Source organism: Nicotiana attenuata, chromosome 3, assembly GCF_001879085.1.
Source record: "Nicotiana attenuata strain UT chromosome 3, NIATTr2, whole genome shotgun sequence".
Classification (NCBI taxonomy): domain Eukaryota; kingdom Viridiplantae; phylum Streptophyta; class Magnoliopsida; order Solanales; family Solanaceae; genus Nicotiana; species Nicotiana attenuata.
Window position 1 is genome coordinate 16200095 of NC_031991.1, and position 72089 is coordinate 16272183.

General features: G+C 39.2%; 1 protein-coding gene across 3 annotated transcripts; it reads right to left on the reverse strand.

Annotated features, from left to right (window-relative positions):
- LOC109223343 (proline iminopeptidase) lies at positions 21579–44264 on the reverse strand. 3 transcript variants are annotated; one of them, XM_019387618.1, is made up of 12 exons: positions 44050–44140; positions 43862–43955; positions 43359–43564; positions 40776–40874; positions 40593–40703; positions 40452–40514; positions 40226–40319; positions 39463–39560; positions 26015–26116; positions 25698–25811; positions 23251–23325; positions 21579–22115 (listed from the first exon to the last, which is right to left on the reverse strand). In XM_019387618.1, exons 3-12 carry the CDS (start codon positions 43491–43493, stop codon positions 22014–22016), a joined length of 993 nt encoding a protein of 330 aa, XP_019243163.1. In that variant the 5' UTR covers positions 43494–43564; positions 43862–43955; positions 44050–44140; the 3' UTR covers positions 21579–22013. The 3 variants fall into 3 exon arrangements, with proteins under 3 accessions (XP_019243163.1, XP_019243164.1, XP_019243162.1); XM_019387619.1 differs by having other exon boundaries at positions 43862–43965; positions 44050–44136; XM_019387617.1 differs by lacking the exon at positions 43862–43955 and having other exon boundaries at positions 44050–44264.

The window sequence follows — 72089 nt, forward strand, 5'->3', positions numbered from 1 at the left end:
TCCCCGGTCTGTGTCCCTCGGGGGCTTAGCTGTGAATCTGTTCAGGTGAACTGAGCCCGAGGGGGCTCCCAACTGGTAGTCCTCGACCCTAATTTTTGACTGATACCGATTGTGCACATCCGACCATGTTACAGCTGGATATTCGATTAAGTTCTGCTTTAGCTGTCTAGATGCTATCGAACTTCTTTCATTCAAACCTTGCATAAAGGCCTGTACCGCCCAGTCGTAGGAGACCGGTCGTAGTTCCATCCTTTCCATCTGAAACCGAAACACGAACTCCCTTAGCATCTCGTCATCCCTTTATTTTATTTTGAAGACGTCTGATTTTCTTGTGGCCACCTTTTTGGCCCCGGCGTGTGCTTTCACGAAGGCATCCGCCAACATAGCAAATGAGTCAATGGAGTTAGGAGCTAAGTTGTGATACCAGATCATAGCTCCTTTTGATAATGTTTCCCCAAACTTTTTCAACAATACTGACTTGATTTCATCATCATTCAAGTCGTTTCCTTTGATTCCACAGGTGTATGAAGTAATGTGTTCATTAGGGTCAGTTGTTCCATTATATTTTGGTATATCGAGCATGCGAAACTTCTTGGGAATGAGCATTGGAGCCGCACTTGGGGGGAAGGTTTTTGTACGAACTTTTTTGAATCCAGTCCTTTCAAAATCGGAGGTGCTCCTGGTATCTGGTCAACTCTTGAATTGTATGTCTCCACCTTTTTGTCATTTTCTTCAATTTTCTTTTCTCCGGACTCGATTCTTTTAGTCATCTCTTCAAGCATTTTCATAATAGCGGGATCAGTCCGCGAGCCACTTTCATCGGGCCTTTCAGGCGCAGGCTCCGTATGCCGGGCGTCCACTGGTTCGGCAGTGTTAGGAGTCATGTTCTGACTTTGGAGTTGAGCGATGGCGACTTGCTGAGCTTGCAACATTTCGAATATCACTTGGAGGCTGACTCCTCCTTCTTCTAGTCCTCGTGTTTCCTGGCCTCTTACTCGGGCTTCCCCGTGCGCATTCCTTACGGGGTGTGTGCCTGCGTCCGTGTTTAGAGCGTTGTAAGAACTGATATCAATTGGCTCCACATTTGGCACTCCCTCAGGATTTATGGGTGGTACACCAAGCCCCATACCGATGTTTTCTCCGAGTCCCTCACTATCATGAGCAGGTGCATTTTGTGTGCTTGACATATTTTGGCCTGAAATCAAAAAATCTTTGACAAGAAAAAGTGTGAAGAATAGCGTGTGCTATCAGAAAACTAGCACTAAAATAATCACTATTATCTTTAGCCCCACGGTGTGCGCCAAACTGTTTACCTCAAAAAATATCAGTAACAATTAAAGATAATTTGTGGTTTTATAGATATGTGATATATTCTAATCTAGTGATTATACAAGTAATATTAAACTTAAGTAAGAAGAAAAGTTGAACCAAATCAGTGTTGTTGGAACAATAGGGGCCTCGAGCTCGGTTATTCCAGGGACCTCGAGGTCAGCTTGGAACAATAAAGTATGAACAATAAAGTAAAGACAATAAATCTGAAGAATAATTGTTGAGAACATTAAACAAGAAAGACAGAGCTGAATGTTCTATTGCAGAGAATAATATCAGATTATCCTTACAAAATGATTGGGGGCCCTTTATATAGGAGAAGAAAACCCCAATATAGTACACTCCTAATTGTAGTAAAGACTTCTATTGGTACAGGTGTATAACAACCTAGTACGAGCCTGTACCATTTCGTACAAATCTTATCCTTTAATTTATGCCCTGGTCCATGTGTCCTTGAGAAATTCCCGCTCTTTCTTGATTGACTTTGAGATTGCGCTGCCCTCGATGCAAGTCGTGTCAGGCCCTCGATCAGCTTCCTCGAGGCACGTGTCCCTCAGCCGGGTCCGACCTCTATTTCGAGTTACCCGGACTCGGGCTTATAACTCAATTTAAGACCTCGAAATCGGGCTCCCTGATTTTAACCGTATACAGGTTGAAGGAACAATCTTTATTCGAGATGGTGTTGACGGGATTATATGGTTTGGATTGATGTGATATCACCCATAGGTATGGTTATCGTGTGTTTATGCAGTAATTTGATGGCTTTGCTACAACTCTTGGCACGTTGGATGACAAACGTTTGTTTAAGAGGGAGAGAATGTAATGATCTGACCAATCATTTTGAGCTTTAGCATCCCGTTAGGTGGTTTAAGGTCTTGAGTAGCTTCATTCTATGTATTATGACTTGTGTGTATGGTCGGTTTTGATTTTCGAGTGATTTGGAATTGATTTAGAAGAATGATTCTCATTTTAGATGCTTTAAGTTGGAAGAGTATACCAAGTTTGACTTTTTGTGTATTTGATCTTAGATTGGAGTTTGGACGGTTCCGTTAAGTCAGAATGGTAATTATGGACTTAGGCGTAAGCCCAAAATAAGATTTGAAGGTTCCTAGGTTTATTTGGCAGTTTTTTGGCAAAAGTTGACAATTTGAAGGTTTAGAATTTTTCTAAGTTTGACCATGGGTTGACTTTATGGCTATCGGGTTCATATTTGGTTTCTGGAATTGGAATATCCTTTTTGTCATTTGGAACTTGTTTGCAAAATTTGAGGTTATTCCGAGTTGGTTTGATAGGAATCGGCTCGCATGGTTGTGTCTCTAGCAATTCTTGAGTTTCATTATAATTTTCATGTGTTTTAGTGTGCAATTTGTGGTTCCAGATGCTTTCTTGGTTTTTTAATCGCATGAGCGAGTTCGTAAGATATTTTTAGACTTGTGTGGATATTTGGTGTGGAGCCATGGGGGTTCATTGTTTTGGCCATGTTTCATAGTTGTTGGTGCTGGACTGGTGTTGCAGGTCTCGCAAATGCGAGAAACTATTCGCATTTGCGAGGTTAGGAATGCATTTGCGAGGTTGGCTGGGGGCTGCCATGTTCGCATTTGTGAAATTTTTATCGCTTTTGTGATTGGGGGACCTAGACAAGCTTGATCGCTTTTGCGGTCACAGAACCGCTTTTGTGATCACATGATCCCTTTTGCGAAGGGGCCTAACTTCGCAAATGCGAAGTCAGGGTCGCATTTGCGACTTCTTTTGGGATCAGCAGGTTCCACATTTGTGATGGGTGTTTCGCATTTGCGAGGGTCGCATTTGCGACATCTGCAGCTGAATATATAGCTGGGATTTCGGGACCTAGCTTCATTTCTCACATTTTTTAGCCCTAAACTCGGTGGGAGGCGATTTTAGGAAGGGATTATCATACAAAGTCATTGGGTAAGTGATTTTAACGCAATTTTGGTTATATAACATGATTATTTATGAGATTTAACATTTAAATCATAACATTTGAATAGAAATTTTGGGGATTTTTTTAATTATATTTTGACAAATAATGATTTGAGATTTGAGAGTTGAATTAGACTCGGATTTGAAAAACCAAACAAATATTTGGACTCGTGGGGTTATGTGTAGCAAAAGATCTACCCTTCGACTCGGGTTTTTACCGGGCAATTCCGAGATTGACTTTTGTTGACTTTTGGAGAATTGTGTAAAGATCTTAACTTTATTAATTGCAATTGGTTTCTCTTGCATTGCTTGATATTATTAAGTCGATTTTGGTCAGATTTGAGCTGAGCGGAGGTGAATTTTAAAGGAAAAGCATTTTTTGTGTATCGATTGAGGGCTTTTGAGGTAAGTATCTTGCCTAACCTTGTGTGGAAAAATTACCCCTTAAGATTTGGATTAATTTCTTATTTGTGTTATGTGTAAGCGAAGTGTACACGAGGTGATGGGTGTGTACATGAACGTATATGTGCCTTATGAGCGGATTTAACCCGAGGTTGTTTCTATTGTCTTTTTCTGATTGAGAGGTCTCTGTACCACGTTTTTTCACTTCGGATAATTACTTGAATCTATGTTCCATGCTAGAGATCATGCTTTAGGATTTTAATTTCCTAAGTTGGCCAAGTTGGGTGTTTGTGAGATTGTTGCTAATTAGAGTTGGTTGAATTCATGTTTATAAGTGGAACACCCATCCGCATTTCCTTTATTGGTTTGTCCTTGTGCACTATGTTGGCAGATTGTGAGTTTATATCTTGATGACAATTGTTGGCATGTTGTGTTATTGTGATTATGGCACATGTTAACTCGTTGGGCGGATTGTTCAAGTATTTATACGAGGTTTCTGTCGTGTTATTATTATTATTGATATTGCACACGCGTCGAGACAATGTGGGCGATGTGTGTGTGTGTGTGTGTGTGTGTGTGTGTGTGTATATATAGTTTGCACATGTGGCGAGACAAGGTGGAATAATTATTAATGCGCGTGTGGCGAGACAAGGTGGGTCTTTATTTTATAGTTGCACACGTGGTGAGACAGGGGGGCTATGTGGGATGATATGTGATGTCCTAGGGGCATTTATTGATGAGGTTTATGTTGTGTTATGACTTCTTGTGTGTGTCATGCATTTTCACGTGTTTTGTTGTGTTGTTTCCAATGTGCTTATCTGTGTCTCTTTCATTTACTTGATGATTTGGTTGCCAAGGTAAATTTACCTACGTGGAGTTGTTATCTCATATTTTGTGGAGTTATTGGTAACAAGATGGAATGAAATAAAAAGAAAGTTGTTATCATGCATTAGTTTATCTTATTCTTGATAAATTTCTCTTGAACGTGCTATTGGTAACTGACACAGGTACGGTAAATATTGTGGCACGATGCCTTTATCGTGCGATTATTATATACATTGTGTCACGAGGTCTTTGTCGTGCGGTTGTGGTATATGTTGTGGCACGTGGTCTTTGTCGTGTGAGTGTGACCTATATTGTGGCATGAGGTCTTTGTCGTGCGAGGGTGATTGATAAAGTAGGCACGAGGTGTCGTTTACATGTGATTCTATTTGATGATTTATCGTCGGAACGGTACCTTTATTGTTACTAATTGGTTATTGCTTAATATGATGAGATTTCGGTTTTTATTTCTTCATGTTATTATTCTTTTTGTAGATTTTTGATATTTTTCACATGTTATTTGATTAGTGAGTGTCTTGACTTGAACCTCGTCACTACTCTACTGACTTAGTCTTGATATTTACTAGGTACTAATTGTGGTGTACTCATACTATATTTTTGCACATTTTTGTGCAAATCCAGGTACCTCAGAGCTGGGCAACAGCGAGTTGATTATCAGTGTTGCTGTGGAGACTTCAATGTATACCTGCATTTCCGCCCGCAGGCCTCGGAGTCATCTGATATTGTTCTTTGCTACTGTTTACTTTATCTCCAAATGGTGTTGTATTTAGCGATTTCTAGTGCACTCTCAATAAAGCTTTTGACTCCGTACTACTGGTTTTGGGGATATAACTATTGTTCAATTTCAGTTATGTTATGTCATTTACTAGTTTATGTTTGATAGTTAAATGGTGTAAATCTATTAAATCTCAGCATGTGTTAGGCTTACCTAGTCCTAGAAAATAGGTGCCATCACTATCCTCAAGGTGGGATTTTGGATCGTGACATTATGTCTGCACTAAAAATTTCTTGATTGATGAGTATAATCTATTATATATATATATATTGGTAGAACTAAAATTTAGGATTTTGAGGACTTCTACGTGGCGGAGCTTATCCATTTATTGAGTTAGTTAAATATGATCAACTATCATCATTTTAATGATTGTACATTTTCTCATTTAACTTCTAGTATATAACATTAACACAAATTTTAAATTAATATTTACGTAATTTTCTTAAAATTTTGTACTTCTTGCCTTATGACTAATTGTATATAAATGGGAATGTAGAAGGTGTTTATGAGTAGAATTCATGATGTAATTTAGGTATTGATTGAACTCTAGAAGTGGATCTTTATAAAAGTGATTGAGCAGGTGGAAAACTAGATGAATAGTGGTCGGTACTATCAAATGAGTATTCTAATGGCTATATGGCCTCACTAACTTATAAAATGTGACAAATTGAGTTGCCAAACATGAACACCATGTTAATGAGAATTTGAGTCATTGGACGGCTTAAAGTCAACGGTTAAGCCCTCAAAGGTCATGTTAAGTCAGAATAGACCCAGGTTAAAAAGAATTGATTATGTTGATTTGGATTAGACTTAATTGGACGTATTGAAAGATCGGCTAGATTGTTAAAGCTAAAGGTTGGAGGTACGTTGAGATCTACCTTCCTTAAGGTTTTTTCTTCAATTCGTGTTTCAGTGATTAAATAGTATTTATAAATGACCGTTCTGGAAAATAATTGAGGGATATCACATATGATCCTCGCTCATTTTCAATAGATCCTAAGGAGTAAGGACAATGCCAGAACCACCAAGATTCTTGAAGAGTCTCAAGCAGAAAACTTGAGGGAAACTAACATCTTGAGCGGTCTCAGGGATGAGAACTCTACTATTTTTTGCCTTAATTAACAAATAATTAAACTAACTTTACTTAAGACTTTGCATCCTTCTTGTCTAAAGCAGCAAAGAGTTTCACATCTGAGCTCATCAGAAGCTTGTTATTACAAGAAACATCATCCGACGTTTCAAAAACAATAAAGTAGTAGCAGATTTTCCAAGGGACTATCAATATGCCTACAACCTAGGGATTTTCCTAAATGGACAACAAATGATCTCTTATTCCTCTGAATGAAATAGCCTGTCTTAGATAAATAACTCGTGGGATTAACGCCCTCACTCAACTGAGACAAAAGAAAAAACCAATTTAAAATAATCCTCTGATACAATCTCCAAAATCGAAGATTGAATCGAGAGACCTAAAGAGCAAATTTGGAAGAACTGCTCTTATACAATCACTCAAATAAGTGGGAAAGAATTGAGATAGACAGAGAGAGAGATATTGTTGATTAACAACAAAAATAACGTGTACAATTGGGAACAATTCTAACTGATATAGGCGAGGGAATCTGGGAGGGAAAGTTAGCTATAACTAACATTGGGAAGCCATGTGCCCCTCACGTGCCTGCGTCTAACTAATCTAACTAACTTCAGCTGCGACTGCTATAATTTAAATAGCGAAATTAAAATTACAAGGAAATTTAATCCTAATACAAATGAATCATAACGACTACTCTCTCCTTCAAACATTTTTTGTCCTCAAGGATTGAAAGTGGGAAATCTGAGTTGGAAGTCATGTAGATCCTCCCAAGTGTTGTCCTCTGGTCCTGTGGTTAGCCATTTGAAAAGGATTTGAGTAGTGGCACGCCCATGTTTTGGAGCTAGTCGTCTATCCAAAATATCTTCAGGAACCAGCAGAACATAGCCATGCTCAATATGAATAGTAGGTAGAACTGGTGAAACAAGTTGGTTGCTAATCTTCCTCTTGAGCTGGGAGATATGGAAGGTTTGGTGTATCTTTCAATGGGCTGGTAAGGCTAGTGTATAGGCAATAGATCCCACTTTACGAGTAATCTGGAAGGGCCCATAGAACTTAGCGGGGAGCTTTTGAAATGAGTGATCATTCAAGGAAAGCTGCTTGTAAGGTTGTAGTTTAACATATACCCAATCTCCAACTGCATAGGTTCTGTCAATTCTACCTTTATCTGCATGAGCTCTGAGCAAATTCCTTCACAGTTCTCAGAGTAGCCTCCCTTGCTTCATGAGCTCTGAGCAAATTCCTTCACAGTTCTCAGAGTAGCCTCCCTTGCTTGCAGGCTTCTATCAACAGTTTCTAACTGAGAGTCAAAGGGCATGTAGGGAAGTAGAGGTGGAGGTGGTTAGCCATACACAATCTCATAAGGAGTCATCTTTGTGGCAGAATGATAAGAGGTGTTGTACCACCATTCAGCTAGTGATAACCACTGGGCCACTCTTTTGGTTTGTCAAATGTCATGCACCTGAGATAACACTTCAAACATCTATTGATCACTTCTGTTTGACCATCTGTTTAGGGTGATAGGCAATAGACGTGAGTAGGTCGGCTTTCTTTAACTTGAACAGTTCCTTCCAAAACTTAGATGTAAAAACCAAATCCCTATCTGATACTATAGACTTGGGCATGCCGTGTAATTTAAAGATGTTGTCCATAAAGGCTTGAGCCACTTCTAAGGCTGAGTATGGGTGCTTTAAAGGAATGAAATGTGAAGCCTTACTTAACCTATACACAACCACATAAATGACATCATTGCCTCTAGCTTTGGGTAGACCTTCAATGAAATCCATAGAGATGTCCTGCCACACCTTTGATGGAATGGGGAGAGGTTGCAGCAGGCCTGGGCAAGCCACATTCTCATGCTTGCACCTCTGACAGGTGTCACATTCCCTAATGAAAGCATAAACAGTCTACTTCATTTCTTCCAATAGAAATCTTGCTTCAGCCTATCCAAGGTGGCTGAAATGCCTGAATGACCAGCAATGGAACTGTTATGATAGGAAGCTACCAGTTTCTTCCTCAATTGTTCATCAGCACCTACCATCATTTTGCCCTTCCTGCTCAAAACTCCACTTTGCCACTTGTAGTGAGCCTTAACAGGTAAATCGTACTGCAACTTAGCAATGAGAGTTTTTAGTATAGGATCCACCTCCCAAGAATCTTTGACCTCATCCAACAGCTCTACCTGGGACCCAGAGATGCTATATAACTGGACTGAATCCTCTCTTCTAGAAAGAGCATCAGCAACAGTATTCTCCTTGCCTTTCTTGTAAGATATGGTATAATCATATCCAAGTAATTTGACCAACCATTTCTGCTGACTTGGGGTGGTGATTCTCTGCTCTAATAGGTATTTAAGACTGTGATGATCAGTCTTGATATAAAAGTGTCTTCCTAACAAGTAGGGTCTCCATTTCTGCACCGAGCTCACCAAAGTGTCACGACCCTAAATACCCCGGTTGTGATGGCGCCTATCACAGTACTAGGCAAGCCAACCAAACATTTACCACAACAAAATCTTTTATAAAATCATTTTTCTAGTATCGAATAAGTCTCAAATTCGTCATATGAAATATATGAATAAAATAAAATATGCGGAAAAAAAATAGTAAAAAATACCAACACAGCCCAACAAATCCGGTGTCACTGGTCAAGAGCCTCTAAATACAACCCAAAACTAACTGAATAATACATTATAAGTATGAAATAACATAATACTAAGATGGGAAGGAGGAAGGCAGGGCTGCAAACGCCGTGCAGCTACCTTGCGATCTCCGGAAATACTCTAAGAGTGTTGGAAGCTCTCACTCTGATGCACGAGCACCTGGATCTGCACACAAGGTGCAGGGAGTAACGTGAGTACACCAACTCAGTAAGTAACTAAAGTACATAAAGTCTGAGAGCAGTGACGAGCATTTAAAAATCATATATCAGGAAATCTCAACAGAAACATCACATCAAAGATCTGCAGTTCAATAGTCAATTCACTCGTAAAATCCCCAGTTTAAATCAAAGTCTTTGAAATCATTTATTCAACATTTTCAATAAAGGCTTAGTATAAAAGAAGAGTGAAAACAGTAAATATCATAAACAGGCCCTCGGGCAAGATATCACTCATAAGTATAGCCCCTAGGGCAAGCCTCTCAGTCACTCGTGACTCAGCTCTTGTCACACAGTACCCACTCTCAGCACTCCGGCTCAATAATTAGCTCATAGTATTAATAATAATAATAATTGATGCGGCGTGCAGCCCACTCCAATAAATATATATATATATATATATATATAATAGTCGCTGCGGCGTGCAGCCCGATCCAATATATATAGTCGACTACGCTCACTGGGGGTGTACAGACTCTGGAGGGGCTCCTACAGCCTAAGCGTCATATCGCTGCGGCGCGCAGCCCGATCCAATATATATCGCTGTGGCGTACAACCCGATCCATATAAATATTGCTGCGGCGTGCAGCCCGATCCATAATATATATATAATCCTCACCATTGGGTTCTCAACCTCTCTTAGTCATTAACCTCACGGCCACTCGGGCACATTAGTAAAAATCAGGAAAACTCAGCCCAAATAGTTTTCATTTATTAAGAAGTAGAGCAATGAAACCGGATTAAACAAATAAGCAGGTAAAACATGACTGAGGATATGCTTTTAAATCAAACAGAGTGAGGGAAGTAGTAAAAATACCCCTAAGGGTCTAAACAGGTCGACACAAGGCCCCAAACACGGCGTACAGCCCAAGATATAGTAAAAATCTCTAAAATAAGGAATATCATAAGATTTCAAATCAAACACGCGGCTTATAGCCGCTACGGGACGGATCAAGTCACAATCCTTACCGGTGCACGCCCACACGCTCGTCACCTAGCATGTGCGTCACCTCATTTATCAAAACAATACGAAATACCGGGGTTTCATACCCTCAGGTCCAGATGTACAATCGTTACTTACCTCAAACCGGATGAAATACTACTCCGCGACGCCCTTGCATCTCGACTTGGCCTCAACGCGCATCGAATCTACCCAAAATCAGAATCATAACATTAGAATATGCTAGGGGAACGAAGCCCATGCGATATAATCAAATTTCATCAAGAAACCCGAAATTGACCAAACCCGACCCCCGGGCCCACGTCTCGGAATCCGATAAAAATCACGTCAATAGAAACCTTATCCTCCCACGAGTCCATGCATACCAAGAATACCAAAATCCGACCACAAATGACCCCTCAAATCCCTAAATTTAGGTCTCCAATTTCCAAGCCCTAAACCCCCAATTTTAGGCTTTAGATTCCACAAATTTCATGTTTAAACCAGTAAGAATCAACATAGGATCGAGTTTTAGGTTCAATAATCTTACCTCAAAGAAGTTCTCTTGAATTCCCTCTTCAATCTCCCCAAAAAGCTCCAAAACCGACTCAAAAATGGTGAACTATGGCCGAAAATCGCGAGAATGGCCTTTTAAACATTCTGTCCAGCGATTTAAAATTCCTTAATCGCGACCGCTGAAAATGCCTCGCGATCGCGAAGCACAAAAGCTGACTGACCTCATTTAACCTTACGCGATCACAATAAACTCCACGCGATCGCGGAGCTCTGCTTCTGCTAACTTACGCGATCGCGGTCCAACCCACGCGATCGCATAGAACAACCTCACCACCTCACACCAGTTCCTTCTCTCCTACGCGAACGCGACATTGAGCACGCGTTCGCGAACAACAATCTCTCAACCAATTGCGATCGCATACTGATCTTCGCGATCGCACTGAACAAATTCCGCCTCAGCCCCACAAAGCCTACGGGATCGCGGACCCTTCTACGCGATCGCGATGAACAAATGTCTCCAATAGACCTAAAGGAAAATCTGCAACTTTTCAAACTTGAATTAGATCCGTTCAACCACCCGAAACTCACCCGAGGCCCTCGGGACCTCAACCAAACATGTCAACACGTCCCATAACATCATTCAAATTTGTTCCAACCTTCGGAACACTCAAAACAACATCAAAACATCAAATCAACCATGGATTCAAGCCTAAGAACTCCAAAAACTTCCGAATTCCGATTTCGATCAAAAAGTCTACCAAACCTCATCCGAATGACCTGAATTTTTTGCACACACGTCACAAATGACACAACGGACCTACTCCAACTTCCGGAATTCCATTCCGACCCCTATATCAAAATCTCCCCTATCAACCGGAAAACGCCAAAATTCCAATTTCGCCAATTCAAGCCTAAATCTACTCCGGACCTCCAAAACCCATTCCGATCACGCTCCTAAGTCCCAAATCACCTTTTGAAGCTATCCGAATCATAAAAACCAAATTCCGAGATCGTTTGCTCACAAGTCAACTTCCGGTTGACTTTTCCAACTAAAAGACCAACTTAAGAGACTAAGTGTCTCAAACCATTCCGAATTCGAACCAACCAACCCGATACCATATAACACAGATGAACAAAGCATAAAGAAGCGAAAATGGGGAAAACGGTGGTAACTCATGAAACGACCGGCCGGGTCGTTACATCCTCCCCCTCTTAAACAAACGTTCGTCCTCGAACGAGTCAAGAAACATACCTGAAGCCTCGAATAGGTGAGGATATCTGCTTCGCATCTCCTGCTCGGTTTCCCAGGTAGCCTCCTCCACGGGCCGACCTCTCCACTGCACTTTCACTGAAGCTATATCCTTTGATCTCAACTTTCGAACCTGACGCTCCAAAATAGCTGTTGGCTCCACATTATAGGTCAAGTCTCCCTCTAACTGAACCGTGCTGAAATCCAAAACATGAGACGAATCGCCAATATACTTCCGGAGCATAGAAACATGAAATACCGGGTGCACACTCGACAAGCCGGGTGGCAAAGCGAGCTCATAAGCCACCTCCCCAATCCTCCGAAGCACCTCAAAAGGCCCAATGAACCGAGGACTCAACTTACCCTTCTTTCCAAATCTCATAACACCCTTCATGGGTGAAACCTTCAGTAGCACCTTCTCCCCAACCATATAAGACACATCACGAACCTTCCTGTCAGCATAACTCTTTTACCTCGACTGCGCTGTACGAAGCCTCTCCTGAATCACCTTCACCTTGTCTAAAGCATCCAGCACCAAGTTTGTACCCAAAAGTCTAGCCTCGCCGGGCTCAAACCAACCAACTGGAGATCTACACTGCCTCCCATATAAAGCCTCGTATGGAGCCATCTGAATACTCGACTGATAACTGTTGTTGTAAGCAAACTCCGCGAGCGGTAGAAACTGATCCCACGACCCTCCAAAATCAATGACACACGTGCGCAACATGTCCTCCAATATTTGAATAGTGCGCTCGGACTGCCCGTCCGTCTGAGGGTGAAGAGTTGTGCTCAACTCGACCTGAGTACCCAACTCTCTCTGCACGGCCCTCTAAAACTATGAAGTAAACTGAGTACCTCTATCTGAAATGATGGAAACTGGAACCCCATGCAGGCGAACAACCTCTCGGATGTAAATCTCTGCTAACCGCTCTAAGGAATAGGTAGTACACACAGGAATGAAGTGTGCGGACTTGGTCAGCCGATCCACAATCACCCAAATAGCAGCGAACTTCTTCAAAGTCCGTGGGAGCCCAACAACAAAGTCCATGGTGATCCTCTCCCACTTCCACTCTGGAATATCCATCTGCTGAAGCACGCCACCCGGTCTCTGATGCTCATATTTCACCTGCTGACAATTGAGACACCGAGCTACAAATCCTACAATATCCTTCTTCATCCTCCTTCACCAATAATGTTGTCTCAGATCCTGATACATCTTCGCGGCATCCGGATGAATGGAATACCGCGAGCTATGGGCCTCCTCTAAGATCAACTCCCGAAGCCCGTCTATGTTGGGCACACATATCCGGCCCTGCATCCTCAACACTCCATCATCATCAATAGTCACATCTCTGGCATCGTCATGCTGAACTCTGTCCTTAAGGACAAGCAAATGAGGATCATCATACTGGCGTTCTCTGGTACGATCAAATAAGGAAGATCGAGAAATCACACAAGCCAATACCCGACTGGGCTCCGAAATATCTAACCTCACGAACCGATTAGCCAAGGCCTGAACATCAACTACAAGAGGTCTCTCCCCGATAGGAATATACGCCAAACTCCCCATACTCACCGCCTTCCTACTCAAAGCATCAGCCACTACATTGGCCTTTCCCGGATGGTACAAGATAGTAATATCATAATCCTTTAGCAGCTCTAACCATCTCCGCTGCCTCAAATTGAGATCCTTCTGCTTGAACAAGTGCTGGAGGCTACGATGATCAGTAAACACCTCACAAGACACACCATACAGATAATGCCTCCAAATCTTCAATCGTGAGCAATGGAAGCCAACTCTAGATCATGAACAGGGTAGTTCTTCTCGTGGGGCTTCAATTGACGAGAAGCATAAGCAATAACTCTACCCTCCTGCATCAACACACACCCAATACCCACTCTCGAAGCATCGCAATACACTGTGTATGAACCTGAAGCTTATGGTAACACTAACACTGGAGTTGTGGTCAAGGCAGTCTTGAGCTTCTGAAAGCTCGCCTCACACTCATCCGACCACTGGAATGGAGCACCCTTCCGAGTCAACTTGGTCAAGGGTGATGCAATAGATGAAAATCCCTGAACGAACCGACGGTAATAACCCGCCAAACCAAGGAAGCTGCGAATCTCTGTAGCTGAGAACGGTCTGGGCCAACTCTGAACCGCCTCTATCATCTTCGAATCAACCTGAATACCCTCACTGGACACCACGTGCCCCAAGAAAGCCACTAAACTAAGCCAAAACTCACATTTGGAGAACTTTGCATAAAGCTTCTCCTCCCCCAATCTGTGCAACACAACTCTCAAATGCTCCGCGTGCTCCTCATGACTACGCGAGTATACCAGAATATCATCAATGAAAACAATAACGAACGAATCGAGATAAGGCCGGAACACACTGTTCATCAAATGCATGAACGCTACTAGGGCATTGGTCAGCCCAAAAGACATCAAAAGGAACTCATAGTGACCATATCGGGTCCTGAAAGCTGTCTTAAGAATATCCGAGTCCCTGATCTTCAGCTGGTGATACCCTGAACGGAGATCAATCTTGGAGAACACCCTCGCTCCCTGAAGTTGGTCGAACAAATCATCAATGCAAGGCAGGGGATACTTGTTCTTAATTGTAACCTTGTTCAACTGCCTGTAATCAATGCACATCCTCATAGTGCCATCCTTCTTTTTCACGAATAGAACAGGCGCACCCCACGGCGAAACACTAGGCCGAATGAACCCCTTATCGAGGAGTTCCTGAAGCTGCTCCTTCAACTCCTTCAACTCCGCTGGTGCCATGCGATACGCTGGAATAGAAATGGCTGAGTGCCCGGCACCAGGTCAATACCAAAATCAATATCCCTGTCCGATGGCATGCCGGCAGGTCTGCAGGGAACACATCGGGAAAATCCCTCACAACTGGAATAAAATCAATGTTGGGAGCCTCTGCACCGACATCCCTTACAAACGCTAAGTATGAAAGACAACCTTTCCCAACCATCCGCTGGGCCTTCAGAAATGATATCACCCTACTGGGAACAAAATCAGTCGAACCTCGCCACTCAATTCGTGGCAAACCCGGTATAGCCAACGTTACTATCTTAGCATGACAGTCCAGAATAGCACAGCACGGGGATAACCAATCCATGCCCAAAATCACATCGAAATCCACCATACAAAGTAACAAAAGATCCACTCGGGTCTCCAGACCCCTAATGGTCACCACACACGATCGGTACACACGGTCCACAATAATAGTATCGCCCATCGGAGTAGATACACGAACAGACAAAACAAGAGACTCACGGGGCGTATCCAAATAACGGGAAAAATATGATGACACATATGAAAAAGTGGAACCAGGATCAAATAATACAGAGGCATCTCTGTGGCACACTGAGACAATACCTGTAATCACAGCATCCGAAGCAATAGCATGTGGTCTAGCTAGGAGTGCATAGAAACGGGTCTGACCACCTCCTGATCGACCTCCCTCTCTAGGGCGACCTCTAGCTGACTGGCCCCCACCCCTAGCTGTCTGAGCGGGTGGTGAAGTAACTAGAGCTGAAGTCGAGGGCTGACTCCTCTGCTGGGACGGATCCTCAAGAAGACAAGGACACTGCCTCCTCATATGTCCGAACTCTCCACACTCATAACAACTCCCTGGCGCGGGGAACGGGGATTGAAGGGAACCCTTGGCACCGGAATGCCCAGTAGAAGGACCTGGCATGGAAGAGCCCTGAACTGATGGAGCACGAGACGAACTCTGGGCTGGTAGGGCACTGAGTGATGAATGGCCCTGATGAGAACCGTGAGAACCATGGCCCGAAGATGCCCTCCGATGAACTGGGCGAGCTGACTGAGCATGTCTGAATGGCCTCCCTCTCATCTCGCTCCTGGCGACGAACTGACTCAATCTCGCGAGCAATGTCAACAACCTCCTCAAAAGTAGCACCTGACACCCTCTCCCTGGTCATGAGAATCCGAAGCTGATATGTGAGGCCATTAATGAACCTCTTGATCCTCTCTCAATCTATGGGAACCAACCAGACCGCATGACGGGCTAACTCGGAGAACCGCATCTCATACTGCTTCACAGTCATATCTCCCTGATGCAACTGCTCGAACTGCCTGCGCAGCTCCTCTCTGCGAGACTGTGGCACATATTTCTCCAAAAAGAGAACGGAGAAGTGCTGCCAGGTAAGGGGAGCTGCATCAAAGAAGAGTGAAAACAATAAATATCATAAACAGGCCCCTCGGGCAAGATATCACTCATAAGTATAGCCCCTAAGGCAAGCCTCTCAGTCACTCGTGACTCATAGTATTAATAATAATAATAATTGTTGCGACGTGCAGCCCGCTCGTCGCTACGGCGTGCAGCCCGATCTAATATATATAGTCGACTACGCTCACTGGGGGTGTACAGACTCCGGGGGGGCTCCTACAGCCCAAGCGTCATATCGCTGTGGCATGCAGCCCGATCCAATACATATCGCTGCGGCATGCAGCCCGACCCATATAAATATCGCTGCGGCGTGCAGCCCGATCCATAATATATATATATATAATCCTCACCATTGGGTTCTCAACCTCTCTCAGTCATTAACCTCACGGCCACTCGGGCACATTAGTGAAAATTAGGGAAACTCAGCCCAAACAGTTTTCATTTATTAAGAAATAGAGCAATGAAACCGGATTAAACAAATAAGCAGGTAAAACATGACTGGGGATATGCTTTTAAATCAAACAGAGTGAGGGAAGTAGTAAAAATACCCCTAAGGGTCTAAACAGGTCGGCACAAGGCCCCAAACACGACGTACAGCCCAAGATATAGTATAAATCTCTAAAATACGGAATATCATAAGATTTCAAATCAAACACGCAGCTTAATAGCCGCTATGGGGTGGATCAAGTCACAATCCCTACCGGTGCACGCCTACACGCTCGTCACCTAGCATGTGCGTCACCTCATTTATCAAAACAATACAAAATACCGAGGTTTCATACCCTCAGGTCCAGATGTACAATCGTTACTTACCTCAAACCGGATGAAATACTACTCCGTGATGCCCTTGCCTCTCGACTCGGCCTCAACTCGCGTCGAATCTACCCAAAATCAGAATCATAATATTAAAATATGCTAGGGGAACGAAGCCCATGCGAAAATAATCAAATTTCATCAAGAAACCCAAAATTGACCAAACCCGACCCCCGGGCCCACATCTCGAAATCCGATAAAAATTACGTCAATAGAACCCTTATCCTCCCACGAGTCCATGCATACCAAGAATACCAAAATCCGACCAAAAATGACCCCTCAAATCCCTAAATTTAGGTCTCCAATTTCCAAGCCCTAAACCCCCAATTTTAGGCTTTAGATTCCACAAATTTCATGTTTAAACCAGTAAGAATCAACATAGGATTGAGTTTTAGGTTCAATAATCTTACCTCAAAGAAGTTTTCTTGAATTCCCTCTTCAATCTCCCCCAAGAAGCTCCAAAACGACTCAAAAATGGTGAACTATGGCCAAAAATCGCGAGAATGGCCTTTTAAACATTCTGCCCAGCGATTTAAAATTCCTTAATCGCGATCGCGGAAAATGCCTCGCGATCGCGAAGCACAAAAGCTGACTGACCTAATTTAACCTTACGCGATCGCGGAGCTCTACCGCTGCTAACTTACGCGATCGCGGTCCAACCCACGCGATCGCATAGAACAACCTCACCACCTCACACCAGCTCGTTCTCTCCTACGCGAACGCGACATTGACCACGCGTTCGCGAACAACAATCTCTCAACCAATCGCGATCGCATACTGACCTTCGCGATCGCACTGAACAAATTCCACCTCTGCCCCACAAAGCCTGCGCGATCGGCGGACCCTTCTACGCGATCGCGATGAACAAATGTCTGCAACAGACCTGAAGGAAAATCTGCAACTTTTCAAACATGAATTTGATCCGTTCAACTACGCGAAACTCACCCGAGGCCCTCGGGACCTCAACCAAACATGCCAACACGTGCCATAACATCATTCAAACTTGTTTCAACCTTCGGAAAACTCAAAACAACATCAAAAAATCAAATCAACCATGGATTCAAGCCTAAGAACTCCAAAAACTTCCGAATTCCGATTTCGATCAAAAAGTCTATCAAACCTCGTCCGAATGACCTGAATTTTTGCACACACGTCACAAATGACACAACGGACCTACTCCAACTTTCGAAATTCCATTCCGATCCCTATATCAAAATCTCCCCTATCAACCGGAAAACGCCAAAATTCCAATTTCGCCAACTCAAGCCTAAATCTACTCCGGACCTCCAAAACCCATTCCGATCACGCTCCTAAGTCCCAAATCATCTTCCGAAGCTATCCAAATCATAAAAACCAAATTACGAGATCATTTGCTCACAAGTCAACTTTCGGTTGACTTTTCCAACTAAAAGACCAACTTAAGAGACTAAGTGTCTCAAACCTTTCCAAAACCATTCTGAATTCGAACCAACCAACCTGATACCATATAACACAGATGAACAAAGCATAAAGAAGCAGAAATGAGAAAAACGGGGCGGTAACTCATGAAACGACCGGCTGGGTCGTTACACAAAGCCAGTAGCTCTCTCTCATAGACAGATAGAGCTTTATTCTTAGTAGATAACCCTTTGCTGTGAAAAGTTATAGGTCCTCCCTCTTGTATCAATACTGCTCCTATACCATCTGCTGAGGCATTAGTTTCAACTACAAATTCTTTAGTGTAGTCTGGTAGTGCCAAAACAGGTGTTGAAGCAATAAGTTTCTTCAGCTCCTCAACAGCTTGGGTAGCAATCTCATCCCAAATAAAATTTCCCTTTTTTAGTAGATCGGTAAGTGGTCTAGCAATGGTACCATACCCTTTCATGCGCCAAGGAAGCCTCTCAATGCCTTAATGGTCCTGGGCATAGGCCAAGTGAGCACTACACTCACCTTGTCTGGATCCATAGCAACACCAACTGCAGAGATCAAGTGACCTAAATAGTCAACTTGAATTTCACCAAATGCATACTTACTTTTCTTAACAAACTGTGTGTTGGATCTTGCCAAGAGGTACAGTAAATTAAAATATCATCAAAGAATACAAGAATGAATTTCTTGCGGTAGGGCTGAAAGATTTTGTTCAATAAACTCTAACAAGTAGATGGGGAATTGGTAAGGCCAAATGCATGCCTAAGAAAATCAAAATGACCATGATGAGTTCTGAGAGCAGTTTTAGGAATGTCATATCCTGACCTAAGATCCAACTTAGAAAAGAACTTAGCACCATGTAGCTCATCAAGTAACTCTTCAATAACCGTGGGGAATTTATCCTTAACAGTATGGCTGTTAAATTTCCTATAATCCACACACGTCCTCCAGCTCCCATCCTTCTTTTTCACCATGACAATTGGTGAAGAATAAGGACTGGTACTATCCCTTATTACACCTGTAGTCATCATTTTATCAACCATATTCTCAATTTCTTCCTTTTGAATATTGGGATACCTATATGGCCTGATATTGATAAGAGATGTGCCCTCCTTCGATACTATTATGTGGTCATGATCCCTGTGTGGAAGCAAAGCATGTGGGATCTCAAACAGACCATTGTACTCTTCTAGTACCTCCTGTAACTTTGTCTTGTCTTCCTCCACAGAGCAGTGTCCTTCTAAACCCCATAAGCAAGGCTCAGAATCAGGATCTGCTATGAACATATAGACAGACATCATGGACATTTCAGCAAGCTTAGCAATAGCTTATGTATCTGCCTTTGCTCTACTAATTTCAAAGCTGGTGGTTGAATACCTCTCAAGGACACCTTCTGGCCTTTATGTTTGAACTTCATTCTCAATTTCTGGAAGTTCCGAAGAATATCCCCTAGAATAGTAAGCCATTGTATTCCTAGGACCATGTTACACCCCCCACCCCCACCCCCACCCCCCCAAGGGGAGTGTTAACATGTCAGATATGAATTATACTCCTTGCATCCTCCACTCAAAACCTTTGCACATGGACCCACTGTACATCTTGTTACCATCTGCTACTGATACAGAGAAAGGTTGTATCTGAGTCAAGTAACATCTCATCCTCTTAGCTACCTCAAGGTCTATAAAATTATGTTGCCTATGTCAATAAGAACCTTAACAGTTTTGCCCTTCACAGACCCTGTGACCCTCATAGTTTTGAACATTGTCCTAAAATTGTACATATCAGTGATGGCAAGCACTAATACATAAGCCAAGGCAGCTCCATCAAAATCCATATGACCTTCTATTCCTTCCAAACACAAGATGTCAGAAGGGTTGAACCTCATGTCTTCTTCCTCATCCCTCACTTCCTCTATTGGTTCCTCTACCTCAACGGAAAATAATTGTCTGCTCTTAAAGCACACATGTATAGGTGTGTACTTCTCATCACAATGAAGCAAAGGCCCTTAGCTCTCTTTTCCTCCATCACTACAGGACTCAGGAATTTAGGATTTTTATGTATGGTTTTGGTTGGGCTTAGAATAGAGTGGGTAAGTTTGGTTATTGTTATGAGGATTATTTGGGAATCTTTGGACAGGTTTGGGTTATGTAGAATTGGGGTGGTTCTCAGAGTATCTTTTTGGAGGAGTAATGTTTATTCCTGAATTTTCGCAAGGCTACTGGCTTTTTGTAAGGATCTGGGAGAACATTTTCACTAGTAGTCCAATTTCCTTTTTAAGACCCCTCAAGAAATAGCTAACAATATACTCCTCACTCAACTCTACTCGAGTTAGCAATTCATCAAACACATCTATGTAATCTTGCACACGGAGGTTTGTTTCAGATTCTTCAAGTCCCCCATTAGATCATCAAAAAGTTCAGATCCAAACCTAGAATATAGACTACACATATTCCCCCAACTAGGCCATTCTCTAGTAATTCTAGTCTTTATATAAACTTGATGCCATTGAAGAGCCTTACCTTCAAGCCGGCAAGAAGCCATCTTGACTCTTGAGGTTGCTGGAGTTTCAGTTACTTCAAAGTACTGCTCACATTGATACAGCCAATCACGCAAGCCTACTCCATCAAACCAAGGAAATTCCAGTTGATGCCCTCTGATAGGCAGCTGAACATCCCTTTGAGCCCTAGCAACTTCAGGAGCAGCTTCTTCGTCTTCAACTCCTCTTGCCCTAGGTCAATTAGTAACAGCTTCGTCTGTTGGTCTTTAATTACCAACAGTTGCCAGTAAGATCCTCTTGAATTCCTCCATAGACGCTGCCAATTTCTCCTCAACAGTCTTCCTCGACTCGTCTGCCACTGATGCCATCGAAGGACCCACGAAGTCCATCGAGATCCCTGCGTAATTCCTGAATTCGCGTATTGTGCTCACCCATTTCCACTCACAAATCCAAGGAAAGGAAAGTTGTGATACCAATGATACAATCTCCAAAATCGAAGATTGAATCGAGAGACCTAAAGAGCAAATTTGGAAGAATTGCTCTTGAACAATCACTCGAATAACTAGGAGAGAATTGAGAGAGATAGAGAGATATTATTGATAGCAAAAGTAAAAATCACGTGTACAATTGAGGACGATTCTAACTGATATAGACGAGGGAATCTAGGGAGGAAAATTTAGTTATAACTAACTTTGGGAAGCCATATGCCCCTCACGTGCCTGCGTCGAACTACTCAAACTAACTTCAGTTATGACTGCTGTAATTTCAAGTGCGAAATGAAAATTACAAGGAAATGTAATCCTAATACAAATGAATCATAACACCTTCTGGTGCAAGACTTTAGTTGCACCTACAATTCATACATGTAGATCACAAATAACTTCTTCCAATTAGCCTCGTGCCATAGCCGTACACAACAAGGGAGAAAACTCATGGCATTGCTTTCATCCACATAGTGTGGTGCTCCTAAGAAACGTAAAGCTAGAATACTGGAATACAAGGATCTAAAACATTAAACACACAGATCATTATTCCTCCTCCCACAAACATCAGATGCCAATATCCAATGCTTCAATGGAGCAAAGATCTGTAAATTCTCAATTATTTGCGGCACTTCGAACTCAACAAACACCTTTAAGGATGTTTTTCAGTTTTTCATTAGCTGCAACAAGTTCTGCTGCAATTCCTGGTTCATTTGCAGAATGACCTGCATCCGGGACGACCTATAATTACACAGTAGAAACTGTGAGTTACCAATAACTTAGAAGTCTACATAGATCAACAATCGGGATTCTTATGTCAATTACACAAAAGAAAATGTAATCACAAACCCCTAATGTACAACGAACCCCCCACCCCACCCCACCCCACCCCACCCACCCCCCCCCCACCCACCCACCACCACCACCACCAAAAAAAAGAGCATGTACACAAATTTAAGTAAAACATTAGCTAAGTACAAAACTTATTCCTTTTTTTCAATTTAGTTTTCCTGTGGTAAAGAAGGCCTTGTTTCTTCGGCTATTATTTTTCCTGGGTAAAGGCAGCCTTGTTTCTTCGGCTATTATTTTTCCTAGGTAAATATCGTGCTGACTGAATCATCCAAGTTCCCAGGGGTTGGAGGATTCAAACCACTGCGTCAGCTCATTACATATCTTAATTTAAGTGAGTTTTCATTTCCCACACCCAAATTCACATCAGATTCGAGGTTTTTTTTTAAACATGAGTTTAATATTTATTTGGTCTCAACCACAACCCAACTCTTCATAGAAATCTCAAATCAATGACTATTGGTAAATCTACCATGTTTGTACTAGGGGGTCCCTTCGCTATTTCTGGTCCCAATCGCCAGTTTAACACTACCTTTGGTTTTTCTCGTCTCAAGATCTCTTCCCTCCAGTTCCTCTTAAGAAAAACAAAAAATATTTTTTTTAAAAGAACTACTCTTCCCTTCAGATTAGTTGTAGGCATTTCTTTGTCCCTCCTCTCTCCATATCAAATGGTGGAAGGCCCTCTTTTATTTTAGTCAGACGCCCAAGGGTGCAACTTTAAGACATTGCACCGGAAACTATGCATCTAAATATATATATTTCAAGTCTATAAGACTAAATATGAGCACTAGGATAAACTCCCTAAAGAATATCTAGACAAATGTACTTTCATGCAAAACATTCAAGTACGAAAACAAACTATCATTCAAGGCGTAATAACCCAAAAAAGAGGCAAATTGAGAAACAGATGGAGCAGCTTAGGTTTGATCAACTTGAGAAGACGAAAATGTAAGATGCGATTCATAACCCCCTTCACATATGTTGAATTTCCACAACTACTTAACTTAATAAATAACATATTACTTACTACGAACTCTGCCTCTGGCCAAGCTTTATGAAGATCCCATGCTGACATCATTGGACAGCAAACGTCGTATCTTCCCTGAAAGTGCATTTAGAAAAAAATTCTTGCTTTCAGATTGTCCAGGAATACAATTCACCTCAGATGCATGCAGAATATATAAGTTTCAAGTTTAGTGTAGGGTTTTGAAGGGACACATATATACATCTTAGATTGACAATACATAATGACAAGAAAACAGTCAAACATAGTGACACTGACAGCTTAAATATGCATGTTCAATGATTAATTTAAGCCAAAATCTGGTGGACCATACCGTTGTCAACTACACTAAGTGGATGTTTTAGGTAAACTCATATGATTACATCAAGAAGCACTATGGAAAATTAATGCACTTCCATTTTGGCAACATACATTCGAAACTCGGCCAGCTCTTTACTTGTATCATTATTTAAATTGTATTGGCAAGTTATAGTAAAAATATGGCAATGGAAAATATACTTTCAAAGAAAATATCGTAATAAATATAAAATCGCATAACTAAACTCGGGAAATCTGTTGAAAGAAAAACCTCATCCGATATCTTCATATCATAGAGCTAGTCACCATCCTGATCCTCATTACAAATACATAAACTCCCATCGCATCCCCCTTTCCCCCAATCAATGCAGGAATCAATCATATTTTGCAATCACAGAAATAATGTTCAGTAGTAAGCAATAGCAGATATCAGTAACTAAGTCATCATGCATTAGACGGACGACTAATGACCAAATTTAAGGTGGTGATTTTGTGGTTCGAAACACTCATTCTTAAGGAATAAAGTTAATGCTGGTGGATGGCAGTCATAATGGTACTTTAGGTGTATCCGACAATTACAGGGGCTAGCTCCGGATCTCATTGGGACAACTGCAGCCACTATGTTCATTGAATCGCTTAGGCTGTGATACTCAATAGCAGGTAGCAGAAAAAGTGGTCACTCGAGGAGCTGCAAGTTGTTATTTGTCCATAACAATTTTAACTGTGAGAGTAATAGAAAGAGTCCAGTTAAAAACCTCACAGATATAGAGCCCGTTTGGATTGGCTTAAAAAAAGTGGCTTTTAAGCACAAGTGCTTAAAAGCAACTTTTAAGTGCTGGAGCTTATTTTATAAATAAGCAGTTACATGTTTGGATAAAAGTGCTGAAGCTTAAAAAAAGTTGTTGAAGTGTTTGGCAAACAAGTGGTGGTAAGCACTTTTTCTTATTAAAAAGACAAAAATATAAGGGCAATTGCTTGAAGAAAAGTACAGAAAACTGAAGGGGAAGAGGAAAGAAGAGGGTAATTTTGGTATTATAAAAACTTATAAGGGCAAGAGAGTAATTTTATTGGTCAAACTAAGCTTTTAAGCCAAAATCAAAAAGTTGGAGTCAGCCAACTTGTTGCTTTTGGCTTTTTTTAAAGCACTTTTTAGCTTTTTTTAAGCTAGCTTTTTTTGTTGTCCAAACACTTCCAAAAACTAAAAAAGTGCTTAAAAAGCTGGTTAAGCCCATCCAAACACCCTCATATTCATAGAGCTATTATTACCCACTTGGAGANGCTTTCAAGTATGAGATCTTTATAGGTGTTCAACAGTCAAGAAACAGACTTATGATATGAAGTACAGGAATATCCCTTCTTCTTTTTTTTTTTTTTTTTTTTTTTTNTTTGGTCTCCGCTACCATCATAAATACTCAAGTGTTTATCCAATGTTTTTTTCATGCAGGTAACCCAGCAGGATCCTGTAGGGCCATAAAATCCGATAAGCCCTCTTAGCAGTTTGCTTGAATTGCGGCCACTGCCAAAGCAACAATCGCACAGGAAATCAACAAATGGGCAACCACTAAACAAAAAAAAAACATTGGATAAACACTTGAGTATTTATGATGGTAGCGGAGACCAAAATTTCTAATTGCCAGTAAAGGCATGCCGAGGAATTGAGTGGGTTAAGAATGGATGCAAAATTGATTGTTGATATATGGTGTCTCCTCGGTTATGAACACTCCCATGGAACCATAATAGCACAATTATTTCGGAGCACATGAAGCCATGAATGCAAAAGTAAAGACACCAGACCAAGAAATTTCCTTCGAAATTTATTCGGAAAATTCAGGTCTCAAAAGTATCCAAAAGCATCACTGGGTGCAAAGTAAACATCCCTGTGTCCCATTCAACAAGGCAGTCACCAACAACCAGAATTAACAACACTGGCAGCCATTGATCCCCTACCGGCTACCACTGTCCTGTATGTATGTCCTTCACTCACATTTCTTTCCCAATATCATTCTTTCCATGGAAAATCTCATCCAAATATGGAAAGGAAGTAAATCGTCTGGATGTTTTGTGTTTCCAGATTGGCCTTCACATAACAGGGAAGTTTTGAACTTTGAGAAAGCAATGCAAAGCAGAAGGTAGAAACGAAAGCAGAATTTTACCTGAACAATTGTTGTCTTGATATGCTTTATCTTTTCAACATTATCTAGAAGGAAAGAATCCGAAGAAAAGAAGCCCTTATTGATAAAGTAGTGGTTCTCAATCCTTGCAAATGCCTAAACAACACATGATATATTGATATTATAATAAAGAATGATAATAATCTCTGTGATTGAAAATAATTGTTCACATTGAATATTCTAGAATATCATAGTTTCAAAGTTCAGAGTAGACAGAATTTAAGAATATAGATGCAAAAGAAAAATGCTTTAACAGGAAGGCCAACGGAATACCGCATACACTTCATAAACGTACTCACCAAGGAGAAATCATCATCATCTCCTCTCTTTATGTTCTCTTCATTTGGGAGAAGGTGAGCAGTCATCATTTCCCATTTAGTCCATGCCCTAGCTGCTGCATACTAAAACAAATTAAGAACTTGAGACAAGCAAACTAGTATGTTTACAGTCTTTAATAGTGCTCTAGAATTATGTGGAGTTGATGTCATGTTGTGGAGGCAATAGGAAAAACTGCCGTTTACAATGTCTGCAACAAAATTGGTATGGCATATCATCTTTGCTGCCAATCGTATTCAAATCCTTTGTGCTTCCAATTTTCTCTTATATCTTTTCATGACAAACTGAAAAACCAGTCTCTTGACTTCATTAGTTTTTTTTGATAAGGTAATATAGATATTGAGAAGAAGAAAAGGCTTCTTGTATTTTTGTGTGTGAGCAAGGAAATTTATATAAAGCTCCTAATGCTTATTAAGAAAATAAAATAAATCTATACAATCAATCCAGCTATCAAATCAAATCAAATCTCCTAAATATAATCAAATCTCCTTGATTTAATCAACACTACCCCTCAAGTTGGTGCAAAGATGTCGCACATGCCCAACTTGCAACTCAAAGTATGAAAAGTTTGCTTGTTGAGACCTTTGGTAAACACATCAGCTAGTTGCTTTTCCGATGGCACATGAAACAAACTCAAGACACCAGTTGTAACTTTTCTTTGATGAGTGTCGATCAATTTCCACATGCTTTGTTCAGTCATGTTGGACTGGATTATAAGCTATACTGATGGCAACCTTATTGTTACAGTACAAGGAAAGTTTTCCTTTTCCAGACCGTCTCAATTTTCCTCTAGTAGTTTTTGTAGCCAAAGCAGTTCGCAAACACCCTGGGCCATAGCTCTGTATTCTGCCTCCGCATTTGATCTAGCAATTACACTTTGCTTCTTGCTTCTCCAAGTAAATTAGTTTCCTCCCACGAATGTACAATAACTGGATGTAGATCTTCTGTCATCTAGAGATCAAGCCCAATCTGCGTCTGTAAAGGCTTCTATTTGGAGGTGATCATTTTTGAAGAAAAGTAGACCTTTCCCTGGAGCTGACTTCAGATACCGCAAAATGTGAAAGATGGATTGCATATGTCGATCTTGGGATCATGCATGAACTGACTCACCAGGCTAACTGAATAGGCCATGTCCGGTCTAGTGTGGGAGAGATAAATGAGTCTTCCAACCAACCTCTGATATCTCTCCTTATAAACCGACTCTCCAACTCCGCTTTGTAATTTGTGATTGCATCTAGGTAAGCAACCTGTCATACCAGCTTATTTCAAGAGATATAGAATATACTTCCTTTGAGAGATAAAGATTCCTCTTTTAGATCTAGCAACCTCAATTCTCAAGAAGTATTGCAATTTTCCTAGATCCTTGATCTCAAATTCATGTGCCAACAACTTCTTCAATCGGGTTATCTCCTCTTTGTCATCTCCTGTTATTACTATGTCATCAACATAAACTATGACAAGAGTGAGTTTACCCGTTTGATGTCTTATAAAGAGGGTGTGATCAGCATTGCTTTGGTAACCCTGAGAACATTGCTTTGCTGAATCTACCAAACCAAGCTCTGGGGGATTGCTTCCGTTCGTACAAGGCTTTCTTCAATCTGCATACCTTTCCTTGATTCTGTGCAGTATCAAATCCAGGAGGAATCTTCATATACACCTTCTTCTAAGTCTCCATGAAGAAATGCATTTTTCACATCAAACTGTTGCCCATTCCAATCAAGATTAACTGCACAAGATAATCCACCCCATAAGTCTGAGTGAATCCCTCAGCCACCAATCTTGCTATGAATCTTTCAATTGAGCCATCAACTTTGTGCTTCACAGTGAAGACCCACTTGCAGCCATCCAACTTTTTGTCTGGTGGTGAAGTGAGAAGTTCTCAAGTCTCATTTTTTGACAAGGCCTTCATTTTTTCAATCATAGCTTGCTTCCATGTAGGATCTACAAAAGCTTCCCTCCAATTATGGGAAATAGACACAGAAGAAATAGACAATGCAAAGGCTCCATAGGAGGGAGACAAAGAATTATAGGAGACAAAATTATATAAAGGGTGTTTGGTGGTGCAAGATCCGACTCCTTTTTTGTGAGCAATAGGCGCATCTAACTCATTAGAAAATGTAGATAACTCACCCGTAGAAGAAGGTTCAGTTTCGGTAGATTGCATGATGGTTTCCTCTGCTCTATTTCTCCTTGAGTAAGTTTTCAAATCAGGCCTATCCAAACGCTCAATAGTCTCCCCCGGAATTCTTTCTCCAATTTTACTTTTCCCTGTGACAATGTCATCAAGAGGTCCAGTAACGGAACTAGGTAGAATCACCTCATCCTCCTTACCGCTATCCCCCGAAAGAGGACAATGTCATCAAGACGTCCAGTAACAGAACTAGGTAGAATCACCTCTTCCTCCTTACCGATATCCCCGAAAGAGGTGATGAGGTAATACTGAAATAGGGATTAGATTCTCGAAAAGTAACATCCATGATAACAAAAGATCTCCTAGGGGGAGAATGATAACATTTGTAACCTTGCTGTGTCGAGGAATACCCAATGAAAACATACTTTATAGCTCTAGGATCAAGTTTCCCAGAATTACTAGTGTGAACAAAGCGAACACACCCAAACACCTTTGGAAGAACAATATATTCATTCTTACCCTTTAAAGCTTCCAGAGGACTTTGAAACTTGAGGGGTTTATAGGTGGCATTATGTTGATAAGATAGGCAGCCGCTAGAATAGCATCTCCCAGTAAGGTTTTGGTAAATGCACGGTGAACATAAGAGATCTTGCTACTTCTAACATATGCCTATTTTTTCTTTCAGCGACCCCATTTTGTGCACTAGAGTAAGGACAACTAGTCTGACGACTATCCCATTGGACTCCAAATAAGAACCAAATCTTTTATCCATGTATTTGTTGTCGTTGTCAGTTCTCAAAATTTTTATTTTGGCATCAAACTAAGACAAATGATCTTATGAAATGACTGAAAACAAGAGAAAACTTAACTTTTTTGGCCTTTAACAAATATACCCAAGTCATCCTAGTGCAGCAATGAATAGTCATAAACGGAGTTGTGCTTCTATTATCACTCATAGGATAAGAGTTTTTAGTATGCTTGGCATATCACACGCATCACAAAACAAAGATTCAAATCGAGTCCTTGAAAACAAATCGGGATATAACTTCTTCAAAACAAATAATGATGAGTGTCTTAACCGTCTATGCTTGTATTATTTCTTGGTTGACATCCTTACTTTCCCCAAAAAAAGGCTTGACCAGAGTTCTGAATTCCATCTAATATATACAAGTCATCATACAATCTACCACTGCCAATCTTTTTTCCTGTTTGAAGATCCTCAAAAATACAATGATTGGGAAAGAACTCGAATTTACAGTTTAGAGTTATGGTGATGGCACTAAGAGATAAAAGATTGACAGGGAACTCGGGGACATGAAGCACGGATGATAGTTTAATATTAGGAGTACAAACGACAGAACATGTACCAGAGATAGGTGTTAAAAAACCATTGGCTATTTTAACATTACCTCCTTTGAGACATGGAGAATAGTTTTGAATGCCTTTAGAAGAGCTTGTCATGTGTCTATTGCACCAGAATCAACAATCCAAGAATTAAGGTGAGAAGCAAAGGCAGTACCTGATTGCACATAATTGGATATGGCAACATTGGCGGAGTCAAGTTTGGCTAGGAGACGATGGAGAAGCTGAATTTCATCCAAAGACAAGATTTCTCCATAAACCGTCTCCTTGAATATCTCCATATTTTCTGCCCAATTAGAAGGAAATCTAAATAAAATTGCTAAAAAATAATTTGTCTCGCGGGAAACCAAATCTAGCTCGACGGAACTAGAAGAAGTTTGTATTTCGGACGGCCACCAAGAGAGAAAACTCGACCTCTTTGATAAAAACGAAACCCTTGTGTTGCGAGGGAGATCACTCACCTCAAAAAGACACCAATCATACCATCCTTATTAACGGAGTGATTGAATAGAATAGGATACTTAGATTTCAAGCATCTTCCCCTATCCATAAATCTGTCCAAAATTTAATTCTTTGCCCATTCCCAACTTCCAATTTAGTAAATTTCCAAAATTCTTCCCAAAGTGTACTAATACACTTACAAATACACTTACAGATGCCTCCTTTTGCATTCGAGCGTAAAGAGGAAGGTCTCCACTCGATCTTGTTACCATAAACAGCATTGATCAGCTTCTTCGATACATAATCCCCGTCATGCGTGTATCTCCATAACCATTTGAAAAGCAGGCTCTTATTGTGAACTTTCAAAGTTCTTATACCCAAGCCACCCCCTTCTTAATCGTTCAACAGCACTTGCCATTTGACTAAATGCATCTTCTTTTTTAGTAGCATTGTCATCCCATAGAAACTTATTTCTCATGGTATTGATCTTTTTCTCTTTTTCTCGATTGCAGCAGGCAAGTAGGTTGGCATTGCATCTAACACACTACTTATTAATGTAAGTCTGCCTCCCGTAGATAAAATATTGTTTCTTCGAGGGAACCAACTTATTAGCACATCTATCCAAGACCCGTTGCCAAATATTCTTATCATTTTTCTTTGCACCCGGAGGAAGCCCCTAGATATATTGTTGGAAATTTCTCAACCTTACAACCCAAAATAGCATCAATGCTAAATATGCTACTTTTGGCCATATTATTTCTTAATCCAATGACTACTTCAAAAATTACCAGAACTCCTTTGAGGTATAGTATTTGCTCTTTCTCTGCTTCACAAAAAAGGAGGGTGTCATCAGCACATAAGATGTGAGAAATTATGACTCTATTATCATCGGTTCTGCCAAAGTGCATTGCCTTAATCCAACCCAACTTCTCTACCTTTATTAATATCCTACTAAGAACTTTCATCACTAGAGTAAACAATATGGAGATAGAGGATCCCCTTGTCTCAAACTCCTTTGAGATCTAAAACAATCCTGGGGATTTCCATTCATTAATACAAAAAACTGACAGCAGATATACAGTACTTGATCCACTTAATCCATCTGTCACAAAAATTCATTTGCTTTAGAATACTCAGCAGACAAGACCAATTCACATGATCATGAACTTTCTCAAGATCCAGTTTGCAAGCAACACCTCTTTTCTTCATTCTCATTGGCAACCGTAGCAGCATCAATTATTTGTCTACCCTTGATAAATACATTCTGACTATTTGATACTAATTTATCAATTGCTACTTTAAGTCTTTCTGCCAGCAACTTTGCAATGATCCAATAAACACTTCCCATTAGACTTATAGGTTTGAAATTTTTCACCTCTGCAGCTCTTTTTTTCTTGGGGATCAATGCAGTGAAAGTAGAATTCATACTCCTGACAAAGGAACCTTTTTTATAAAATGCCTCCATTGCCGCACATCATCCTTAACTGTATTCTAGAATTTTTGGAAAAAATAAAGGTTGAAGCCATCAGAACCTGGTGCCTTATCACTTCTGAATGACTTAATAATATTTTCGAACTCTTCCATGGAGAAAGGTCTCTGCAGCCATTCCTTATCCTCATCAGAAAGTGTCAATCAAATTATCATCTTCCCAACTTGGCCTCCAGTCTTCAGTTTCACTAAACAACTTCTCATAGAAATCCTAAATATGTATTTTGATTATGTTATCATCCACCAACTCTCCATTAATTGAATCTCTTATTGGCATCGGCTCGCCTATGAAAATTCTTTGTGTTTCTATGCCCCTGCTCAAGCCAAATGCATCTGGACTTTTGTCTCCATGAGATCTCCTCAACTTTTGCCACTCCTCCGGCTCCATCATGATAGAGTTTCTTTCAAATTCTAAATGTTCTTCATCCTGATTAAATACCATACCATGGTCATTTTCTTCCCGCCTGGCCAAGGTTGTACTCTTCCTGTCCTCCAGCTTACCAAAAACCTCTTTATTCCCTAATTTAAATCACCTTTCAAATGTATAAGTTTCTTTGGAAGAACAACATCGGGATCACCTTGTAGATCATAGGATTTCCACCAATTGTCAATTAGTTCTAAGAAACCTTTATGCTCCAACCACATATTTTCAAACTTAAAGTACATTTTTCCTATGCTGCAGTCTCCACATTCTAATAGGATTGCGCAATGATCTGAAGTAGTTCTATGAAGAACCCTCTATTTCAAGAATTTAAATTGTTCATCCCAATCTTCTGATAAAAAAAAAACTATCTATGCTGGATGCAGTTTGACTATTTCTCCCCCTAAACCAAGTATAAGAGCCTCCATGAAATGGAAGATCAATCAAAGATAGTTCATGTATAAATTTTGATAACTCTCACATAGCTCTTGTATTCTTGGCTCTTCCCCTCTTCTCCTCTTCAAACCTAAATACATTAAAATCTCCCCACACTGCCCATGGTTGTGACATAATTCCGTTGATTGCTGCAAGTTCCTTCCATAAACCTTTTCTTTCTTTTCCATCACAAGGACCATAAACTCTAGTGAAAGCATGTTGATGTCCAGAATTTTCTTCTTCTAGCAAGATCGTAGCTGAATGTTGACCCATAATTTTCTCCAAACAATTCCATCTTCTTTTATCCTAGAATATAATAATCCCACCACTACCACCCTGAGCTTCCAATTCAACTCACTCAGTCCACTAAAACCACCCAAGCTGTCTGATGATACAATCTAAATTTATCTCTTTCATTTTTGTTTCTGTTAAGTGTGCCAGCCTTCCATTTACATAAAACTAATTTAACCAACTCCCTTTTGTCTGCCTTGTTAACACCCCTCACATTCCAACATAATAATTTTCAACTTCATTGATCAGCTGCAATGCTCTCCTTCCCTTGCCTCTACCCCATTTACTTGCATCACCTCCGAAGCATATCCTAAACTCCAGTAATTTCAATTCTCTCACATTTTTTGCTTGGAGAAACAGTACTCGGTGAACCAGATGTAGAAGAGTTTTCGGATCTTTCACTATCAATCCGCATAAGTAACTCCATAAGCTGTTCCCCAATATCTTCTGTCTTTATCCCCAACTGCTTGCTAATTTTTGTCATGTTTCTTTCTACCCAAACTGAAGCTTGCGAGTGAATTAACTTCTGCTCGATATTGAGCGCTTGATTCTCATACCATGAAAGCATCAAAATATCCTAGGCTTCATCAACTTCTAGTCTTTCTTCAACTTCTAGTCTCTCTTCATAGTTAAACAGTAATTATTCATCTTCTTTTTCACTATTGGAATAGTTATTCATCGGATTCTCCACACCCTCTCCATTCATGCTTGGGTTATCTTCCTCACGTAGAAGATTCTCCAATTCTTCTCATCTTCCCTCTTTGTGTTTCTTACCACTTCAACTGCCCAAAATCTCTCATTTGGTTTTCTTGTTGCTGTATATCTTCCATGTCCTTCTCCTCCAAAGAAAAGGTTTTCGCTTTTATCGCCTCAACTTCAACAGCTAAAGGATCGAAAAGAGTTGGATAATTCTAGATCTCCAGCAGTAAAAGAAGACTTCTAGATATATGGATCGACCACTTTTACTCTATAACGAACTTTCTGGCCCATCTTTCTCCGATTAAAACTCTCTTTTTGGCCTGCCTTCTGTTTTGGATTATTAGTGCCCTTCATCCCAGTATATTTACCCGTCTTGTTTGCGTTCGAGTTATTAAAGAACCCAGATTCATTAAAGGACGCCTGATCCTTTCCTTTAACCGACGCGTGTCCCATCCCCAAACGCAATTTTAAGTTTTTAAAAACTCGTGGCATGTGTCTTCGTTCCATGTACTTCTGTTGTCTTGGAACTCGAGGCGCCGACTGTCTCTCATTAATGCGACGCCTAGAGTTCTGAGATACTCTCTTATGATCATCCTCTTTTTTCGGTCACCTTCTCATTCACTTTTCCATCCAATTTCCTCCAACCAAGAAATAGATTCTACCCATAGAGGTACTTTGAAGATAAGTTCTCTTCGATTAGTTCTACTATTACCAGAAAAGATGTACTATTACCAGAAAAGATGTGTCAGAGTTTTTTACACATATCCTCGCCCATCTCAAATGACTTCTATTTTTTGTGTCTTCATCAATACCAAGAAAGCCTCCATACCGGTTACCAACCATTTTGCAGATATTCTCTGACAATAAGTGAGACGGAAGACCTATAAACTTGATCCAAAGCTTTTCAGGTTTAGAGTTTTTGTGATTACAAGTTAAAATAAGGGACCCCCAATCCAGGAAATAATTCCTGATTTTCAAACTTCCATTTTCCCATTTTGATTCTCTCTTGCTTCCACTCTCGAAGGGAATTCAAAAAGGAAGTATTCGTCATTCAGCTCCTTAACTACCACCCCTGCCGGAATCTTCCACTTTTTGTTTGCCTTAACTTGTAACTCTTTGCAACTTGGAAACTTATGAGGGTAATAACTTAGGGAGCCCAACACACTTTCGATGATAATCCGCCCTGCTCCTTAACGAACTAGTTTCAATCCGAAACTGGTTTGGTTCCAAGGAATCATCGTTCATCACTTTGATTTCATCTTTAGGCCATTGTTCCATCTGCACTACCTGAATAAAACTTTCTCCACTTTTAGAATTTAGTGGTTCATACCTCGTCTTCTCCTTCTCCAGAACAAATCTCTTGATCTTGTCTGCAAAATCAGACCACCCAACATTCTCACTGATTTCAAGAATTATGATGGATACTTTACTGCTGCCTTTCACTGCCACGACTCTGATGAATCTGCCCGTCCTGTTAAATTCTGGAAAATACGATATGAATATAATTGACTCTGATAATCCCAGCTTCTACATATGTTACCCTGTCCCTCGGTTGCCCATTCCATGCATTTGCATAAGCCCAGGACGTTAAGCCTGTCAAAAGTAACTTTGTTCATAAGAAACTTTCTCCTTTCTACGATTTCATACCAACTATCACTGAGTTCTACTCTTCAAAAGATTTGTTGCCGGACATGAAAAAGCAAGCTCTACCATTTAATTTGTTAACTGGCCACCTTCACTTTTCTCGTCGCCGTAAAGTAGGCTTAAGTTACTCAGTCAAAAGTGTTCAATCAACAAAAATCAAGGAGATAGGATAGAGTCAGAAACAAAAAGGAAAGAAATAAATTGATTGAGAATCACTGATGAAGAAAGAATAGAGGATAAGATAAAGATTAAAAACTGGATAATCGAAAAGCAATGATCGCCGAAACGAAAACTATCGGAAAAGATGGTTAGGGAGAGAATTGGGAAAGGTTACACATCTCCCAAGAGAGGTCATTTTTTCCCATTACTAATCCATGCATAACTTATTTCTTGACTTCTTTAGTTAAGAGAATATAGTGGTTTATGTGCAGTAAGTATCATGAATACTTCAAACTTTTCTATCTCAATAACATTACCCGTAAGCCACTAACACATGAACAAAAAGAGCGTCCACCATTGTTGACTATTAAAAATTAAATCAAGTTATACAGAGAAAAAAAAACACCTGCATTTATTCAAAAGTTTCTGATCTCAGGGGATATGTATGTTGTATTTCACCAATAGGCAAAAGTGAAACATCAAAGGATATCACATGGAAATAAGAAGACAGTTGCATCATTTTTATTTTTATTTATTTACTTTTTTGTCTACCTTAAAAAGACAGGAAACTTTTAAATACCTAGAATGTAATGACCCGACCAGTCGTTTTGAGAATTAGCGTCCCGTTCGGCGGCTTAAGGTCTTGAACAGCTTCGTATTATGTGTTATGACTTGCGTGTGTGTGTCGAGTTCGGTTCTCGGTTTTAGAAGTTTAAGCAGTAAGAGTTGACCGGAGTTTGATTTTTGTGTAAACGACTCCGAAATGGCGTTTTGATGGTTCCAATAGCTTCGTATGGTGATTTTGGACTTAGGCGTGCGTCCGGATATGGAGTTGGAGGTCCGTAGGATAATTTGAAGCATTGTGGCGAAAATTGAAAAGTTGAAGTTTTGGATGGTTAAGAGGTTTGACCGGGAGTTGACTTTGTTGATATCGGGCTTGGATTGCGATTCCGAGGGTTGGATTAGCTCCTTTATGTCATTTGGAACTTGCATGCAAAATTTGACACCATTCCGGGTTGCTTTGATATGATTCGGCGCGAGTTGTAGAAGTTGAAAGTTCATAAGTTCATTAAGTTCGATTCGAGTTGCGATTCATAGTTTGATGTTGTTCGATGCGATTTGAGGCCTCGAGCAGGTCCGCGTTATGCTATGGAACTTGTTGGTATGTTCGGACAGGGTCCCGGGGGTCCCGGGTGTGTTTCGGATGGGCTTCGAGCCATTTCGTCATGTTTTAGAGTTGCTGGTTTTTTTATGCTTCGGGTACTCTATGCGATCACGAGTTCTGTCGCGATCGCGATGTGTTGTGGGAACTGGGCATGGCTCTTCTTCGCGTTCACATAGCTGTTTCCGCGTTCGCGATGCTTGACTTGGTTGTAAGTCGCTTTCGCGTTTCTTCTTTCGCGATCGCGTAGTGCATTTTTGGGGCCGTCATTGTTTCTTCTTCGCGATCGCGTGTGTATTTCTGTGATCGCAATGTGTTATATCTGGGCAGAATATAAAAGTACTCTATTTCGAGGGTTAGCCATTTTTATCATATTTTGAGTTGTAGACTTCAGATTTGGGCGATTTTTGAAAGTCTCTTCGCGTGTTGGTTTGGGGTAAGTGTTCTCTACCCGGATTTGATTTAATTTCATGATTCGATATTTATTTTTATCATTAAATTAGTGAACTGAATGAAAGAGAATGGGAAATTTTGTAAAAATCTTTCAAAATGTAAAATGAGGATTTGAAGGGCGATTCGATATCAGAATTTGATAAGTTTTGTATGGTTGGACTCGTATCGGAATGGGTGTTCGGATTTTGTGATTTTTGTTAGGTTTCGAGGTGCGGATCCGGGGTTCACTTTCTAATTTTAATTAAAAATTGAAGCTTTATTATCTGGAATTGTTTCCTATGAGTTTTATTTATGATTTGAAGTTATTTTGGCTAGATTTGAGCCGTTCGAAGGTTGTTTCACTCGAGAAGATCATTTTAGAGTATCGGTCTAGCTTCTTTGAGGTAAGTATCTTGCCTAACTTCGTATAGGGGAACTACCCCTTAGGATTTGAGTCATTTGTGCTAATTGTGTCATGTGAAGGCCGTGTACGCGAGGTGACGAGTACGTACTCGGGCTTAATTGTGGAAATTTGACCGCTTAGAGCCCTTAGGTTCTTATGTTCATTAGATATGAAGTTGTTTTATCATGTTAAATCCTCCATTTATTAAATTTACCCTTACGTGTCTTATTTGGAATTAATTGATTCATGTTTTACCCTTGTTTCCAATTGAACTCTTATGTGCCTTAGTTGAAGTTGTTGCCTTTTTTATTCTCATGCTATCTTTTCCGAAATTGCTTATCCTTACTTGAAGTTATTATTATCTTTTCCGTAACAGCTTATCCTTAATTGAAGTTATTATTATCTTTTCTGTAATTGCTTATCCTTAATTGAATTTGTTGTTATCTCTTCCGTAATTGCTCAACCTTAAATGAAGTTTTATTATCCATTTTCTTTGTTGATTTATCCTTATTTGGAATCATTGATTCATGATATCTCTCTTATCGTCGAATTGTACTTCCCTGTTGTGTCTTTCTTTGTGAGCTCGTTTTTCTGTTTCTTTGTGTTTTAAAGTTCTTGTGTTGATTTACTTGTCGTATTCTCGTGTTATTATTGTTGTTGTTGTTGTACTTAGTGTTGTTGAGTCGAGGGCTATGCGTGATTGTGGTATTGAAATTGTTTTGAGGAAATGTTGTGGCATATGGACACATGTTGTGAAAGTCATATTATTATGTTGTTATTTTTGGCACACGTGGTATTGTTGAGAGGATTGTCGGGGTGTTCGCACGTGAGTTGTCCGTGCTGCTATTTATTATTGATATTTGCACATGCGGCGTGACAAGGGGGGCTATATATGTGGGTTTGCGCATGTGGCGAGACAAGGTTGGAATATTATTATGCGCATGCGGCGAGACAAGATGAGCATTTACTTTATTATTGCGCACGTGGCGAGACAAGGTGGGTTATGTCGGGGAATGATTTGTGATGACTTGTGATGGTCTGGGTGCATTGTTGTTGTTGATAATTGTGTAGTGGCGTGCCTACCTTGTGTGAGTTATACCTTGTACATTTTGTGGTGATCGTTTCTTATGTGCCATTCATTGTCTCTACTCTTACTTGTTGACTTGAATTGTGATAGAACAATGGCACAAGCATACGCGTAATTAATCACCCATATCAGTTTAAGAAGATGAATCCTGATGTTATTGACCATTTACATGTACTCTCGTTTACTTGCCTGCTGTGGGAGAGTTGTTCTATTGGCACGTGAGCTGTCCGTGCGGTCATGAGTCATTGTTATTGTTGGCACATGAGTGGTCCGTGCGGATATTAGATATTGTCACTCTCTTGACACGTGAGTCGTCCGTACGGTCATGAATTGTAATGTGGGCACAAAATGCCAAGTGATTAGGGTTCATGAATCGGGACCCGTGATTTGTGATTATGAGGTTTGGTACCTCGTGGAAATTCTTGAATAAATCTGGTGTGGAAACGGTTGTTCTTATTGAGTTGTTACTTGTTTTCCTATATTTGGTTTCGTCGGACTTAAACTGTGTTCAGCTTACTCTATAGCGTTGTTGCATGTTTGTTCCATGTTGCTTATTGTTGCTCTTAGTTTCCTATTACAAGCATTGTTTTGTTATTGTTATCATGCTTAGCTCTATATTGATATTGTACCCTGAAAGTCCACATTTATACTTGTTCGGGTTGTTTAGTCCAGTAGGTATCTCGACTGTCTCTCGTCATTAATCCACTAAGTTTAGTCATGATACTTACCGGTTACCGCTGTGGTGTACTCATGCTACACTTTCTGCACATTTTTGTGCAGCTCCAGGTACCTCGGATGTTGTTGATCATTAGCTAGCTGGTCGAGCATTGCTGTGGAGACTCAAGGTAAACCTGTTGTTGCGTTCACAGGCCTCGGAGTCACCTTCTGAAATTTTACCTTGTACTGTTTATTGCTATTCCAGAACAGTTGTAATTAGGAATTTTCTAGCAAACTCAGTAGAGCTTATGACTTGTACTACCGATTTTGGGATATTATTTCATGTTGGAAATCTTGGTTTCATTTAGAAATATCTGGTTTCTACTTATTAGTTATATTGGTTAATTTCTATCAATTAATTCAGTAAGTGTTAGGCTTACCTAGTTGTAGAGACCAGGTGCCGTCACGACATCCTACGGAGGGAAATTGAGGTAGTGACATAGAAGTTCCCAAGTGCATGAGAGGAATTGCTAAAACATAATTCAAAATCCGGAATGGTAAAGAAAGAGGCCGTACACAACGAAACAGCATCTTCTTACCTGTGTTTCTAGGTCATCGGAATTTAATCTCTTGTGGTAGGCCTCAAGAAAACACTTCCTTTCATTCTCTGGAATCAGATCTCTGAATGGCTCCCAAGCTGCAACAGATCACAAAATAAAGAGGCATTAACTTCCAAAGCTACATCTTCAGTCCCCTTATACATCATCCCAAATGAAAACAACACCTTAATGATGATCAGACCTATAAACGTCATCCCAAATGAAAACAACACCTTAATGATGATTAGATCTAGACACTTGACAATTTCCCAGCTTTGAGTAAGCAATTACTACTTAATACAATGTGCTTGTAAGCAGCTTTAGTAAGACAACTACTTAGTTAAAATTTGAAAAGATTCATTAAAAGGAGTGACTCACATAGACCTATCACAAGTTCGTCAGAGTTCACAAAATTAGAAATACACTCTGGAGAATGCATTTCATTCATGGACTAGAGATAAAGAACTACTTAAAACATTGGCTTAGAAGTGAGTTTTCAAAGATCCACAAGTGGATGGAAAAGTTGTTCCTTATCTTCATCTGGAAAAATCACATAGGAACTCCCATGCCAAATTAGCGTACATTTATACCCTACACATACTTCAAGCTCATCCACAACAAAACTAATACATTCAAGCATCGGATGAAATAGTTTACAGATTCTAGAACATCTCGATACAGCTGCTCACTAGTTACAGTTAGTTGATTTTTCCTCAGCCATTATGTACTCAATCAAATGAACGCATGATATTCAGAAGCTTACCATCAGGGAATATTGCAGCAGCTCCACCCTCATAAAACCAATCAATTTCTTTCTTCCGCAACAAAAATATTCCTCTGAGAATGATACCAGTAACCTTAACAGAAAGGTAATTAAAAATATTTAGCAATAACATCGATTTAACATGATTTTGAAAACAGAATCTATCATTTCCCCCTAATAAGTTCTAAAAACCTGAACTTAAAGAATAATTAATCATGTATTAAACCTTGTCAGGATGTGATATGCTGTATGCAAGAGCGAGAGTGCTTCCCCATGAGCCACCAAATACCTGCACAAAAATCACGCTTATGAGAGGCTTATGAAGTACCATCCACCAAGCAGTCACAAATGGAGAGCTTATTTGCACCTGCCATTCTGGAATCTCTAAGTGCTCTCTTAATCTTTCAATATCCCCAACAAGATCCCATGTTGTATTCTCCTCCAAGCAAGCATGAGGCTTGCTTTTACCTGCACCTCTCTGGAAAATAGCAATGTCTTCATTAGAAAAAGCACAAAGTGCATGGACTAGCACTTAAATAAGAGTATCTACCTGATCTAACAAAATGATTCGGTAGAAGCCAGGATCAAAGAACCTCCTGTTATTTGGTGAAGTCCCACCTCCAGGGCCTCCATGGAGAAAAACTACTGGCTGCAAATATGGAACTAATTTTCAAAATGACTATATACACCAACACATCATTGCTAAAAGCAGATTTCACCTTCTTGGGCAATGACAGAACCAGCAACAACAACCCAGAATCCCACTAGTGGGGTCTGCAACAATTATTTCAACAATCCAGTGACAGAACCATTATTTCAAACTCCAAAAAGCGTAAAAAAGCAACAAGGTCATTGGGGCTTGAAGTGAACCGACAAGTGAAGTGCACAATTTAGGAAAATAAAAAGAGTACCATACAATATGAATTTAGTACTATAATAATCAATTTTAAACTAATTTCAACATCCAATGTACAATAAAGCCGATATCAATCCAACTCCTCAAAGATGAGAATCAAAGAATCGATTGTTTCTCGTCAGATCCTTTGCGAGAGCATGCATGAATGGCTTCACCCATGAAGCGATGACCCCTCACTTTGCATCACTTCATCGCTTTAATTGTCGAAGCGATGGCTTTAATAAAATTGGACAGAACAACTCTACTTCTGCATCATGTGAAGACATCAGAGAGTAGGAACATGAGAACATGTGGCCTACCTTGGAATAGGCATATATATATATCACTTTCCAATAAAATAATGTTGTCCACCAAAAAGAGGGAAATTGATCAATCACTTATGGAGTCACAAGCAAAATGCACTCTTCATATGCTTGCTCCCTCACCTTCCACAATTTCTCCTAGTAAGGAAAAGAGAGCTAGGACTCCTCTGAGAAAGTGGAACACATGTAAGGTTGAAATCTGATACTGCCTTTGCAATAAGGTTATCGTAAGGTAGACAAGCAAACTTAGAACTTTAAATGGCCACGTACTAGGAATACTTGGATCTTTCCAAAAATGTTGTAAAACTCAAACTTGTTTAATTTTCCGACTCAGGATGCCTAATTAACGTTTATTACCAATCAAGCCTGGATTTCAGAAGAAATAAAAAAAGGATAAATTACCAAAGAACAGAAAATGGAAGGGGCCATACTTGATAAAATTCAACACTACCCTCCTAGAGGTAACAAATAGATCTTCATTTCAGCAACTTTTCTAAGCCCCTTATCTGCCCCATTTTCCTTTCTAGAAGTAGTAAAATCAGTGTCCCCTTCCCAAAGTAGATCTTGTATTCCAAAAAAAAGTCCTTCATTATAACACGATTTGAGTTTGATACAAGGGAAAAGGGTCAAATTACCCCTTTACTTTGGGATAATATCAACATTTAACCTTCGTTATGCTATCCAGCCGAATTTACCCCCACTATTATACTATCCGGCCAAATTTACCCCTAATGTTAGCAAACTTTTAAAACTTACCCCAACCCTAAATGCAATCCACAATCTCCTAAAATTTACTCACAATCTTGTAACCCCTCTATAGAGTTAGCACCCTCTTGGTGCTATCAGGGAGTTAGGTACAGGCTCTTTTTCCCCTTTCCTGACTGCAATCGTAAGATCAAGATCAGAAGTTTCTGGGTTAGTTTTACTCTCTTCATCTTGAGATCTGCCTACTAAGGTTTCCTTCGCTGCTGTTGCTTAGGTAAGTTTGGTATATCTGTCTAAGTCATAAAAGGGACGGAAGATAAGAAGAAGAATGTGAATCATCAAAAATAGAGTCAAATTAAATCCACCAAGAAATATGTGATTCATTTTGACAAGTAAAAGAATTTCATTTGATTGACATCAAGAGTGTACTAGCTCTACAAAAGGATTACAAGATTGTGGGTAATTTTAAGGAGATTTTGGGTTGCCTTTAGGGTTGGGGGTTATTTTTAAAAGTTTGCTAACGATAGGGGTAAATTTTGGCCAGATAGTATAACAGTATGGGTAAATTTGGCCAAATAGTATAACGAAGGTTAAATACAAACAACATTTGAAAGTAAAGAGGTAAATTTGGCCCTTTTCCCATGATAAATCGGGCAGCAGAGAAACAATAGAGCACTTTCAGGAAGAGGCGGAAGTAATCGCATATAATGACTTCTAGAGTTGATTTATGAAGTTTGAGAAGCTTGTCCCAAAATAGCTAAGAGAATAAAGTGGGCTTTTGTGCAACGAAAATGTCACAATGAAACAAAAACATAGAGTAATATTTGTTCACATTAAAGTGAATGTTTTTGAAGAAAAGTTTCAATTATGGCAATTGATCAAACCATCAAGGTAATAGAATAGACGCCAACAACTACGACTCCACGTAACTGAACAGACTAAAAAGAAAAACTGAGTCGAGCAATAACAGACAAAGGGCATCTTAGCTCTTAACTCACTTTATCTTCAAGGGAAGATTTAAATAAATAAAGATCCATTATGTATATTTAACAGCAATTCTCAGATTTTTAAGTAATTGCTTTCTCTTTTAATATTTCTATTCGACACTGGCATGAAAATCAGTTTGAATTGTTCAAGAAGCATGAATAGATTCTGTTCCAATGCCAACATAACAAGAGAGTGGAAAGAGAAAATAGGGAAAAAAACTCACATGGCCATTAGGATTTCCTGACTGCTCCCAGTATATAGTATGAAGGTCTGAAACTTTCAAAAACCCAGTACTATATGGCTCTATAGAAGGGTATAGATTCTTGTTCAATTCAGGAAATTCTTTCTTCAAATCCATTTGATCCACTATTAATTGTTCCTCACTTTCACAATTGAGATTCTGAGCTCGTAACAATAACTTCTTCCTCCCTGCAAAGTTAGCACCAACCACGAAACACATGATCCATCTCAGATATACCAAAGCTGACAAAACTATATGAAAAAAAATCTATTTTAAAAACACTCATTTAAGCAAAATCCAAAGAAAAACAAACAGAATGAAAGATATGATATGCTCATCTTGTCATTCTCCAGTAGTTTCACAAATAGAACAAAAAAGTACGAAAATACCCATCTAATCATTTTCCTCAATTGTCATCTAAAGGCAACAAGAAAAAAAAAACCCAACTTTAACATCTGGATTATAATTCTGCAAGAAATACATACCAATCCAATAATTTTCCTTTACTTTCACATTTCAGTCACTTAGTTGTCATCTAAAGATGAAAAAAGCCTCAGCTTTACCCTCAGAATTCTATTTCTGCAAAAATCTTGGCAAATAAATTTTGATATTGAAGGCTCCATCAAGCAGTACTTTTGCACACATAAACAAATAGAGAGAAAGAGAGAGAAACCTGAGATGGGGGTGATGGAAAGCGAGAAGATGTAAGTAGGGGGGAGCCTTGTAGTTGTGGGTGGTGAAGCAGAAGAGACCGGCAAATATGCCAAAGTACTACTCCTAGTAGTAGTGTAGGGAGGAAATAACGAGGGAGCCCTAATTGCTGTTGCTGCTGCTGCTGCTGCTAGCCTCATTGGTAATTTCCTGAATATCAGTCACTTTGCTATTACAACCGAGGATATCAGCAATTATGAGAGCTATTGACATAAAACAGTAAAAATAACACGGTCTAGCCAGTTTTCGGAGTTGTCATTCAAAAATAGCCAGCGTTTACCAAGTCAATGAAAAATAACCATTATTTTGCTGCAACAGAGACCGATCCAGCATAATATACTGGAGTTCGGTGCACCTCTGTATGAACTTCCAGCATATTATGCTGGAACTCCAACACACGGAAAGTTCCAGCATAATATACTTGAGATTCGAGCACTTGTGTATGAACTTACAGCATATTATACTGGACCGGTATACTTTGCTGGAACTCCAGTATAATATGCTGGAGTTCAAGTATATTTATGCTGGAACTCCAGCATAATATACTGGCATATTTTCCGGGTTTTGAACAGTGTTTTCGCTCAGATTTATCTTTACATGAAAAGTGGCTAAATTTCGATTACTTTTAAAACTGGGCTATTTTTGAACGCCCACTTGTAAATCTGACTATTTTTGAATTTCCCCCCATAAAACACATAATTCCAACTTATGTGTTACTATTAACTATTAATACTAATATCAGTTGAACAATAATGACAAAAGGTATAGTATATAATAGTATGCTTAAAAATGACAAAAGGCATAGTATATAATAGTATGCTTAAAAATGACAAATTGTATAGTATATAATAGTATGCTTAAAAATGACAAAAATTACCCTCTTCGTTTCAATTTATGTGAATCTGTTTCATTTCAAGTCCGTGCCAAAAAAAATGCCCACTTTCCGTATTTAAAACAATTTACCTTATGCAATGATTTATGGCTACACAAAATATATGTGTCTCGTTTTACACCACAAGTTCAAAAGTCATTCTCTATTTTTCTCAAACTCCATGTCCGCTCAAATAGGTTCACATAAATTGAAACGGATGAAGTATATGTTATTGGTTCGGCCTAATATTATATTTGGTGTTAACTGGCAAAACTCATAACCATATTACCTAACTTGCCCAATAAAAAACTCTTTAATTGAAAATCAATAAATGGCATGACCCCAAAATCTCACATTGGGAATTGTGATTGCACCTAGTCTCTAATATTATATAAGCCTAGCACATAATGAGAATAATAGATTGAATCCAATTAACTAAAAAGTGTAAACGGATAAGTGACATAGCATCGACAAAATGACCAAACAGTAACACACCCCAAAATCGGTAGTACAGAGTCTTAAGCTCTACTTAAATACACTAGGAATCTCTATTACAATAATGTTCGGAAACAAAAGAAATAGTAGCATATGATCACTAGAAGGTGACTCCGAGGCCTGCGAGCGTCAAGCAGGTATACCTTGAAGTCTCTGTGATATATGAATCAACTCACTAGCGTCTGACACGGAAGTACCTGATCTGCACAAAAATATGCAGAAGCATAGTATGAGTACACCACAACGGTACTCAGTAAGTATCAAGACTAACCTTGGTGGAGTAGTGACGAGGTCAAGTCAACATACTTACTAGATATAGAAACATGTGCAGAATATTAATATAATCTAACAACGGGAAGTAAAAGCAATAAATGATAATAAAGCAGAATTTTATTATAAGGCTAACAACGGAAGTAAAAGCAATAAATGACAATAAAGAGTGAACATATGGTAAAAAAAAATAATCATATATAGTTGAAATACAAGTGAAATGAATTAAGAAAAAAACAATAGTCGTTCAAAACAACAAGTCGTTCCCACGTAGAATGTACAACAAGAATCATCCCGAGGTACCATACCTCATATTCACATTTCACAAGTTGCAATCACAATCTTCCTTATATCGCCCCATGAGCCTTGCATTTATTTTAAAAATATTTTACCCGAAATAGCTTCACACGCTTTAAGGCCCGCCACGTGTGCTGCAAATGAAGTAATTTTTCTTACTAGCAACACGCGCATAAATCCCCCTTATCTCGCAAGTGGGGTGCACCAACACCTTCCGCTAAGCTAATAACCTACTAATAGGGTCAACCTGTATATCGGGACCTGCGGACATGAAACGCACGTCCCTAGGAAAAAGGAACATTAATACAAATAAAGTACCAAGTATGTAAGACATGAAAAGCAGTTTAAAAAGACATGAAAGAAAAATGGAGTAAAAGACTCAACCTGTATATCACGACCCAAAACTTAGCCTGTCGTGATTGCGCCTAACATGGTACTAGGCAAGCCGATATTTCGAAATGATTTCAACACTTTTAAATGAAAAGTAAAACAACACAGGTTTAAATTCATCAAACTCTCAAAAATTGGATAGAAAGTCAAAACCAATACAGAAATTCCCAACATCGAGGTGTCATTGAGTACATAAGCGTCTATAAATCACAAATCTTGGAGTATTGTCTATAATAGTCTGAAACTAAATACATAAAGCGGAAAGATAGGGAAGGAGAGACAAGGTCTGCGAAACGCAGGGCAGCTACCTTGAAATCTCCAAACGATCAATTGTGCAAATGAATCAACACTCACCGTGTCCGAAAACAACTAGATTTGCACACGAAGTGCAGGGTGTAGTGCGAGTACAACCATCTCAGTAAGTAACAAGACTAAATAAAGGACTGGAAGTAGTGACGAGCCTCACAGTTATAGTTCAATTACAATAATTTCAACATAGGAAGGTAGGCATGCTTTCAAGTTCGACAATTTAGGCCAAAGCAGTTAATTCATGTCAAGTTCAAGTGTAACAGAATATAATATCTCTCAGAAATTACAAGACGGTGATATATGACAGCTAAAGTGCAACAGTAATAAAGTCAAATGCACCCTCTCAGAGCAGCAGTCACTCTGCCCTCCATTCACTCAAACCTCACAATCACTCATTATTCACAGTCACTCATTCATCTCAATCGCTAAGCACTCAGCACTCGGCACTCGCACTCAGTAGGTATGCGCGGGGGTGTGTACAGACTCCGAAGGGGGTCCTTCAGCCCAAGTGCTATAACAAGCCAATCCTGGCATAAATCAGTGAAACATGCTGCGGCGTGCAGCCCAATACCACAAATATCCTCACAATCAGTCCATCAGCCTCACTCAGTCATCAACCTCTCCAGTCTCTCGGGCTCTCAGTAATCATGTAAATCAGCCTAAAAAGAAATGATATGATGTATCAACAAAGAACAATAGAGACTAAGATATGATATGCAAGTAAAATTGTGACTGAGTACAAAACAGCAATTTAGCGGATAAGTCAACATGTAACACGACCTCTGAGTGTCCCCATAGTACCAACATATAGCCTAAACATGATCTCTAACATAATTTGCAGCTCAATTTCTATATCACATGAAGAATTTACGGATAACAACATATTATTCATCTATACAATTCCATGGAATGGGCCAAGTCACAATTCCTACGGTGCTCGCCCACACGCCCGTCACCTAGCATATGCGTCACCTCAACACCAATCATAATACACGTAGCACGGGATTTCATACCCTCATAACCAAATTTAGAACTATTACTTACCTCAAGTCATGAAAATCTCCACTCCAATACACCCTTGCCTCGCAAAACGGCCTCTGTATGCCTCGAATCTAGACACAAACAGTTCGAGACAATCAACATGTATGCCTCGAATCTAGACACAAACAGTTCATACAATAAACATAGGCTAAAGGAATCAATTCCATAAGTAATTATTAAACTCTTAATCAAAAGTCAAAAAGTCAACTCAAAAGTTAGCCCCGGGCCCACGTCTTGAAATCCGAACATCACAAAATAAGCCCATTCAACCACGAGTCCAACTATACCAAATTTACCAAAATCCGACACCAAATCATCACTCAAATCTCCAAATCAAACTCTCCAAATCTCTAGCCTCAAACTCCCAATTTACACTTCAAAACCACACAATCTAGGTGGGAAGATCAATGGGGAAACAAGATTATTGATTAAAAATGAGCACAAGTGACTTACCTCAAGAAACCCCTCGAAAATCCTCCCAAAAATCGCCCAATCCCGAGCTTGAAATGTTTCAAATGAAACAAAATCGTGGACCCTTGAATTTAAATGTTCTGCCCAGGGGTCTAGCACATGCGCTCCACTTGACCGTATCTACGATCTCGCTTCTGCGAATAATCCTCCGCTTCTGCGGAAATCACCAAAGTCCCCAGGGCCCGCACCTGCGCTCCAGGTTCCACACCCACGAAAGCGCTTCTGCGGCCCCTGATCTGCTTCTGTGGAAACAGCCTATGCCTCTCCACTCCGCATCTGTGGAGCTTGCTCGCAAATGCGGTTAACCCTTTGCACCTGCGTCCTGCCCCAGGCCAGCCCAGCACCGGACCTGCACAATCCCAGTCGCACCTGCGGTCAATCCCTCGTAGCTGCGATCGCACCAGAAGAGTCCCAGCTTTAGCAATGCACTACGTCCCATTTTCGATCCGTTAACCATCCGAAATCAACCCGAGGCCCCCGAGACCTCAACCAAACATACCAACAAGTCCTAAAACACGATACGAACTTAGTCAAGCCCTCAAATCACCTCAAACAACATCAAAAACACAAATCGCACCCCGATTCAAGCCTATCAAAACTAAGAAATTCCAACTTCTACAAACGACGCCGAAACATATCAAATCACGTCCGATTGACCCCAAGCACACAAGTCACAAATGACACCACGGACCTACTCTAACTCCCGGAACTCCAATCCGAACCCATCCATTAAGTCCACTCTCGGTCAAATTTTCACATTTCGCCATTTCATTCCTAATTCCACTACGGACCTCCAAATCACAATCCGGACACGCTCCTAAGTCCAAAATCACCCAACGGAGCCAACGGAACCATCAAAACTCCATTCCGGAGTCGTTTACACATAAGTCAACATCCCGTCAACCATCTCAACTTAAGCTTTTAACCTTGAGACTAGGTGTCTCAATTCATTCCGAAATCCTTCCGGACCTGAACCGGCTAACCCCGCAAGTCACAAAACAGCTATAAAGCACAAAATGAGCAGTAAATGGGGAAACAGGGCTACAACTCTCAAAACGACCGACCGGGTCGTTACACTATAAGTATGAATAGCTTGGTGAATCATAAAACCTTAATAGTGTCATGTATATGCGTATAAATGTCATATCATGCATAGGTATATGCGTACATAACATCCTCAAGCCTCTAAGGGCATCCCATCATATCATATCGGCCTCGGACGACAAAATCATCAACGTATTCTAGCTGATTAGGTGGTGGTGCATATATAATGTCGTAACCTTTCCCCATACCCCATATACATATAATATACGCGTATATAACACCATATGGTCATGTTTCAATGTACATGTATAAATGAATGCAATGCATAAGGAAGGAAGTCGATAATATCTCTCGGGATGTCATAAGATCAATATGCCTTCGGTTAATATCATGAAATAAACTTTATCAACTTACGTATTTTACGAGACCCATGAACAGACGATATAATAATAGGACACATGGGGAATCATAAACATAGGCACCCCTAGTACTTCTAAGAATATAGTTATTTGTGAAAGTTGCGTGTTTGCTCGTTTCGTTTTTATCATATGGATCATGCCAAAAGGAAATAAGGGATAGCCTTAACATACCTTAACCCGATGATTCCTTAATAACTTCCAAGCAACTCTTTAAACAACTCAACTTAATCTACCATAGCAGAAGGAGATTCAAAATCAGTGCTGAGTAAAGGCTAAGTCCGTAACTTAAGCTAGTAGTTCGTTAACGTAAATTCGGCAGCATCTCCCTTGTAACAAGGGCCTCCTCCAATACCATATACCAAAAACAACAACCAGATCAATCCAGTAACATATAAGTGTCAATAACAAGGCACCATATAACAACAATAAGTCGCAGCTACTTCACGAAGAACGACAAGCTCCGATTGGAACCTGCATACCCCATATCACCCCTTATAGACTTCTTGCTTTAACTTAAATAGTATCATTAACATGATAATGAAGTCATTCATCAATGGTTCCAGCCTTATACCATATATCTATAATAAAGAAGACAATCCACAACTCCAACTATCCTTAATTAGCAACTTTATTCACTAGTTCATGTCTAGTCCATCCATTTAACTTAGTCAACATCAAGATAACCTTAAGCACATGCAAGAACACAATATAAATACCTCCTAAAGTAGCTTCAAGTCAAAATCCAAGTTATATTTAGCTTACAACATCCCTCAGTGGCAATACAACACCATAGAAGTGACTTAAGCTAATCTTCACTTCCAATCTCAAGTTTCATATGTTTCTTTCATCAATTCACCTGATAAGCATATAGACATGCATAACAACAAAATCTATATCATAATCAAGACATTTTCTCCAATTTCCAGCCATAACAACATCTCTTCCTCTTTCAAGTGCTATCTTGTAATCTTTTACTCCAACACTACAACCAACAATTAATTAACCTTAAAAACCATCAAAAAGATGTTAAACATACCTTAGGAAGTAGATAATATTCTATCCCTAAGCTTAACTTAGCTCACCATCATCCTTATTCACATCACAACACCATAGAGGGGTTATTCTTCACCTTTGGCTAACTTTGATGTTGGATTATGGTGTATTTTTTTAAATTTGTTTGGAGCCTTGGGGGAACTGTTTGGGAGGGTTTGGAGAGTGTGAGGATGGAAGGAGGTAGAAAACTGAGCAAAACTTATCCCAAAAATGAGATAAGAATAGGTGAGGGTCGGCCACCGACCAAGTGGGTCCCGTAGGTGCTACCTGCGCGGTCTTGCGAAAATACGAATACCTCTCTACTCTGATATCGTATTGATAAACGGTTTAATGTGTTAGAAACTAGACTCGTAGATCTTAAATTATGTAGCTAGATCATCCCGTAATTTTAGTTATATTTGGAAAAAAAACCCAGCTACATTTGACCTAATTTTCAGCACATTATGAATGTGACTTGTGATGACCTTTGGCAACTTTTATTCCACAACTCGCTTGACTTCACAACGTAACACATGACTACCATACGACTAAAATAACTCATAACATAACCTTCTTATCATGTTAAGTACCCTAGTCTCACCCCAAAAGTACATGTGATAACATTCCCAACTTTCGATGAAACTTATTTTCTTCAATTCGTTTAGCTTCTAAGCCTTCCAACCCTCTTGGTACTTGTTATCCATGATCGTAAATATTTGTAACCTCCACAATAACCTGATTAACTTACTTTGTGAACTTTCAAAGATGATCTCATTTCTGAGCTTATATCAATTGACTTACGATGTACTCACGTACGAAAACTTGGGGTGTAACAGAATCAAAGAAGTGAAACTTCCTAATAGTTCTGTAGCCTCTTGAAGATAAGTAGAGAAGTCTCCGTACCAATCTGCAAGAATCTACTAAACTTTCTTATGACTCGTAGCACCTATGAACCTAGAGATCTAATACCAACTTGTCACGACCACAAAATCCCCTTAGGAATCGTGATTGCACCTAGTCTCTAAGACTAGTTAAGCCTAACACATGATGAGAATAATAGGTTAAATCCAATTAATTTAAAAGCATAAACAGATAAGTGTTATAGCACCGACAAAATGATCAAACAGTAATACACCCCAAAATCGGTAGTATAGAGTCTTAAACTCTACTGAAATATACTAGGAATCTCTATTACAATATTGTTCGGAAACAAAAAAAAAACAGTAGCATATGATCACTATAAGGTGACTCCGAGGCCTGCGAGTTTCAAGCAAGTATACCTTGAAGTCTCTGGATGTCTGAATCAACTCACTAGTGTTCGACACGAGCAGAAGTACCTGGATCTGCATAAAAATATGCAGAAGCGAGTATGAGTACACCACAACGGTACCCAATAATTATTAAGACTAACCTTAGTGGAATATTGACGTGGTCAAGTCAAGACACCCAGACATAGAAATATGTGCAGAATATTAATATAATCTAACACTAGGAAGTAAAAGCAATAAATGACAACAAAGAGCGAACATATGGTAAAAACATCAAATAATCAAAGACAATTGAAATACAAGTGAAATGAATTAAGGAAAAAACAATAACCATTCAAAACAACAAAGCGTTCCCACATAGAATGTACAACAAGAATCACCTCAAGGTACCATACCTCATATTCACATTTCACAAGTCACAATTACAATCTTCCTTATCGCCACGTGAGCCATGCATTTATTTTAAAAATATTTTTTTTCGAAATAGCTTCACGCGCTTTAGCCCCTTATCTCACCGCGTGTGCTTCAAATGAAGTAATTTTTCTTACTATCAAGCATGCGCATAAATCCCCCTTATCTCGCATCATGCGCTTCAATATCACCACCCTTATACCGCCGCATGCGCTTTTCATCACAACACAATAATCAACTCGTATCACACGTGCCCATATACCACAATATTGCTAAAAGAACAATATCAATATCATAACAGCGCATAGCCCACGACTCAACAACAATGTATACAAGAGTCTCAACAACAACATAATGAAATGGGAGGTTAAAATCAATAATGAAGATGTGATAATAACTTCAATTAAATGCATAAAATAAACTCAACAATAAAAAAGATAGCATGTGATGACAACTACGACTAAATACATAAGGATAACTCTACAATGAAAGAGGTAACATGTAATATCAGCTACAAGTAAATGCATAAGAGTGAACTTCAACAATGAAAGAGGTAACATGTAATATCAACTACAATCGAATGCTTGTAAGTAACCTAAGAGTCTAAACGGGTCAATTTTCACATAAAAGCATGTGTACACACTCGTCACCTCATGTACACGTCTTTCACATAATTCTGTAACGACCCGACTGGTCGTTTTGAGAAATTATATTCGGTTTGGTAGTTTGAGGTCACGAGCAGCTTCATATTATGTGTATCGACTTGCGTGCGTAGTCCGGGCGTGAAACCGAAAAGCTTTTATGTGAAAATATGAAAAATATAGAAATTTCTAGAGTTAAAATTTGGTTTTTAGTTGACTTTGGTCAACATTTTTGGTAAACGAACCCGGATCTGTGTTCCAATGATCCCGAGAGGTCCGCGGTAAAATATGGGACTTGGGCGTATGCCCGGAATTGAATTCCGGGGTCCCTAGCCTTAGAAAATAATTTTTGAAGAAAATTATTGTGCTGGTTTTTAAAGGAAATAAAGAAATGAACTAATGTTTGAACTCATTGGTATCGGGCCCGTATTTTGGTTCCGAAGCCCGGTACAAGTTTGTTATGATATTTAAGTCCCATCTGTGAAATTTGGTGAGAATCGGAATTGATTTGACGTGATTTGGACGTCCGGTTGAAAAGTTAGAAAATCATGAGTTTTGAGGTTAAATTCATAGTTTTTGATGTTATTTTGATGACTTGATCGCACGAGCAAGTTCTTATGATATTTTTAGACTTGCGTGCATGTTTGGTTTGGAGCCCCGAGGGCTTGGGTGAGTTTCGGATAGGTTTAGGCTATGTTGCGCTTGTTTCTAGATACCTCACTGTCGTTTCTTCAAGCAAAAATGATACCGCATTGAGTAAATGAGATCCAAATTCAGTTTTTATTGAACCATTAGATCCCTATCGAAATTACGGAGCCATAGGAAAAAGAATCATCGAATTTGGACATCATATGAGGAAGTTATGCTCATTTTTATGTCGGGAAAAATTGATGATTTCTGGTGTTGACGCAAATGCGAATTTTTTCATCGCAGTTGCGATGCCCAGTTTGCAAATGCGAACTTCTTGTCGCAAATGCGACTTCTGCCAGCATTGCCTTGTTCGCAATTGGCGAGGGTTCGCAATTGCGAACCCTGGGTCGCAAATGCGACATCTCAGGCCTGTTAAGTCAGATTTTTGACGGGATTTTCACGCATTTTTCAATTTTCTCAAACCCTAAACCTCCATAGGCGATTTTCCAAAGACCCAAACTTCTCAAAATTATTGGATAAGTGTCTCTAATCAACTTCCAACTATATTTTGTGATTATATCTTAGATTTACCATCAAATTAAAGAGAATCTAAAGGAAAATTTGGGGAAAATTGTGAAATCTTTCAAAAATGTAAAATGATGATTTGAATGATCAAATAGTATCGGAATTAGATAATTTTTGTATGGGTGAACTCGTAGCGGAATGGTTGTTCGGTTTTTGTAAATTTTGCGGGTTCCGAGGCGCGGGCCCGGGAGGGTTGACTTTTTGCAAATTGTATAAGAATCATAATTTTGTTCATTGGAATTGTTTTCTCTTGCATTGTTTGATGTATTCAAGTCATTTTTGGCTAGATTGAGCCGAGTGTTGATGAATTGGTAAAGAAAAAGCTAAACTGAGTATTGAATTGGCCGGATTGAGGTAAGTATCTTGTCTAACCTTGTGTGGGGGACTTCCCTTAGGGTTTGAGTCCTCTATGCTAATTGTAGTCCATGCACCTAAGGTGACGAGTGTGTGCTCGGACTTATTTGTGGGAAATCTTCCTCTAGGGTTCTTAGGTCCTTATGTTCATTATGTGCAAAGTATTCCGTCATGCTTGAGTTTCCTAATTGCTTAAATTACCTCTATATGCTCCATATGATGTTGCTAACTTTCCTCTAATTCTTACGTGTTACTTGACCCCTAATTGACTTAATTGAAGTGATTGCCTTCCTTATGTTTTGATACTTCTTGATTGTGAGTTCCTCTATGACTTCGTGCAAATATGTTACATGTCCATTTGTTGTGGTTACCGATGTAATTATCACGTGCTTATTATGTCTTGTTGCTTTGTTAAGGTTAGTGTGCTTCTTGGTTTTTTTCGTGATCCTTATTTTGTACTATTCATGCTTGACATGATGATTATTCATGTTGGACCAGGCTTATGGTAATTCCTTGGTATTTGACCGTTGTTGAGTGTTCACTCAAGTTGGGATTCATTTTGTGAAGTTAATTGTTGGAACGCCGCAACATCATTATATGATTTGGGTCGGGTTGCACGCCACAACATCATTATATGATTTGGATCGGGTTGCACGCCGCAACATCATTATATGATTTGGATCGGGTTGCACATCGCAACAGTATTATATGATTGGGATCGGGTTGCACGCCGCAACAAGAAAGAATGAAAGTGAATATTGGTTCTTATGGTGAGAACGAGAGTAAAAGCACGAGAGATAAAGCACAAAGGGTGATGCCGTGCACTTTCTGTTTTCCGTGTTTATTTATTGTTATCAATTCAAGTGTTTTAACTGTTTAGGTTCCTTTACTGCTGTGATCCTTTGTGTTGGACTTCATAGTATTTTTTTTAATACCTCGCCGTATTTATATATACATATTTCAATACTTCAAATTTCAAAATTATCACATTTTTAATTCAATTAGTTACTAATTAAATTCCCTTAAACCGACTGAGGTTGTAATTTACTTAAAAAGGAATTTCTACTAAGTTAATTTATTAAATCCCATGTTAAAGGTAATAATACATTCGATGTTGTATTTTAAATTGAAAATGGTACTTTCTTTATTCAAATGATTTCTAAAAATAACTTCATCTTTTCTTGCTGAGTTCCTAATTGGTTTAGAAGTTGTACTTTACTTTATGTTATGTAAATGAGACTCTTGGAACATCTTAATTGCATTAGATATGGGTCCTAAGTACTGAGTAACATGAGAACGTTGTTGTACAAAGTGAGACAAAATATGTGGGCACAAGGTGCCGGGTGTGCTAAAGGTTTGGAAGTTGAGGTTATGATTTGAGACATCGAGTTCTAAGATGGCTGGGGTTGTGCACCAAAAACGATATGATTGATTGAGTTGACACTGTCTTCCTTACTTGAGTTCATTCTACTTCTCTGTGTTCCAGCTATGTTTGTGTTGATTTATTTGGTTATCTTTCGTTTCCATCCGAGTTTCCTTTTAGTATTTCGACTGTTTGTGGATTGATTTATCCCTGCTGTTGATATTATTTCGTTACCTTTATCTTGATATTTGTTATCATATCCTGTTTAATCTGTCTGACCAGTAGGTGTCTTGACTGTTCCTCGTCAATACTCCGCCGAGGTTAGTCTTGATACTTACTAGGCACCGCCGTGGTGTGCTCATACTACACTTCTGTACATTTTTGTGTACAGATCCAGGAATTTATCGATAGTGGCTGTGCGGATCGTCGCGGTGGAGACTCAAGGTAACCTGCTGCTGCGTTCGCAGGCCTCGGAGTCACCTTCGATTGTATTTACGTTCCATTGGTTCCTTCTCGTTCTGGAACAGTGTTGTATTATTCTTGTATAACTACTCTTAGAAAGGTTTATGACTTGTACCACCGGTTTTGGGAAATTGTGTTTTGTTCAGAGCGATTTAATTTGAAGCTAGTAAATGTCAATGTTATTTCAATTAATGTTAGGCTTACCTAGTTTAGAGGCTATGTGCCATCACGACCCCTTCGGAGGGATTTTGGATCGTGACAAGTTGGTATTAGAGCTCTAGTTTCATAGGTGCTACGAGTCATAAGCAGGTTTACTAGAGTCTTGCGGATCGGTACGGAGACGTCTGTACTTATCTTCGAGAGGCTACAGAACTATTAGGATAATCTCACATTCTTTCATTCCTTATCATGCGATATTGATTCAGCTCGAAACATATAACTTATGTTCCTTTACATCCACTCGTGTGTAATATTACGCTCTCGGTGTCCGCTATGCACTAGTGGTTCGTGATGCTACAGACAGGCTACAAGGGAGTCAGGGATGCTCAGACATTTTCTCAACGTGTCATCCAGACTGGAGATACAGAGGTATTGAGAGATTATTCAGTTGTTTATATGGAGGCGCAACAGAAGCGTGGTGGGTGTTGATTGAGGATAGTTAGCGGTATTGGAGTACCTTGTGATTTGTGTTGTACGAGCTGTGAAGGTTAGTTCTGCGGATCATCAGACGTTGTTTTCTATGGATTCACGCCAAGTGGAGGAGTCCATCAGCGGCATTCGAATTGCATAGTCAGACTTACGTCAGTTTTGGCCTGAGGTATATGTATATGTGGTATTGGTAGGTTCCCGGAATTTGTATATGACTAAGTCTGAGATCTTGCATGGGATGATGTTGGGACTTTGACTGGGATTATTGCATATCGACTATCCAAAGAAATGGGTCAGCTCTGTGGTACTGGGTCAGCATAGCGATAAAGTAATTGGTCCTTTGAATAGGAAATTTCTACTGGCATCTGTGGCAGTACTCTTGTATTGGACGGTTTGTGTGACTCGGTCGAGTTGGGGAGGTGCAGTCCTGATGGCTTAGTTGCGTGCGGGCGGATCTCGGAAGGGTCTCTACGGTTCGACAAAGGCTTGAGTTGGCTGTCTACTATGGGCGTAAGGAATATGTGGTACATTGTGACTTTCTCCTGAATAGGTATCTGAAATTAATAGAGTGTTGACCTTGTTGGCTATTATATGTGAAGGGTGTGCATTTTTGGAGGGGACCTTGAGTTTTGGTTTGCGAGTGCGTGGTTAGTAGCATGGTGATTATTGGGTTTTGAGGCTTTCGGGGTTCATGTTTTGTTACGCGGCCAGAAATGCTATATGGGTGCTTCAGCAGAATAATAGGGTGTGAGTGATATATCAACCATTTGATTTGCGTAGTTGAGTTAGGTATGGAAATTTCGGTATTCCTGAGGTTTGGGGCTAGATGCCCTCATGAATGGACTATTTCCTGTTTGCGGATCTTGAAGAAATGTTGAGAATGGAATACTTAATAGCATGTATTATCGATAAGTTATTGTGGATCTTTTTGAATATCTAACTGGGAAGGATCAGGATTTGGTTGGGACTATTTGAAAGCTCAATGAGAATATATGTTTTGTATCAGGTCAAGTTTGTGTGCTCCTGTGAGATTGCCATTTTGGTTATGCTATCAGGCAGAATGGATATTATTTGTGCCCTTAGCCTATGTTATGTGCTACTCTTTCGTGATGTGCTAGGTGGTGAGGTTGTATGATTATCCCCCACGCGTGTTGTGATTTCATTCAGGCCTTATGGCGATGCGGTCGAGATAGCTCTCGTGATGTTGATTTGTTCATAGCACCTTATATGTGCTTGCTTCTCTCCTATTTTATTACTTCTATTCATTGTTCCCACAGTTTTACTTGTGCACTCTGTTGTGCTTGATATCAGTATTCATGTGATCAATGAACCTGAGCATTTTGGCTCGATGAGCATTTGGGAGCGAGCTGCACGCCACAGCAGATGTTATGTGGGATTGTACTTGATATCGGTATTCATATGTTCAGTGAACCCGAGCATTTTGAGTTGATGAGTATTTGGGAGCGGGTTGCACGCCGCAGCGGATGTTATGTGGGATATTATTTCCTTGTGTTTATTTGGTGTTGTGTTTTCCTTCTGGGGGACGATTTGATGAAAAATTATACTTTTGTTGTTACACATGTTGTACTTGTTAGATAATTCTTATACTTTGCTTTCCTTTATTTGTGCTTCATAATTGAGTCATTGCTGGTTTGGTATACGAGTTGTGTGGTACGAGAATCCATGTGGTTCCGTGATGAGTTGTTAGTTGGGCTGCTTGTATTGGCTGAGATGAGGTTCTTAGACCTGAGATTGGTACTAGGGTAATGGGGGTGAGGAGTGTTTGGAAGTATGAAGGTGTTTCTGCTAAGATTTGGGTAATGGCCCTTGGAGGACGAGAGAATTTCTTGACTTGTTGACATCATGGGCGGCTATGAGTGTCCGCATATTTTTTTATCATGGGCAGTGTCGTGGAAGTCCGGAACAAGGTTGTATTCAATGCAAAGTATATTGCCGGCATCCAGGATGTTATTTGAGCAGCTATGGTAGGGGTGTCAATGGTTCGGTTCGGCCGGTTGTTTTATAAAATTAGTACCATACCAATTTTTCGGTTATTCTATTATGCATAACCAAAATTAGACATTTCGAAACCGTCCAAATCATGTCGGTTTCTCTTCGGTATCGGTATGGTTCGGTTAATTTTCGGTATTTTTTTAAAATATTATGTAAAGTTCACCAGTAGAAGTAGAATGCAATAACATATGTTCTTTTATAGGACGTAACAAAACTCTCTAGACATTTTGACTGTTTAAAATGTGATAAATTGAAAAAACTGAAAGATGGCTAGAGCATAGATCCATCAACTATTCTACAACAGTGTAAAAGAAACCAAGCAAAGGCAAAGAAAATATATATCACACGAGTGGAAAGATATTAACCAAGCTAGGACTCAAGAATAAAGTTTATAGAAGATTAAATATTCAAAAAGATAAATCTAGATTATATGAAAGGAAACATATTCAGTACACTGTAGTTTGCTACTCATAATTGCTAGAATATTTTGTGTATCGCAAAGATACTTGAAGTAAATTTGTTTAAGTAGATGTAGCATAATAAGTTTTAGGAATTAGTATTTTGAGTTTAATTACTTGTTGGCTTGTAACAGCTTTGATAATTCCAAGGCCTAAAGAAAATTTAATGCATTATTATTTTAAACTTACTATATAAATATATTTTTCACATGTAAAATTTATTCGGTATGGTTCGGTATTTTTTCGGTTTATTTTTATAAAATAAAAAACCTACATAATTATCGGTGCGGTTATAAATTTACATAAAAACCTACGGTTTCTTTAAAAGAAGCCTAAAAATCAATTCGGTGCGGTACGGTTCGGTCGATTTAGTCGGTTTTAGAATATCCATTGACATCCCTAAGATATGGTGGTCAAAGGTTATTTCTTCGAGTATTTGGGCTGCGTGGAACAACATGTGATTGTATTCTGGGTTGAAATTTTGGCTCGATTCAGCTTGTTCAGGTTTATATAGTGTGATGATGTGAGATTTGGGTTCTATGATGAATCTCAGATATTGAGGTTAGGGTTCTGTCCTAAGGTTATGGAATGAGGAGAAGGTGAGACCTTCAGTTAAGTTGCATTGTTAGTCCTTCATGGGATTGGGTGATGGGGGATCACCCCCGGGTGTACGCATGAGGAGCTCATGCAGTGGTTTGATGGCTTTGGAACGACTCCGGGCGCGTTCGAGGACGAACGTATGTTTAAGTGGAGGAGGATGTAACGATCCGACTGGTCGTTTTGAGCAATTACATCCGGTTCGGTAGTTTGAGGTCACGAGCAGCTTCATTCATGTGTATTGACTTGCGTGCCCAGTCTAGGAGTGAAACTGGAAAGCTTTTATGTGCAAATATGAAAAATATAGTAATTTCTAGAGTTAAAATTTGGTTTTTAGTTGACTTTGGTCAACATTTTTGGTAAACGGATCGGATCTTTGTTCCGACGATCCCAGGAGGTCCGCGGTAAAATATGGGACTTGAGCGTATGCCCGGAATTGAATTCCGAGGTCCCTAGCCTTAGAAAATAATTTTTGAAGAAAATTGTTGTGCTGGTTTTTAAAGGAAATAAAGAAATGAACTAATATTTGAACTCGTTGGTATCAGGCACGTATTTTGGTTCCGGAGCCCGCTACAAGTTTGTTATGATATTTAAGTCCTATCTGTGAAATTCGGTGAGAATTGGAATTGATTTGTCGTGATTTGGACGTCCGGTTGAAAAGTTAGAAAATCATGAGTTTTGAGGTTAAATTCATAGTTATTGATGTTATTTTGATGATTTGATCGCACGAGCAAGTCAGTATGATGCTTTTAGACTTGCGCGCATGTTTGGTTTGGAGCCCCGAGGGCTTGGGTGAGTTTCAGATAGGTTTAGGCTATGTGCGCTCGTTTTTGGATGCTTCATCGTCGTTTCTTCAAACAAAAATGATACCATATTGAGCAAATGAGATCGAAATTCAGTTTTTATTGAACCATTAGATCCGTATCAAAATTACGGAGCCATAGGAAAAAGAATCATCGAATTTGGACATCATATGAGGAAGTTATGCTCATTTTCGTGTTGGAAAAAATTGCTGGTTTCCGGTGTGGTCGCAAATGCGAACTTTTTCATCGCAATTGCGATGCCCAGTTCGCAAATGCGAAATTTTTCTCGCAAATGAGACTTCTGCCAGCCCTGACTTATTCGCAATTTGCAAGGGTTCGCAACGTCGCAAATGCGACATCTGAGGCCTGTTAAGTGAGATTTTTTACGGGATTTTCACCCATTTTTCAATTTTCTCACACCTTAAACCTCCATAGGCGATTTTCCAAAGACCCAAACTTCTCCAAATCATTGGGTAAGTGTCTCTAATCAACTTCCAACTATATTTTGTGATTATATCTTAGATTTAACTTCAAATTCATGAGAATCTAAAGGAAAATTTGGGGAAAATTGTGAAATCTTTCAAAAATATAAAATGATAATTCGAATGACCAAATGGTATCGGAATTAGATAATTTTTGTATGGGTGAACTCGTAGCAGAATGGGTGTTCGGTTTTTGTAAATTTTGTCGGGTTCCGAGGCGCAGGCCCGGGGGGGGGGGTTGACTTTTGTTGACTTTTTTCAAATTGTATAAGAATCATAATTTTGTTCATTGGAATTGTTTCTCTTGCATTGTTTGATGTATTCAAGTTGTTTTTGGCTAGATTGAGCCAAGCGTTGATGAATTGGTAAAGAAAAAGCTAAATTGAGTATTGAATTGGCCGGATTGAGGTAAGTATATTGCCTAACCTTGTGTGGGGGACTTCCCCTTAGGGTTTGAGTCTTTTATGCTAATTGTAGTCCGTGCACGCGAGGTGACGAGTGTGTGCTCGGACTTATTTGTGGGAAATTTGCCTCTAGGGTTCTTAGGTCCTTATGTTCATTATGTGCAAAGTATTCCGTCATGCTTGAGTTTCCTAATTGCTTAAATTACCTCTATGTGCGCCATATGATGTTGCTAGCTTTCCTCTAATTCTTATGTGTTACTTGACCCCTAATTGCCTTAATTGAAGTGATTGCCTTCCTTATTGTTTTGATACTTCTTGATTGTAAGTTCCTCTATGATTTCGTGCAAATATGTTACATGTCCATTTATTGTGGTTACCGGTGTAATTATCACGTGCTTATTATGTCTTGTTGCTTTGTTAGGTTAGTGTGCTTCTTGATTTTTTTCGTGATCCTTATTTTGTACTATTCATGCTTGACTTGATGATTATTCATGTTGGACCAAGCTTATGGTAATTCCTTGGTATTTGGCCGTTGTTGAGTATTGACTCAAGTTGGGATTCATTTTGTGAAGTTAATTGTTGGAACGAGATTGGTTGTTGTTGATTTCCTTGTCGGGATGTTATTGTTTATGATATTGTTTCCCTTGTCGGGATGTTATTGTTTATGATATTGTTTCTCTTGCCGGGATATTGTTGTTATGATATTGTTTCCCTTGCCAGGATATTGTTGTTATACTATTGTTCTCTTGCCGGGATTCTTTTGTGATTGGTGTTGATTTGTATATTGGGATCGGGTTGCATGCCGCAGCAATATTATATGGGATCGGGTTGCACGCCGCAACAAGGAGTAATAAGGGTGGACAGGTGGGGTCGGGTTGCACGCCGCAACATCATTATATGATTTGGGTCGGGTTGCACGCCGCAACATCATTATATGATTTGGATCGGGTTGCACGCCGCAACATCATTATATGATTTGGGTCGGGTTGCACGCCACAACATCATTATATGGTTTGGATCGGGTTGCACGCTGCAATATCATTATATGATTTGGATCAGGTTGCACGTCGCAACAGATTATATGATTGGGATTAGGTTGCACGCCGCAACAAGAAAGAATGAAAGTGAATATTGGTTCTTATGGTGAGAACGAGAGTAAAAGCACGAGAGATAAAGCACGAAGGGTGATGCCGTGTACTTTTTGTTTTCCGTGTTTATTTGTTGTTATCAATTCAAGTGTTTTTAACTATTTAGGTTCCTTTATTGTTGTGATCCTTTGTGTTGGACTTCATAGTGTTTTTTTTAATACCTCGCCGTATTTATATATACATATTTCAATACTTCAAATTTCAAAATTGTCACATTTTTAATTCAATTAGTTACTCAATTAAATTCCCTTAAACCGTCTGAGGTTGTAATTTACTTAAAAAGGAATTTCTACTAAGTTAATTTATTAAATCCCATGTTAAAGGTAATACTACATTCGATGTTGTATTTTAAATTGAAAATGGTACTTTCTTTATTCAAATAATTTCTAAAAAATAACTTCATCTTTTCTTGCTAAGTTCCTAATTGGTTTAGAAGCTGTACTCTACTTTATATTATGTAAATGAGACTCTTGGAACATCTTAATTGCATTAGATATGGGTCCTAAGTACTGAGTAACATGAGAACGTTGTTGTACAAAGTGAGACAAAATATGTGGGCACAAGGTGCCGGGTGTGCTAAAGGTTTGGAAGTTGAGGTTATGATATGAGACATCGAGTTCTGAGATGGCTGGGGTTGTACACCAGAAACGATATGATTGATTGAGTTGACATTGTCTTCCTTACTTGAGTTCATTCTACTTCTCTGTGTTCCAGCTATGTTTGTATTGATTTATTTGGTTATCTTTCGTTTCCATCCGAGTTTCCTTTTAGTATTTCGACTGTTTGTGGATTGATTTATCCCTGCTGTTGATATTATTTCGTTACCTTTATCTTGATATTTGTTATCATATCCTGTTTAATCTGTCTGACTAGTAGGTGTCTTGACTATTCCTCGTCACTACTCCGCCGAGGTTAGTCTTGATACTTACTGGGTACCGCCGTGGTTTGCTCATACTACACTTCTGTACAATTTTGTGTACAGATCCAGGAATTGATCGATAGTAGCTGGGCGGATCGTCGCGGTAGAGACTCAAGGTAACCTGCTGCTACGTTCGCAGGCCTCGGAGTCACCTTCGATTGTATTTACATTCCATTGGTTCGTTCTCGTTCTGGAATAGTGTTGTATTATTCTTGTATAACTACTCTTAGAAAGGCTTTTGACTTGTACCACCTGTTTTGGAAATTGTGTTTTGTTCAGAGCGATTTAATTTGAAGCTAGTAAATGTCAATGTTATTTCAATTAATGTTAGGCTTACCTAGTTTAGAGGCTAGGTGCCATCACGACCCCTTCAGAGGGATTTTGGGTCGTGACAAATTCAAATAATGCAATTAAGCTCAATCCTACGAGGTAATTCTCTCACACAAAATTAGGCAAGATACTTACCTAAACTAGACCAGATCAACACTCAAAAATGACTTTTCCTTGAAAACTCGCCTCTGCACGCCTCAAATCTAACCAAAAATGACTTAATATCATCACATAATGCAAGAGAAACCAATTTCGATTATTAAAGCTAAGATCTTTACACAATTTCCATAAGTTAACAAAAGTCAACCCCGGGCTTGCATACTCAAAACACGAGTCCAAGGGTAGATTTCGACTACGCATAACCCTACGAGTCCATATGTGTTTGTTTTCAAATCCGAGTCCATTTCAACTCTCAGATCTCAAATTAATTTTTTTTAAAATATAGACAAAATTTTCCAAATAATCTCTTCAAATTCCATGGATTAGAGGTTAAATCTCATAAATAATCATGTAATAAAATTGAAAATTTATCAAAATTACTTACCCAATAGTTTTACGTGAAAATCCCTTCTTAAAATCGCCACCTAACGAGTCTAGGGTTCAAAATATGATAAATAAAGGTAAGTCCCGTTTTCAAGCCCTTTTGCTCAGGTGCAGAAGTCACAAATGCGAGCCTAGGTTCCCAAATGCAAACCCTCACAAATGCGGATAACACCTCGCAAATACGGCGCCTGACAACCCAAGAAAATGTCACAAATGTGACACTGACTTCGCAAATGCAAAGTCTGTCCCTTTCGCAAATGCGACCAAATGGTCGCAATTGCGACATGCCCAGCCCAAGACTACTCTTTGCAATTGCAAGTAAGGCATCGTATTTTCTATACCCGAGCCCTCCCTGCCTACTTTGCGATTGCGATTGCGATAACCGAAGCAGCAGCACACCAACAACTTGGAATGAGTTCAAACCAATTCAAAACTCACCCGAACCCTCGGGGCTCCACACCAAACATCCACACAAATCTAAAAATATCATAAGAACTCGCTCACGCGATCAAAATACCAAAATAACATTTGGAACCATGAATCGGACATCAAAACACATGAAATTTCATAATGAACTCAAGAATCACTAGAATCACAACCAAGCGTCTGATTCCTATCAAACCAACTCGGAATGAAACCAAGTTTTGCAGACAAGTTTCAAATAGAAAAACGGCCCTCCAAATCTCAAAACCAAAATCCGAACTCGATAGCCATAAAATCGACCTATGGTCAAACCTAAAGAATTTCTAAACCTTCAAATTGCCAACTTTCGGCAAAATAAGCTAAATCAATCTAGGGACCTCCGAATTTAATTTTGGGCATACGCCCAAGTATAAAATCACAATACGAACCTATTGGAACCCTCAAAATACCATTTCAGGATCGTTTTCACAAAAGTCAAACCTCGGTCAACATTTCCAAGTTAAGTTTTTAAACCAAGAACCAATAGATCCAAATCATTTCAAAACCTCCCCGAAACTAAACCAACCATCCCTGTAAGTTATAAAATCATAACTACACATACTAAAAGCTTTAAAAGGGGAAATGGGGCTTAAATACACAAAATAACCGATTAGGTCGTTACAATAAAGTACCACGTATAAGGCAAATGTACATATCATAAACGGATGTCATAAAAGATATTATTTGTGAAGAGTGATCTCTATAATTTTAAAAATTATGGATTGATAAGCTTAATCTATTTTGTTTGTAGGAAACTTTGGTAACAAAAAGAGAATGTGTAAATATTATTCATCACCAAATAGCTCAAAAAACAAACAAAGAAATTTGAGCTTCTAATTGGTGTAACAAAAGATTTTTGTAAGCCACGAATAGGAGTGGCAAACAGATGGGTCGGGTCGAAAACGGGTAATGAAAAAATGAATAAATTATTCGACCCGACCTATATTTAATACGGACAATAAACGGGTTAATCGCAGGATAAATATGGGTAACGTGACTTCTTGAATATAATCACTTTTGGAAGAATTTCTAATCTCTCAAACTTGAGGAACCCCCAATTTGAAGCTTTACAAATGTAAAAGTTAAACTCATTGGTTACCCATTGGTTATCCATTTTCTAAATGGATAATATGGTTCTTATCCATATTTTACCCGTTTTTAAAAAGTTCATTATCCAACCCATTTTTTAGTGGATAGTATGAGTGATTAACTATTTTATTTTAACCATTTTGACACCACTAGCCACGAATAAAAGACTCGTAAAAGAATGAGAAAAAGCAACCCCATACTTCCAATATATTTCATCATTCAACTTATAGTATCCACATAAATAATCTTTCAAATTTGTAGCAGAATAGTGCAGACCCTTATTTGCAAAAGGGTAAGAGGATACAACCATCAACTCAAGTGCAGATATTCACCATTTTATTGCTAGTATATCAACTCATCTCTACCATACAAACCTTCAGGTGGTATTTAAACTAAAATTTGAAAGGATAAAATAAGTAAATTTATAAAAAGTAGGCCGCAAGCAATTGATTCAATCCAAAGAATATTAAATTTTGTTAATATAATGTAGTTGAGAAAAGGAAATGAATTCAATAACAAAAAATATAATGAAAAGAAATCAGAAAAGAAATAATTCTTATTCAACAATTCTTGATCGAACTGAGAGCAAGAGCTAAATGCAGCTGATGAGCATGGTTGATGAAAGCAAGAAAGCAATTTTCTAGGAATAATTATTTAAGTACCGTTTAACTTAAAATTTAGTTATTAGGATAAATCAATAAAATCTATAAAAGTAGGCCACAAGTAATTGATTCAATCTGAAAATAGATAAACAATTGAGATAAATATAAGATAGAACAATAAATTGACAACGAAAAGGGAAAGAGATGTGTTGTATATAATAATCCTTGAATAAGTTGATGACAGCAGCATGATTGCTCAAAGTTTTGATTATGCAATTATTGGAGAGAAAGGGAGTATGATGCTTAGAACAATATATATTTCTTAAGTTGACAATGAATTGAATACGCTCATATTGGCAGTACATATAGCTTCATTGAACTGTATTCTTGGCACATAGTATAGGTTCCTATTGGCAGAATATAGGTCCTTATAGGAACTTCATGCTTAGGGAATACAATACTTCAGTTTCATATAGTATTCAAAAGGATCATAGCTGATATTCAGAGTTACTTGTAGGTGCAATTTATCAAATTAGTATGCTCTGCAATGTCATTAGACTATCCAGTGGTATTGACATGGATACATGTCCAATCTAGAGGTGTTGTGGCAGTGCAAGCATAAGGCTTATGTTGCAGGATATGGCAGCTTTACAGGTTATATAAATGCTTCTTGGACTGGATTTCTTTCAAGATATCCAAGGAGCACAGAATTGATGACTACATTGATCATGCAATTGGAAACCTTCGTGGAGATTTGGTCATTCTTAATAGATGGTGTTGGTTGGAGATTCATACTTGCCTTGTCTGTTGGAACGCAAAACTTGGCACCTGGTGAGAGCATTGCGGTGCTACATTGAGGTTTTGCACTTGGCTTGTACACACACCATCTTATGTGGGGAGTCGACCGAGACACTTGTTGTAATAGTTAGCATGTCTTATTTCATTAGATTTAGCTATAGTTTAACAAGTTTGAGATTTTATTTGACAATTTGTAAACATTGGATCTTTGCTTTTGATTATTTATATATTAACCACTAGGGAGTCTGCTTAGTGGTATATTTGCTTAAAAATAAAATAAAAATTGAACACGCTCCCTAAGTTACCAAAAATATGATTTTATAGTGTCTAGTCAGAGTAGTGTTTCCTTGAATCACGTTGTCACTACGCTTATTTATTCTGACTATTTGAATTGTTGGTAACGACTCACTTAATATTGGATTATATAAATGCCGAGTAAATTTTAAATTCCAGATATTCTGGAACTTGATGATTTGTTATTCTTCTTGTCCGTATATTTATGAGTTATTCGGATACTTGTAAGCTTACCAGACATGTGTTCTCCTTTCTGAGTACTTGAGATGAACTTCCGAAGAGTCTTTTGACTGTACACAATTTTAAACTACTCAAGGAGCGTCGTTCGAACTTCCCGTTTTACATACCTGAAATGCACTAGCTTACGTGAAAGCTGACTAAGCAATACTTGCCACATGTCTTATGCTGAATGGTTCATATGTTAAGTCTGTTTTTACCAATACAGATAATCTTCCCACTTTTCGGATAGTTCTCAAGAAATTTTCGAAAAGTTGAAGAATTTTTGGTAGGAAGGTAATCATAACTATCACCTTTATCCCGAAATTAATGTAACATAATCTGTGATTGAGACGACGTACACAACTTTTGCTTAATACCTTTGACAAGTGGTGGGCTTTGATATGTTCTGAAATTTACAATAGTTTCCCAAGCAATGATGGCTTCATGATTTTATGTAACAATAATTTCTGAGGTAATCACAACTTTGTGATTTTATGATGATATTTTTGGGAATGACAGTTAAGAAATGATGACTTTTTGCCTATAAATACGAAGCCCTATTCCTCTTTCTTTTTACCTTTCATCTTCATCGAGTTTCACTCTTTTGCAACTTTTACCAAAACCTTCATCACTTCTTCTTCTTCTAAAGCCACAGACTCTCCTAACCTTGATTTTTCCTATGTCTAAACATTTATTCCTCCAAGCCCCGACTCTGTGAAACATACCACCTTCGTTAATGAGCTCCCGAAGGAAGTTACTTCTCTGATACATAGAAAAGAGAAAAAATCTCAAAAATCCTCTAGAGGAATAAGCTGAAACAAGAAGTGAGACTTTCTGAACTACTAGTTTTAGAAATCTTGTCAAAACAAATGGACATTGAGGTTGATCTTGACTCGTGGACCAAGATCGCAAGGCAAACTAGAAACCACAACTCCAATAATAACTTCGCTTTTGTTATTCAGCTGGAGTATCTCCCCATTGTCCAGGATGAATGTCACTAGAACAAACAAAGTGGTATCCTGGTTGCCCGGGAAGACGAAAGGATCACTTGTCACCAGTCTGGTTTTTCCTTCGTTTATACCTACCCTTTCACCCTTGGGTTCATTCCGGTGATTGACCTTGTGATTTTAGAGTTTTGTTGGCTCTTCAATATCTGCTTAGCCTAAGTTGGCCCAAGCGTCTGGAGTACTGATTTTACTCTCTAACATCTCCATAACCTTTATTCTCCCACAATCTTTCGGGGCAGAGTTCTTATCCTTTGAAACCGTGGCAAACAAGTTCTTGTGAACATTGAGAATGACCAATATAGAGGATGGTATGACTACATCGTACCAACCCGAGAACTGCTTCTAGTTCATTACCAGAAGAATGTAATGCCAACGTGACTATTTTTTTCTTATTCTGGTACTATTTTAATTGTTAATAGGTGATCAATCTTCTTTATTCTTGAATGCAACTTCTTTGGCTACAGCAATCCCTCGAGGAAGAAAACCAGATCTAGCCATAAGAAAATATCTATAAATGACTACAACAATCATTCTCCGGACTAATTTACCTCAAGAGAATGAACCTATTCTTTAACGACCCGATAGGTCGTTTTGAATACTAGCTTTTATTTCTGTGTTTCAATACCTTTATTAGCTTCATTTTATATTTTTTGATTTGCGTGCATGGTTCGCGTTTTTTTTTCAGAAAATTTTTACGTCAAAATTTGAACAAAAATGTGATTTTGGCCTAAAATGGGACTTGAGTTTACCACAGTTAATATTCGTTATAAATGACCTTGAATTGGTATTTTGACGATTCCGGTAGGTTCGTATGATATTTTTGAACTTAAGAATATTTGGTTGGGGTCTGGGGTGATCCGAGCGAGTTTTAGCATATTTAGTGAAACATAGTGAAACATGAGTTTTCAAGTTAAAATCTTGAGTTTTGATGATCGATTATTGTTACCTAATGTTATTTTGATGATTTTTAGGTAGCCAGAAAGTTTATATAATGTTATTACACTTGTGTTCATGTTCGGTTTGGAGCCCGAGTGGCTTGGGTGAGTTTCAGATTGGTTTCAGACCATTTTAAAATTTGTTGGAACTGCTGGTTTTTGCGAACGCGAAGCTGTGGGGTTGACCTGGGGATAGCTGTGGTGTTCATCGCGAACACGAACATGGGGATGCGAACGCGAAGGCAGACTGGAGAATAAGCATTCCGGAACGCGATGCAGACCTCGCGAACGTGTCAGGTGCTTTGCGAAGGCGAAGAACACCTGATGCCCAATTATTTAAAGTGCTGAAAGTCGGGATTTGGTCATTTTTCACCATTTTTGAAAGCTTGAGCTCGGACTAGGGAGGATTTTGAGGAGATTTTCATCCCACTTCATTGGTTTGTAAATTTTAATTAGTTTTGATGTATTTCCATAAGAACCCATTGATTTTTAACATTAATCTATGAATTTCATGGTAGAAATTAGGGATTTTGTAAAATTGAGATTTAGACCTCAAACTGAGGTCGTATTTCAAAACAAATCAAATAACTAGGCTAGGGGTGAATGGGTAATCGGATTTTGGTCCGAATCTCGGGTTTTGACCCAGTGGGCCCGGGGTTGACTTTTTCCAATTTTATTAAATATTGAATCTTTTTCTCTTGTGGGTAGTTTCTAAAGCTTATTTTGAATTGTTTGGACTATATTTGGTTTGATTTGATTGGTTTGGAGACTAATTCTAAAGGAAATATCGTGATTGAGCATTGATTTGGTTGCAGGAAGAAGTAAGTGTCATGGTTAACCTTGACTTGAGGGTATTAGGACTTGAATGGATTTTTTTTCTATTTGATTTGTATATGAGAACGGCGTATATGCAAGGTTACGAGTGTATATACGTAGTCACGGGTTAAGCATGCGGGTTGGGATATTTATTTATTTTTTTTCGTTTATTTCATGCCTTCATTTAATCCATGTTATTACTTGTTAAATGCTTTAACTGTTGCTTGCCTTTACTTGTTAAATTCATGCCTTTATCCGTTACCTGCCTTCATCCGTGTCTTTATTTATTGACTGTCAATGCTTGCCTTTTTTCTTTGTGTGTTATTAGATATCTATTTTTATCCGCTTTATGTCTTTAACTATGTAATTCCTTTATTGCGTTTTAGTTGAATTACGCCGTAGTTGGTTGTATATGTTCATTTATATTATTTATGTGTGGGATCGGATTGCACGCTGTAACGATTATTGGTATTATTGTGTGGGATCGGGTTGCACACCGCAACGGTATTTATATAGACATTTGTGGATCGGATTGCGCGCCGCAAAAGAAAGACTTGTTATATATATATATATATATATATATATATATATATATATATATATATATATATATATATATATATAGATCGAATTGCACACCGCAATGGAGAAGACATATTTTGTTGTGTTTAACTGTTGTTATCGTGTCCGTGTTGATTGAGAAGTTGAGCATAACTGTTATTCCGGGGCCCTCTATTATGAGTTTTAAGTTCCGATTTATATCAAATTCTTGTTTTTCTCTATATATGCTATTATTTGTTTACACTCGCACATGTTTATACTGAATGCCTTGTTATAGCCTCGTCACTATGTCGTCGAGGTTAGGCTCGGCACTAACAGAGTACATGAGGTTCGTTGTACTCATGCTATACATCTGCATTTCTTGTGTGGATTCTGGTGTTGGTCCCACCAGCAGCTAGCAGAGGCTTGCTCGGATTAGCTTATCACGGAGACTTGATAGCTGCACGACTATCACAACCCCTGAAGTCCCCTTCCTTATCTAGTTTTACTGTTTATTTTATTTCAAACAGTTGTACTTTCAT

Coding starts and splice junctions, on each gene's coding strand:
- LOC109223343 (XM_019387617.1), bottom strand. CDS start 44,227: ATGAGGCTAGCAGCAGCAGCAGCAGCAACAGCAATTAGGGCTCCCTCG. Junction 40,875..43,358: donor CAGGAAATCCTAATGGCCAT/GTGAGTTTTTTT, acceptor CCATATTTGCAG/CCAGTAGTTTTTCTCCATGG. Junction 40,515..40,592: donor TAGAGATTCCAGAATGGCAG/GTGCAAATAAGC, acceptor ATTTTTGTGCAG/GTATTTGGTGGCTCATGGGG.